Raw genomic sequence first — 72,089 nt, forward strand, 5'->3', positions numbered from 1 at the left:
AATGGAAAAAAATGGCTTTGTGAATTAGAACAGCATTCTGACATTATGAGGGTATAAAAATTCAGGAAGAAAGTATAGGCTAAGAAAACATAAGTAGAATACTTAATCTAAACAACAACCAAATTTGTGACATGGAAACACAGTGTAAGAGTCAATTTCGACTGATTGGTTTCCAGTAGAGACTTCTTATAGCTTCTGACACATCCAAGGACATCAGTTACAAAGGACTAATGATTATCTGTCTAAACCATAGATGGACACCTTTCCACTCCTCCCCCACCCCAGGTTCCTATTTACATTGTAGAAATTAGAGTGGGGAAATCTAGTATGGCAGCCTTTTATTCTCTTTTTATGCCTAGTGTTCTGAAATATCACAATGATATGCTTTGTTGGAAGTCTTTTTTTACTTATTTTGCTATGCATTCAGTGGACTCGTTCCGTCATTTCTTTTATTAATACTTTGATAATTTCCCCTGTATATTTTATGTGGAAACTATTATTTCAGTCTTTTCTCCCAGCAGATCTTCTATTTTTTGTTGTTGTTGTTGTTGTTCTCTGTTATTTTCCTGTTTGCAATTTTCTTTTCTTTTTAAGAGATGGTCCCAACTTTATCATCAATTGAACTTTTACTTTTTTCTATCATATTTTGCACACTATTACATCTTCTTTTAGTATTATATATATTTAAATTTTATTTTCAAAAATTTTTCCCCTCTTATCTCTGTGTTTTATTTTCCTAGACATCCTACTCTTGTTTAATGAATATAATAATATCTTTTATATTTGAGGATGCTGTTAACTATGTTACACAAATATGTTTCCTTTTTCTTGCTTCCTGTATTTCTTTGTTGTATTTTAGATTTTTTTCCTACCTCCCCTTCCTTTTTGTAAGAGCTTTTGAAATGCTCTGTTGTTCTTGGATAGCTGTCATATTTAGGAATAGTCTTTGTTACTTGGATAGGGTTTGTTAATGGAGTGATTAATATTAAGATGACCTAGGGGAAATCAACCATTTTTGTTGAAAGATTCTCAAATGCTAAGGTGGTTGGTACATGACTCAGGCTTGCAAGTTTTTCCGGAAGGCATTCTTTTATTACCAAAGGGTTTTGAGGGTGGACAGCAAGCATTCTGGAAGCTAATCAAGTGAAATGGTGGGTTTTTACCATTCAATATGCAGAATTATTATTTATCGTCTTTCCTTCTTTTAGCTAAGTATGTTTTCCTAAAGTTCAGAATCCCTTGTTCAACTTCCACTGGCAATAATACTTGTCTTCTATTGTTGTGGAATGGTCAATCAGTAAGCTACTTGGGTTGGAGGTAACATATTTGGAATCCAACAAATTATCTTTTATTGATTTCTCCTTTTGTCTCATTTAATAATGTACTTTCAAAAGTACTGTTACCTAGATTTCTTATGACATTCTTGGATTTTGTGGCACAAAGAATTTTACATGTTGTTGGTTTTCTGTATTGTAGTTTCTTATTAAAAAAAAAAAAAAAGAAGAAGAGGAAGAAGAAGAAGAAGACTTAATCTAAGTCAATTGTCACTCATCCATCTGCAAAACACCATAAACAAATAATTTGACATTTCTCATCTACTCTGATCACCTCTAAGTTCTCATTGTCCTTTTCTCTATATATTGTTTTTATTGTATTATAAGAGAAGGATTTGATAATGGGGTAGAGAGAAACATATTTTATCCTTCAGCTCTAACTGCAATTATGAATAGATGTGATTTTATTCCTTATTAATATTTTATTTATAAGTCTTATATCAAACAGCAGTGCAGGTTTGCTTCCACAAAAACATAAGGAAAAATGGTACAAAAAAATTCTGTCTTTATAAACTCCCTGCAGTATTTCTTAATAGTTTTAATAATTATGTGTAGGAAAATGTTTTGCATATTTAAATCCTAGCTCTTCTATATCAGTAAGTCAAAATATGTTCTATAACTTTGATTTGTGAAAATGCCTATTGATGTTATTATCATTTCTCTTACCTAAGGATTAACATAATTTTTTAAGACAGTGAAGAGAGGGAAGAAAACCAGAAACATGAAGGATAGAGTTGGTGGGTAATGGAGTGCTTCAGGAAGTGTCTGTGCCTAATCTCTCTTATACCTTCTTGTCACTGGGGCAAGGATATGATATGGACTCTAGAAATGTTTGGTGAAATCTGAAAGTGAAGAGAATTTTGTTTCCTGATTCCCTACTAGTACTCTGGGAGATGAGACCTTTGCAAAATTTCCCAACACCACTTTGGTGTGACCACACTAGGGGAGTGTGCGGAACAGGAGGAAAAAGGACCTGACACAAATATGCCAAACTGCTTGTCACCCTAGCGTTGGATAAGGAAAGAGCTAAACATCCCTGCACTCAAAAATATGGGTAGTTTAATAAAAGGGACAACTTATAGATCTTGAAGGAGCCTTAGCTACATAGATTCTACCCCTTATGACCAGTTGGGAGGTCAGCCATCTTAGCAGATGCTACTATGGATGAAGAGAGCCACCCAGAACCGAAAGTCTCTAGACCTCAGCCAGATCCCAAATGCGCAGGGACCACTGATGACCAGATGCTTTCCTTGATGCCGTAACAGAATGTAAACTTCCAGAAACATAAACACTGTCCTAGGAAGGAAAAGAAACAAGACAAATATCTAAAATAACTGAACTGAACCTTACAGAGGACAAGAAATAATAAAGCAAATTTGCTTATGTCAAATTGACTACATTGTTGTTGGTGGTGTTGTTTTTGTAATATGTAAAAATGAAAAAGTTTAGATTAAGTTATCAAAAATAACGTTTCCAACCTGGCTGTTGTTTTTTTATTTGTTTTAAAAATATTTTATTTATTTATTTATTTGAGATAGAACAAGAGAGAGAACACAAGCAGGGCAGAGGGGCAGGGGAAGAGGGAGAAGCAGGCTCTTTGCCAAGCAGGGAGCCTGATGAAGGGTTTGATCCCAGGACCCAGAGATCACGAGCTGAGCCAGAAGCAGGCACTTAACTGAATGAGCTACCCAAGTGCCATATTGTTGTTATTTAAAAAATCATACCTGCTGTTTGTCATAATAAAAAAAAAAAACGAAAAACCAAAAAACCAAACCAAAACAAAACAAAAACCTGAATATGCTGGGAGGAATACAAAACAAGCATCAGATTAAAAAAAAAAGAAAAAAGATGATTTCAAGATGAGGGTATTCAAACGCTGCTAAGTACAAGGCAGGAATGCAGTTAACAGGGTGTGATTTAATTTTATGCATCAGCTTGAAGGGTGTATGTGGATGTGATTTAACACTGAAATGGGCAAACTTTGAGTAAAGCAGATTGCTCTCCATTATGTGAGTACCCCTCATTCAGTCACTTGAAGGCCTGAATAAAACAGAAATACCTGCCTTCCTGGGCAAGATGACATTCTCTCTTTGTCTGTTTTCTGCCTAGACTTGGAAAGTGATCTCCCCTGAATCTCTGCCTTCTAGCGTTTGGACTGGAACTGTACCATTAGCTCTTCTGAGTTGGAAGCCTCCTGTCCACACTGCAGGTTTTAGTCTGGCCAGCTTCCATAATCATACGCGCTAATTCTTTATAATAAATCACTTTCTGCATATGGAATCATATCAGTTTTGCTTCTCTGGAGAACCCTAAAACATGAGATTAATCCACTTTTATTTAACCATCAAATGACAGATGATCATCACTTGGTATTTGCTATATCATGCTAAGATATGCTACATGACATAAGTAAACTTGAACTGATTAGGTAAACTCATATGACATTTTTAAAACAAGTTGATAATGCAAGATTAAGATGTGTTCAATGTATCTTAAATTTAAAAATCTTGATGTCGGTGGCACAGCCATATCTTCCCATAAAATGGTACTAGAATCTCTGTCAAGAATGAATTTAGGATTAGAAGGATCACTTGTATAACCCATTATGACATTTCCTATGCTCTCATAGAGATGATTTCATTTGGCAAAAGATTTATGCTGCCTCTAAGAACATAAGGCAGATGACAAGCGCTGTTATAGTTGATATGGTCACTATTCAGATAGCAAGCCAGGATTCAGAAAATAGCTCTTCCCTTTGCCCAGGCTCTGCCCTACAGAGCAGCAGAACAACAGATCAATTCAGTCAATTTTGTCCCACATTTAAATGATTTGTGGAGAAGTTGAACCATTTTTAAGTTTTACATTAGACTAAAATATTAGCAGAATCTGATGTTTAAAGACTTGTTGTATTAATATTAATATGTAAGATAATTTTATTATACTGTAAAACATAGTGAATGCTGGAATGCCATTCTTCGAGTGAATGACAACTTTTTAAAATAACAATTATTTAAATATGATTAGCCAGATGATGCAAACATAGGAATATCATTTGCCTCATAAGTACACAGAAATTTTCAAGAATATATGAAGATAGAAAAGAAAAAAGCTATCTCTGTGGAAGACATGGCAAATAGTAACATCCAGACGTCAGAAGCTTTAAACATGGGTTGAGTGATCTCTTTTTATAATTTTTTTCCATCAATAAGTCTATCATTATCTCTATACAAATGCAAGGAAAGACATTCAATAGAAGCATGTAAGCAAAAAGTCAATTTACTTTTGTAAGAATCTTCCCCTTGGATCTTACTTGGTGACATAATTTCAACAAACAAAAAACTTTAAGACAAAGATTCTTTGCAGAAATTATTTATAACTTCACCAACTGGATCAATAAGCTTGTAACACAAACTTACATTATCCAGCCTTGAAGGCATCCCCATGCATATTGCGTTATGCGTCACCACTCTTATCTCTTCTCTGACACACTGTTATTTTCCTTCCTTAGGCAACCTCTGAATTCAGGTGATAACTAGATACAGTAGAAAATTTTCAAGTGTGATTCATAGGGAATGCTGTTTAACTATGTTTCCTTCCTTTTGTTCTTGTTGTTTGTTTTTATCTCTTCGATGATTAGTAAATTAAGCTGACTTCTATGAGTATACAATAAAACTACTTAAAATGGTTTCTAGAAGAAAACACAACATTTATCTGTTTCATTTCCTACATCCTACACTCCACAATGTTGTCCAACTCCACATAAAATCTCACGGCATTCTATTTTCTCCATACAAGCATTCAGTAGCCAGTGGTGGCCAAATTATTAAGTCTCCTGAAAACAAGAAAATCCTCCCGTTTTTGGTGTAGACCCAAAATATCCCCCTGGATGGTAAAGTGCATTTTTGTTTCCCTTAGCTGTGGCTCAGTAACAGCGAAAATTTGTGGTAACGTTACTCTTTCCTTCTCCCCTGGGGGAAGGCTGTATTTCCAGTATTTAAAATACTTTTTAAAGATTTTATTTATTTATTTGTCACAGAGAAAGAGAACACAAGGGGGGGGGGGTAGGGAGCAGCAGGCAGAAGCAAAGAGAGAAGACTTCCTGCTGAGCAGGAGCTCAAGGCCGGGGGTGGAGGGGGTGTTACTGCTTGATCACAGAACACTAAGATCATGACCTGAGCCTAAGGCAGACACTTTACCAACTGAGCCACCACCCAGACAGCCCTCCAGTATTTAAATTAATTTAACGTATAAATTCAGTTTGGGATTTGTCTCATATATATATATATATATGCATGTGAAAACTGGCACACCAATATACTGAGATGATGAATCCCATTATCTGTGGAAAATATACATAAACCTTCTGTGTTTAAGCTGTGGACTGTTTTTATAGAATATATAACATTCAGCAAATGAATTATCACATGGCCAATCAAGTGTGTTGTCATTACTTTTCTTGTTTATCCTTTCTTATTAGATTCTAAGTTTGTGAAGACAGAAGAACACGTTTGACTTGTTCAGGGATGTAACCACACCATGAGGCATAGTACCTGCCACAGAATAGGTTCTGGATAAATGTTTATTGATTGATTGATTAAATGAGCACCTACTCTCTCTTATATAAATTATATCAATTCAGCTTTCTTATTCATCTTGCTCCTTTTCCATAAATATACTTTCCTCACAGCACAATATATTTTTTGATTGGATTATTTAACTAATAATAAAGTTGAAATACAGATATTATATGTCCTCTTTTTCACTACAATTGGATTTTTGCTACGCTATAATAAAACCAACAATAATTATGTGCTAGCTCTAAGAAGAAATACAAGCTGCTATAAAGATACAAAAATTTATAAACCATGGTTAAGTTTGCATAAAAAAAGTCTAATTTAGCTGACATGATAATATTTAATCAACTGAAGAGTCATATGAAAAATAAAATATTTAAGCAATAGTTCAAAACAAAGATAGAAAAACTATAAAATGTGACATTCACTTGATTTTCAGTATCAGATTTTCTATAAAATTGAGGTAAAACTTCAAAAGAGTAGTATTTTAGTATTTTACAAATCAAGGAAATCATCATAAAGAAGGCAGACTGTGGCCTGTTCTAAAGCTGTTAAGAATTGTACATGGAGGGGCACCTGGGTGCCTCAGTGGGTTAAGCCTCTGCCTTTGGCTCAGGTCATGATCTCGGTGTCCTGGGATGGAGCCCTGCATTGGGCTCTCCATTCTGCGGGGAACCTGCTTTCCCCTCGCCCTGTGCCTGCCTCTCTGCCTACCAGTGATCTCTCTCTCTCTGTCAAATAAATTAAAAAAAAAAAAATTGTACATGAACCGACCATAGCAGCAACTGGCTTCATATGCAGAATTTGAATTCTCTTATCTATTTACCTTAATCGAGTTTTTATTGTATAGAATAAAAGTCCAACACAACTTGGAAGAGGTTAAACCTGGAAGAGGTTTTCTAATTTAAACCTTCCTTTATCATATATCATATTTGTTTTTTGTTTGTTTGCTTTTTTTTCCCCTAAATATTTTATTTATTTATTTGAGAGAGAGAGCATGCACACGAGCAAGAGGGAGGAACAGAAGTGGAAGGAAAAGCAGGCTCCCGGTTGAGCAGGAAGCCAGACACTGGGCTTGATCCCAGGACCCTGAGATTATGACTAGAGCTGAAGGCAGTCGCTGAACCAGCTGAGCAACCCAGGCACCCCATATGACATTATATTTGTTAGAAATCTTTTCCAAAGTCACATTTTCCTAAGTCCCAGTCTGAGGGCTGGCATTGGATAACTTAGGACATAGAAAAGCAGCCCACACAGCAGTTCTCTGTCCAAGACAAATCCTGGAAATAAAAAGAAGCTGAGATATGTATTTCCATTCCCTCTTTAATTTATGGATAAAACACATACACTTCTACTCAGAGTAGGAGTAAATAGATGGGTGAAGGAGATAGGGCTGGGAGTGTCATGTTAATAGATAACCCTCCACCTAGAAGGAAACATCAAAGGAGGGAATAAAGGTTTCCCTAAATACTTATAAGTCTCTTTGTCCAGATCATTGCTTCTGATGGAAATAGGATTTTGGTTACTTTTGCTTGTTTATTTGCTTACTTGATTTTATTTCATAATGAAATGCAGCTAAATGACAAGGTTATTAATTTTGATGTAAGAAGAATATGGAGTCTATTCATCAAGTCTTGGCCCAACAGTTTTTTACTCAGTATTTTACCATGGTGTGCTTTAAATCAACCTTTTAAAATTGGAGAACATATCAGCTGTATTTTCTCCAATATAATTATTTTGTATACTCTTATTCTTAGAATGATTCAGCAAATTTAAATATATGATAACAATTAATATACCATCTTTGGTGACAACAATCAATGGTATGTCTTGGAAAATATTACTCTTTCTTTGAGTATTTGGTTATGAGAATGGACTAAAACAGTGTGTGTGTGTATGTGCGCGCGCACGCGCGTGCACACACATGCACTTAATTGGATTTATCTCTGTAAATAAAAATGGAAGGTCTCCATAAAGATATGACTTGTGAGCTTAATAGTAAAATGAGTCAAGCATGTGAAGATCTGTGTGAAGAGAGAACAGATATAAAAAATTTTGGAGGGTACAAAAAATATGACTTTATTAAGGAACTGAGGAAGGTTGTCAATGGGACAGGACTAGACTGAGTTAGAGTAGCAATAGTAAGCAGAAAAGCTGGAGAATTAGCCCAGAAGGAAGTTAGGAAGTTAACTTTGGATCATGGAAAGAAGTGTAGTTTTTATTTTAAGAACACTGAAAACCCATTAAAGAGTTTAAACATGGAAATAAAAGAATGTAATTTACATTTGTAATAGAGTGTTTCTCTGTTTAAGGCTGGTTGGGTAAGAGAAGAGCAAAGTGAAATGAGGGATTTCATATTTGTCTACAGGAAGAAGATTTTGGCTTGGACTAGTAAAGGGTTTTCAGTAAAACTTTAATATTCCTTGAGTGTTTTACAGCAACTTCTCTACCAGAATAACTCTTGCTTATCTTTCAAGTTTCAGCATTAAGATGCTACTGAGAGAAAAGATTAAATTGTCAAAAGAATAAACTTGAGGATAATGGCAATATTATGTATTGCCAAATATATGTATCAAGGCAAACATATGTATTGAGGTCATTCTATGTTCAAAGTATATTAAGACGTAAGATAATACATATGTTACAAAAGATGCCATCAGTAATTTATAATTAAGTAGAAAAAATCTCAAAAGCATTAATAATTGTTAAAGGATTTAACAAAAAAATTCTTTAAAGTAGGTAAGCCAGGGGTGCCTGGGTGGCTCAGTGGGTTAAAGCCTCTGTCTTCGGCTTGGGTCATGATCGCGGGGTCCTGGGATGGAGCTCCGCATTGGGCTTTCTCCTCACAGGGAGCCTGCCTACTCCTCTCTCTGCCTGTCTCTGCCTACTTATGATCTCTATCAAATAAATAAATAAAAATCTTAAAAAAAAAGGTAAGTAAGCCAAAAAAGTTTAAAATTGAATTATAAGAAAAATCACTTTCAGCAGTTAATCTGGAAAAATATTATGAGGGAAAAATCATTGATTTGTAACCTAAAGTTTAGACCTTGACATGCTAGTAATTTTTGAAAAATCATAAAGGATGAAGAAAAATTACAGATAAAGAACCACTTTGTGAGTACACTGAAGGCATGCAAGTAAAAAGAAAAAAAGCTTCACATTGGCTGTAACACAGAAATGTATAAAAGGGAGAAGAGTATGAAAATAGTATTGGGAAACTGAATTTAAAAAGTTCTTAAATGCAAAGCTAAAAACTGTGAGATAATAAAATGTTGAGTTCAGACCTATACTTCAAGAAGATCATTTTGGTAGCAGTGGAGGTGAGGATGGAGTCCAAGGGGGAAAGATATGGCCCTAAGCCAAGACCGCACCAAGAGTTAAGTGGAAAGATACAACTAAAATACATTTCAAGAACTTGTTTTCTTTTTCTTTTTCTTTCTTTCTTTCTTTCTTTTATTTTTTTTAATGTAGGGGACAAATGACAGAGATAACTAAGGTTTTGCATTTTAGTTTATTTAAAATAACAGTAATAGTTTCCATCTTCTATATTTCTCTTTAAATGTTTGTATTCCACAGATAGTTGGAAATATGGACTTCATTTCTGATCGTGATCCTGACTGAATTACTCAATTTAAGAGAGAAATGGTGAGAGGAATTCACTGTAATTTGTGGCAAGTCGAGATCTTTGAGGAAAGCATGCAGTTACAGAAAAGCAGTGACTAATAATGAGTTTGCAAGATGGAGAAAATGAGGTCATACCAAAGTAGATGAGGAGTTCTAAGAGTGGTAGGTTGGGACCGAGAAACAAAGAAATAATAACTAGATCTATGAAGGGAGAACATTTGTAAGAATGAGAGAGCAAAGCAGAAGAGAGTATGAGTGCTATAGAGGTGCAAGGAAATTATAAAAGAAAATAGCCATAGAAGTTTTTAAGGAGGTGGTAAATAGAGAAACTGAAGCTATCAGCTCACTAAAACGCCAAGGTATAGGTAGAATTAAAGAGCAAAGAATAGTGGGGAACAGGAATTTTACTAGAAGGACATTTACTGCCCTATGACCCAGCAATTGCACTATTGGGTATTTACCCTAAAGATACAAACGTAGTGATCCAAAGGGGCACATGCACCCGAATGTTTATAGCAGCAATGTCCACAATAGCCAAACTATGGAAAGAACCTAGATGTCCATCAACAGATGAATGGATCAAGAAGATGTGGTATATATACACAATGGAATACTATGCAGCCATCAAAAGAAATAAAATCTTGCCATTTGCGACAACATGGATGGAACTAGAGCGAATCATGCTTAGCGAAATAAGTCAAGCAGAGAAAGACAACTATCATATGATCTCCCTGATATGAGGAAGTGGTGATGCAACATGGGGGCTTAAGTGGGTAAGAGAAGAATAAATGAAACAAGATGGGATTGGGAGGGAGACAAACCATAAGTGAATCTTAATCTCACAAAACAAACTGAGGGTTGCTGAGGGGAGGGGGTTTGGGAGAAGGGAGTGGGATTATGGACATTGGGGAGGGTATGTGCTTTGGTGAGTGTTGTGAAGTGTGTAAACCTGGTGATTCACAGACCTGTACCCCTGGGGATAAAAATATATGTTTATAAAAAATTAAAAAATTAAAAACAAACAAACAAAAAACCAAAAATGAAAAAAAAAAAAAAAAAAAAAAGAAGGACATTTAATAACATCTGTGTGACATGGTCAGGGTTAAGGGTCTGCACATGTTTTCCTGAAATGCTACCCAAGCCTTAACGGAGTCCAGAATATCTGACAAATTCAAAGAAAATACAATTAACATTGTCTTTTCATTTCTCATTCACATTCAGATGCAATTCCTCATCTTCAGTTAGATTGTAAAATCACAAACACATATGACACATATGTCACTAAAGGAATTGATGAAGAAAGTAAATCTCAGGAAAATATCTCATTAAAAATTTCTGACAAAGCAGGAACTGGATATGAATGAAAAATTACAAATATGTCATTGTCAAAGAGCATAATTTAGTAGGGGAACTCTGCTTCCTAGAATATATTTTACTAGAACTATTCCTAATTTCCATATGGTAAAAATTTTATTGACTACCATTAACAGATAAATGCAGTTACGTGGATTATCATTTGTCTCACATCTGGCTCTGAAAAGAAGAATCCCATGGGCTTTAATGATTTTAATTTTACAAAGATATTTTGCAATTACTATTCAAAAGGAGGAAAAGAATTAAACAAAAATAGATTTTACTGCAATATGTTTGCTAAAGAGTGAGACCCCACATTTTCATGTCTATCATGAATATGCTTAAGGAAATATAGTCTATCTAACAATAGCTGGTTTTACAAAAGAAAACTGACTATTTAAATAATTCCATTTAGAGGGTTAGAATGTAGAACACCAAAAAATGGTGAAAACCAAAAAATTAGAAAACCAAAAAATTAATAAATTAATGAATACATTCATTAATAAATTCATGAGTAAGAAAAAAATTTCAATTTAACATTAACTGCAAAGGTTGACTTCAAAAAAGACACGGTATATTGATAATTTACATTAACAAAGTAGCCATGATCTCATGCATATATATTCTAAAAAAGTCACATTCCATTGATTGCTAATTCCAGATGTAAAGATTATATTTCTTACACTTTAAATATAATTAGACTTTATTACAAAGAAGTGACAACAAAATGAAACATATATGTATTTTTAAATGAATTAAGAAAAATTTTGATTAATACTTGGAAAAATGACTTCATAGTGAAACAACTTACATGGGAAACTATAATGTATTTTAAAATAATGCTTTTTATTGTAGTCAATCGTTTCCATATTACACATTATTAAATAACAAAATTATAATTTGAGATTATAAAATACAATTAATTGCTTTTCCTTTTGTTTTATCCTATTTTTTTCAGTTTTATGTTTGCATATTTAGAATGTACTCTACATGCACTTACTTGCAGAAACTAAAATTCCAGGTCAATTATAAAAACTGAATAAAACTTTTTGAGAAAAAAATATACTAAGTTTAAAAAGAATGGAAACATTTTATTAGGAAACATACTGAATTGTTAAAAGAGTTGATTTTAAAAGTCACAACAGGAAAATAAAGAAAACAATTTCTAGAAGTCTGTGTGGTGACGAATGTTAACTTGACTTTCTGATCCTTTGACAAAGTATACAAATACAGAATCATTATGCTGTATACCTAAAACCAGTATGTCATAAGTCAGTTATATGTCAAAGAAAGAATAGAAAACAGATCCCCTCAAAACCCCACATTTTCATATCTATCATGAGTATGCTTAAGGAAATATATTCTATCTTTTACACAAATATAACTCACATATTATATCTGCTCACTCAAGCCATATTTAAACCAGTGGGGAGTTTGGCTTTCCACAAAGGCCCATTAAGGGTGAAACAAAACTTTCAACCCCTCTTGGAACATGTATGATGATATCAGTCTGAACATTCAGACCAAGTTTAGGTTTGGGCATGATTTTCATTTTCTGTGAAGTGACTACAACACTTCATAATTGGTCATACAAATACAATTCTAATAATATTTGGTTATCCACTCAGTTTTAACACTATTATGAATAACTCAAAAGAGGGGTGTAGTAACCTAACACAGAACTCTGAATTTAGTTCAATTTACTTTTTTCTTATAATTATTGTGTATGGCTTAGTTTCTTTCTTTCTTTCTTTTTAATTTTTATTCACAGCATTCACCACACATGGCTTAGGTTCTTAAGTTGAAACTTCTTGCTGAAACAAAGATAGACATACATGTTTAAATGGTGTCTGCTTAAAGGAAAGAGTTTCTTAGTGTCATTTTTATGATTTTAGGAATAATGCATTTGATACTACATTCCAGTAACAGTTCTAATGTAAATGTGCTTAGTTTACAAAATACATTAAGGGACGAAATAATTTCTGAAAAAAGAATTGAAGTCTAACATGCATAAAATAAATTCAGGAGTCAATAGAATTCTTGATAAAAATATAAAACTTATAACACTTGGGCAATTAAAGTTAACATACCAGTCAACATTGTTTAGTCCTTAATGTATGCCAAGACACAGGAGGAAGAATATTCTATTAGGACCCCTCTGAGTGAAAAGGTTTAGCTCCTGCAAGGAGCTGCCCTTAAAACTTGACTTTGACTTTAGTAAAATGAGTGCCCTTTTATTTCTCTCTCCCTCTAAATACAACTCCAAAAGAGTATTTCAGAAGAAAATCTAAAGAGGAACAGTAAGAAGCCAGTGCAGACCAGGGGAAGCAACAGTAATTAATTACCCTTTGAGCTGTTTTCATTGTTTACATGAGAATAATCAATTGATAACTTGGAGTAATCAGGCAGTCAGCAGGGAATCTCTCCACTCTGGACAAGTCAGTGAAGAGACAGCTCTGACTTGCATCTTATCCTCTGGGGCTCTCTGACTCTGGGTGGGAGCCCCTGCAACTGACATCCACTCTTGACACATCTGAACCTAGCCAACATCAAGAGCCAAATCTCATCACTCAACTCAGCCTTTGTGAATTCCCTCATAAAATGATAAATTTGAACCGCATAAAATTGCTATTTTGCAGGTCAAAAACAGTAAAAAATCAGCATTTTTTTTAATGGATCAGTAATATCTTTCTTTTTGATGTAATAAAAGTAATTGACACCTCTTTCGGGTGTCATTCAGTCCAGTGACCTCATCATAATTTTAATTCTGCAACTCGAGGCCTGTGACACTAGAATTGTTTTTTGTATACTAATAAAGTATTTCAAGTAGTAGAGAGACTTATAATAAAATTAATCAATAACTTAATACTACAAGCCAAAATTCTCTGAGTTTGTTACAATTTTATAATGCTCACAAGGGAAGTTTAGAGGAGAACTAATCTGTTTATGAACATGTATTTAGTTTTTGAAGTCTAGGTACACACATAAGCCATCAATGAATGATAAGTATAATTTTCACAATGATATTATTAACTATTTTTCTGGTTTAAACTTTATATCAGAAAATTACTACTAGATTAAATTTAAGTCAAAATCATCTATGAGCAGCTATAAATATAAAGTGGCACCTCATGAAATAAGTAGATTGATATTTGGAAAAATCTCATATTTTGTGGGAGGTTGGGAAAAAATGAGGCTCCCTAAAATTCTGTCAGCAGAGCTATAAGATTATAGGACAATCATGTAGTTTGGGGCTTGGAAGCAGGCAGATAAATTTTTGAAGTAAGTTATCTGTACTGGTAGTCAAAAAAATCAGGATGCACAACAAATAATAATTTATTATTATTAAAAAACTTTCAAGAGTACTTCCTGATAGGGCATACTTATTGAGTACATATAATATATTGATATTTTCCAAATGCTGTTATGTATATAACATTGGTCTTCTATTTTAATCAGGCAAATAACATTAAGTGAGTTACATTTATGTACACTAAAAAAGGCAACAGCAATCTTGGTTTTCTGCTTGCAGTTTGAAAGCAAGAGGGGACCAGTAACAAAATAGCTTTTAAAATTCCACTCTCCATGGCACCTGGGTGGCTCAGAGGGCTAAGCCTCTGCCTTCAGCTCAGGTCATGATCTCAGGGTCCTGGGATCGAGCCCCATATTGGGCTCTCTGCTCAGCAGGGAGCCCGCTTCTTCCTCTCTCTCTGCCTGGCTGCTTGTGCTCTCTCTCTCTCTGTCAAATAAATTTAAAAAATCCATTCTCCACTTGTCTTTATTGACTTATGTCTTTTTTTTAATTGACCTCACCAATAAATGATCCATTCTTTGTTTTAAAAATTGAGCTCAAGAAGATATCAACTCTCAATACATTTGGTGGCATTTAGTTTTAATGCTTATGTCAGGCATTTCTTTTTATAAATTTTGGGGCAAGTAAGGTTTACTCTTTGGTTGTTTCCCTGCACATGTGGCCCGTCCTAGTTAGTCACAGACACAGTGAACATTCCGTACAGTCTCCTGTCTAGGAACAGTGAGACGTAGATCACACACAGGGTTAGACTCTGCAAGGGAGGGTGACTTGAGATGCAGCGCCGAAGTCAAAAGGATCTACTCCTGAAGCTGTGAGGGCTAGTGGGCCCTTTAAAGACAATGGCTACAAGGGGCAATGCAGTGGTAAATGCCTCATTGTTGCAAAAGGAGAAATGATTGACCAGTTTAAACAAGCTTTAGCTTATCAGTTCTGGGTAGCTCTATGAAGGTTGACTGATTGTTTAATGTCAAGTACATTTTGAATTTTAGAAACTTGTGTTAGCCCATTGAGACAGTTATCTTGAGCCCAGAGAGTATAGTTGAGTCCCCAGAGTAAACTATAACTATTTCCTATTGATTTTAACTAATTTTCAAAAGCTAATTGTCTACTTTATATTTTCTTAAGACCGAACTAGTTGCTATCTTTAATTTTTCATACTTTACTGGCTGAATGTTTTGGAAATTAGCTACTTCATGAAGCCTTGCGTTCTTTAAAGGAATTAGCTTCCCTGATGGATCTGATTAAGAGGAATTTTTAAAGCCGGTACACAGTGTGTTGTTACTACCTTCATATATATGCGTTTGAATTAAGAGTTGGACATTTTTAAATAATAAAATAAGAATACTTTAAAATGATAAAGTTGGAATCAACAATGATCGTGTAACTTATGATTATTTGTGCATGAAATAACATGGGTATGAGCATTTATAAAGTAAGAAATAGAGATATTTCAAGAAGAAATTGGAATAACCCCATTTATCCTTCTCAGTTATTCAACATTTTTAAGAATATAGAAGAATTAGTAATGTAATTTAAAAGTTATATATAATTTATATACCTAGCAAACACTATATCACTGAAACAGTAAAAATATTTTTAAATGTTTATGGAAACATTAAAAAATTAATAATTTGATGATAAAAACTTGGGTAGTCTAAAAGTAGGTAATTCTATATTCCTAAAATAAAATAGTATTAAATACTAAAACAGAAATCAAATAGAGTATTAAAAAAATCTTACTAAAGTTAAACAGAACATTTTGAAAAATTTAAAGAGGATATTACAAAATGTTTGATAAATAAACTAAATGAATAGATGACACATAATTACCTCTAGAATTTAGCAAATTTAGTGCTCAGAGAAAATTCATAGCCCTAATATTTATACTTATTTATATTAGTAGGCAAAAATGAAAATTATTAATGCTCATAAATCAAAAGGTCATAAAGAGAAAATCAAAGAACAGAATACAAATATAAGCAGAAATTAATTAATTACAAAACTAAAGAAGTGGAACTAATGGATATGTACAAGTATCAGTGTATTGAGAAAAAAACACATAGTAGAAGTTAATATTTATTTCCATTATATTTTTATACAATATTAGTAGTAATTAAGGGCTAGAAATTTCAACTTGTAAAATTACCATACTCAGAATGGATTATAAACAAAGAAACATATCATCTAAAACTATAAACTTCTAGAAGAAATATTTTTTCATTTTGTTAATCAAAGATTCATTCAACTTAGTAACAAAAGCAGGATTTATTTAAAAAAAAGTAATTTTTTTTCTAAATTAAGTGCTTCTGCTCTTAAAATATACCATAAAGAGATATGCTATTGCATATCTGATAAAATACTTATACCCAGGGTATATAAACAACTCAAAATTAAGTAATAAAAATGGAAAAATCTAATTTAAAAACACATAAGATTTGAACAGTTACTTCAACAGGGAAGATACCAAGTGAACAGAAGGAAATATATTTAACATTGTTAGTCATTATGAAAATGTCAATTAAAACCATAATAAGACACCACAACACATCTATTAGAAATGATCCCATTATATATTGGTAAAGATGTGGAATGACTGGAATACTCATATGCTGCTCCGGGGACAATAAGATTAATGTCTTTGGAAGTCAGTTTAGCAGTTTTCTAGAAAGTTTCAACATGTACTAAATATATACCCAGTCAGCTTCATTTTAATTTATTTACCCAAAAGGAATGAAAGGAAATTACAATACATTATGTATACATTTAAATGTCCATAGCAGCTTTATTCTTTTTTTTTTTTAATTTCTTTTCAGCGTAACAGTATTCATTGTTTTTGCACCACACCCAGTGCTCCATGCAATACGTGCCCTCCTTAATACCCACCACCTGGTTCCCCCAACCTCCCATCCCCCACCCCCTTCAAAACCCTCAGGTTGTTTTTCAGAGTCCATAGTCTCTCATGGTTCACCTCCCCTTCCAGTTTCCCTCAACTCCCTTCTCTCCATCTCCCCATGTCCTCCATGTTATTTGTTATGCTCCGCAAATAAGTGAAACCATATGAAGCTTAATTCTTAATAACCAGAAACAGAAAACCACACAAATGTCCATCAACTGGTGAATGAAGAAATAGATTGTGGTATGTCCATATAATGGAACAAAAACATGGATGAATAATCAATATAATTACACTGAATTAAAAATAACAAAACGTGTCCATATGGTATATTTTCATTAATATAAAATTCTTAAAATGTAAATGCATATATAGTGATGAAGTTGTTACTAGTTGTCAATGGAGAGAGTATGGGGAAGGGGGCAAGGAGGGACAGGAGGAAGGGATTACAAAACAGCACAAGAACGCTTCTGGAAGTTAATATTTATATATTCATTATTCTGATTATATTGATGATCTCTTTGGGTAGACAGATGACAGAAAGAGGATAGATTAATAAGTGTATTTACATAGGTGTCAAAACTTATAAAATTATCTGCAACTCATTGAATGTCAATCGTACCTAATAAGATGGTTACAGAAACATTAAATGGCCTCTGTAATGAGACCATTTGTACTATCTGGTTGGCAAAGGCTTTACAAAACGTTACCCAACAGGTGAAGTCATACAAAAATAAAGTCCTGCTATTTCTTGTTATTGTATGAATTCTTATGAACTCTAGAGTTTAAATTAGCCTTATATATCAAATACACGAATTTCCACTGTATATTCAATAGGTATTAGTGTAAGAGGATATTAAAATGATAATCTTTAAGCAGTGTCTGAATTTTCAGACTTGAAACACAACAACTATTGTCAGGTACCTCCATATCCCAAAACTAAATGTTAATCGGCCAGTATAAGAACATCTACAATACTATAAAATCCTTTTGGCCAACCTGAGCTATCGCTCGCCTGTGGGTAGAGTCCAAGTAAAATGTTTGAGAAGACTGTTAAGTTGGCAGGTTGTGCATGGTGCAGAGCCCTGACAGCTCTTTTAGGTGTTTTTATTTTTTTATTTTTTTATTTTTTTCCCCTCAACGGGGATTCAAGGGAGCCACATAAACATCTTGACCTGTGCCTTGACATTGTGGGGAGGTAGGATATGATGTTTATGATTTAATGGCTGCATTAATCATTGGATAGATGCTTTGCAGTGGATGAAATAAATCTCATGGGGGCAAGCTGCCCTTTATCCAAGGGCAGGACTAAGACTTATTGGATTTTCTGTTCACCTGAATCAACCCCAAGTTATTTTTAAGAGGACCCTAAACAATAAGGGGGGGGTGGAATCAGCCTCTAAAATTCAGCAGGGAAAAAATAAAGGAAAAATTTTCCATTATCATTTTATATACATGATCCTTATTATAATGTTCTGGAAACTCCCTGTGAAGTAATATTTAGCATTTTTATCAGGATTATTTACATAGAGGAAATGGTGGGCTTTTGATTTATGAAAAGAAACTTGATAACTTTCTTTTATCTAGAGCTATGAAAATAAACTGGGTGTACACATGCTCAGTGATGCACAAATGACAACCACAGCCATAGCAGGTGCAAATGAGCATGACAACCAAAGGAAAGTAATTCTAAATAAGACTGCTGACTTTTCCATATTTCCTCTAATTTTTAAAAACTATTTGCAGTTACTGATTTTTTTTTTCTTCAGAGTATATTTAGACCCCTGATAATGCCATAGTCCTAGTAAAAGGGCAAATAAGCAAACCTGATTTTTCCCACCAAGAAAGGACAGACATTTGAATTTGAGATTTGACCAAATAATCTCTTGGGAGAAAGAAAGAGCAACTTTTTTTTTTTTTTCTTTGCTAACTTTTAATTGTTTTTGCCTTACTGGGCCCCATGGTTGGTTCAATTCCCTGCATCATATGTGGCTTTGGTGTTTCCCTTCACTCAACTCTTACATTATGCTAGTAAGAAAGTCTGTTGTATAGTGTTAACAAGAAAGGAATCATAGTCTTAACTATGGAATACAGGAGAGACACTAAGCAAGTCAATGTATTTCAAGGATAATTTAAAATTTTTATATGTTTTGTTATTATTTGGCAGCAGGAAGTTAGAAGGGACAGTGCATTTCCTCTTTGTATACTCTAACATCTTGCTTTAGGAATCATTTGTGGCATCCCGTATAATTTAATTAACACTGTGTTGGGAGCAAGCCTAAGCAGAACATGATAGCCATAAACAGTATGCCTCTAGGATACTCAAAATTCTTTTGTTTCCCAATGACTTCCTCAAGGTCCATACTTTGCTGCTAAGAATTTAGAGAATTTTCATTGATCTTTCCAAAAAAATGTAGGCATTACCAGAGTGGTATTGTTTTGCATTTGTTGATGTAAACTTTCTTTAACTGGAACCCATCTATTCTATACATCCCAGCACACATTTGAACTTTCCAGTTCAATGACACTACCCTACAGTTTTTCAGCTCTGGGACAAATTTCATTTCATTCCCTTTTAGTTTACTTTTACACATCTCAAAGGAATTAAAGTAGTGAAACGTCAAGACAGGGGCTCAGAAAGTCACCTTGCAAATCTAGCTCTCTCCCCTGAATCTTTTGCAACCACTGAAATATCTATATAGATTCAAAAAATAGATGAAATTTTAGAAGACTAAAAAATATCACTAAGATTTACACAAAAGTAGAATGTAAGGGAAAATCTACAGACTAAAGTTTTTAATAAAAGTTATAGAGTTAGTTGATATGATTTAGCTTTTAAAAAATAATTACTTGATATTTAAAGAAACTTATGGTGTATGTATATAAAACAGAACATATATGCAAGTATAAATATATACAAAGAAACAGATTGAGAGTGCTTCTGTGTCCTATTTAATTATAATTCATTACCTGAATAGGAGAGTACCTTTGAACATCTAATTTATATTTGTATTATGTTAAATATAAATAAAGCTCTAGGAAAATGCATCTAAAATAAAGGACACTCATTTTGAGTCACTCATATTTATCAAGATACCTTCAATAAGTCTCAAGAAGATATAGATACTGTGACACAAAAACAAAAAAAAAAAAAAACCTTTATAAAAATTGAAAATAATGAGATTTATTCATTTAGCTTTCCTAACATTTGTTTTTAGGAAACAACTTACTAGATTTCATAATGGGATTTTCATCAACACAAAAGTAGACAGTGTTCTGGTCTAAAATCAAACACACTCTCTATTTTGTAATGATGACTAAAAAAGCAAATTAGGACCATAAAGAAATATAATAGTGAAACACCAGATTTTGAAAAAAACTTTAAAATATTGTGATAACTCTTTTTTTGTTTGTTTGTTTTTGTTTTAAAGATTTTATTTATTTGTCAGAGAGAGAGTGAGCACAGGCAGACAGAATGGCAGGCAGAGGGAGAAGCAGGCTCCCTGCTGAGCAAGGAGCCTGATGTGGAACTAGATCCCAGGACACTGGGATCATGACCAGAGCTGAAGGCAGACGCTTAACCAACTGAGCCACCCAGGCGTCCCTATTGTGATAACTCTTAGAAATAGCTATGTCCATTAAAGAGCATAATTAACCTCATTAAAACATGGTGGTTCTCTCTGCCTCAACTGAGCTGGTCCCAACTTGGCCTGCTTTGGGATAGTTGAGCTTCAGAACCTCTGTCACATATTTCTGTGCCTAATTTAAGCTGCAATTTCTCAGAAGATATGGTGTATCATTTTTCTACTCAGAGCTACCTCTGAGTATGTTGAACAACATGTTAAACAACATGGGAAATTCTGGACGGATTTTTCCATCAAACATGCAGTCAAGGGAAACTTGTGAAGGCAGGTAACAATCTGCACACTTTCCAGTTTTCTCCATAAACACTTCATACTAAACTCCCACTCACCACTACAAGTCTTCTCTTCCCCAGCTCTACTTACTGGGCTGGTGGTGTGGGGTTCTCTGTACCATGGTTTGCTAAGCACTTTTATTTTTTTTAATTTTTTATTTTTTTATAAACATATATTTTTATCCCCAGGGGTACAGGTCTGTGAATCATCAGGTTTACACACTTCACAGCACTCACCAAAGCACATACCCTCCCCAATGTCCATAAATCCCACCCCCTACCCCCAACTTTTTAAAGGGAACTCAAACTATTTTTCATCTGTCTATTTACCTATCATATTATCACTTATCTATTATCTATCCATCTATCTAATTCATCAATCAATTAGAAAGCTATAACTATTATGTAAACATCAAGTTTACTTAAATTAACATGTGTCTACATGCAGGAGTATTTATTTTTAATGAGTTTACTGTAATCATGTGCATATTTTAAAATTTAGTAAAGACAAAGTTGGAAACTAGTATGCAGTGTCATTATATACAAATTGCTTATAATCCCAGTTTATTAAATTTTGTGTTCAGAGTCATTTTGACAAGATTACTTATGTTATTTTAGGGGCCCGGGCAAGCTGGCTTATAATGTACTACTATGGCATATTAATTAGTTTGAATTTAGGATACTTGGGAAACACTCAGACCCACCTCTGTCTCCCCAAAAGTGGTAAATAAATCTCCCATATGAAAAGTACCCTTCCTGTAATAACAAGAAGGCATTCATATCACCAGAGCCAGGGACTTTAAAACAGAGAAAGCTGTAGAAACAAACCTCGTTAACTTTTTTACTAATCTACTACGTCTGCTCAAATTCCACTTAGAATTCCTTACTAATTAAGTTCTCTAACACCTGCTTTCTTTATCCTGTTAATGCTTCACAAATTTATTATCTCTTTGTCTAAAATGTATATAAACTGCCTACTTTGGTCATTTCTTTCAGTCTCAATTTCATTATTGGTCTTCATGTTTACATAATAAAATTTTTTTTTTCTCCTCTTGTTAATCTGCCTCACATCAACTTAATTCCTAAATCAGGGGAAGAACCTTGAGAAAAGAATGAAATTTCTTCCTCCTCTATAATATCTTTATATAATAACAATAATTTTAAAATTTCCATTCTGGTATTAAAACAGTACAGAAAACTTTATCATAAAATCTTATAACATTTAATATTTTATTTAGCATTTTATCACCTATGTCAAAAAAGGTAATAGGAGTTTGAACAAGCACGTTCCATGAAATTTAATTTCAATCTGTATTAGAGTGTAAGCTTTGATATTGGCTAAACTTTATATTGCTCTGCCTACCCATCTATATAATAGAAACCATAATGTGTTCTATTTGCATCACTGGAATGTTAATGAGGATTAGTGAATCAATACATAAGTCGAGTGCTCTTAGGAAACAATTTGGTTGTAAAGAATCACTGCAGAGTAGAGTTCAGAGAGTTATATGATGTAGAACAGGCTTTATTGAGAATAGAGTATGTTTCAGTGATCTTGTAAATTGCCCCATTAGGTATCAGATTTCACTTTTTCCAGTTTATTGACATGAAATAATCTTCCAAAGTAGACAAGAGACATTTGTCAATGTCTATTTGTATCATGCAATTGCAACTAAATAGGCATGGCAAATACATTTCAGTCAAGTGGGCATTTCATACGTGTTAGCCAATGTGCTGATATATAGGATATAGGGAGGAGATGGGCCATTTGTGATGAATTCAATTGACTTCATTCCACACCAATGGACTCTGAATAGCTGAAAGTACCCTCCCTTCCACAACCAATCTACTGCCTAAGATTGACCCAACTGCTTTCAAAATAACATGTAGCAATTACCCTTTCACATGTTTTATGTGAACATGTCCATTTATGAGAGAAAAGAGATTATGAATTATCGATGCCCTTGTTTTTTCCCTTAATAAAGGAGGATTTTTTTTTTTTTTAAACATTCTGACACCTTATTTATCTCCTGCAAGGAAGAATCAGTCTCACCAAAACTTCGCTAGAACAAATTGTTTCAGGCTTTGGTAAAGGTGTTTACATTTTACTTAAAAAAAAAAAAAAAAGTGCTATTGAAGGACAATAACTTGCAAATGCCTTTCTTAGTAAAGAAGTCAAATCCACAAAAAAGAAAGTATCTAATATTTTTGTTAATGGGGTCAGAACAATCAATTATTTTACATAAAAAGTGACATAGGGGGTGCCTGGCTAGCTCAGTCAGTTAAGCGTCTGCCTTTGGCTCAGGTCATGATCTTAGGGTCCTGGCATTAAACCCCATGTTGGGCTCCCTGCTGAGTGGGGAGTCTGCTTCTCCCTCTCCCTCTTTGCTCCTCCCCCTGCTTGTGCTCTCTCCCTCTCTCTATTTCTCAAATAAATAAATAAAATCTTTAAAATAAGAAAACTGACATAGGTTTGTCCTCTGTGCTGTTGTGGCATTTTTTATTAATGACTAGTTCAAAAGCAGATTTATCAAAATCTCTTTTGCATGTTCATTGTTGTTACAATGGGCATCTAGAGATAGATGCACAATATTTCATCTTACTTATTTATTTTTTTAATTTTATTTATTTGACAGAGATATAGCAAGAGAAGGAACACAAGCAGGGGAAGGAGGAGAGGAGAAGCAGGCTTCCCGCTGAGCAGGGAGCCCAATGCAGGGCTTGATCCCAGGACCTGAGGATCATGACCTGAGCTGAAGGCAGACACTTAATGACTAAGCTACCCAGGCATCCTTCATCTTACTTTAAAAAATATTCCTTCAGGAATATTAACTTTGTTCCCCAGTTTGCTCTGAAGAATGTATACCTTGGTAGGCAAAGTGCTGAAAAAACCCAAAGGGTGCCTGTCCTCCTATGGAATTGTGTTCTGGAATTGGGCTTCTAATTTTACCAGTTGGTGAGAGCTGGTTGTCCTTTTTCACTATGTGGCTAGATGCTTTGCTACTTCTGAGTATGCCTAGATAGCATGTATAATTTCCATTGTTCCCTAAAGAAACAAGCCCTGGAAGTAGGTATGACTTAAGTCTTCTGCTTTGTTGTTGTAAACAGACAAAACAAATCCGAACATCTCCAAATAAACTAATAAGCTTTTCTGCTTTTCACAACGTATCACCTGGCTTAATGGTCATAAACTAGGAGAACTCTCAGCTTATATAATTCTACACTAATATTTATCTTTAGAACTAGACATTTAACATAAGCATATCTGTTAGGTTTTAAATGAATAGTTTAGTTAAATATTTATTTTTTGATTTTAGAAAAGTATATTATATTACTTAAATTGTACTTATCATCACCCATAGTTTAAATCAACATAATGAAGTAAAGGACCCTGACAGTTGGAATGATGCATATCTGCTAAGCTCTAGGAATTGGCAGAAAAAATGTTTATTAAGACTGAGGCTGAGGGGCACCTTGGTGGTTTAGTGGGTTAAGTGTCTGTCTCCAGCTCAGGTCATGATCCCAGAGTCCTGGGATTGAGACCCGAGTCGGGCTTCTACTAAAAAGGCAGCCTGCGTCTTCCTTTCTCACTGCCATTCCCCTGATTGTGCTCTCAATGAGCACATACACTCTCTCTCTCAAATAAATAACTAAATTCTTGAAAAAAGAAAAGACTGAGGCTTGTAGAAGTACCATATTCACATGCCAATACATTTGTTATTTGAGAAGGTGTTAATTAAACAGTAGTACCATAAGTAATTCAAGAGTCCAAATTATGATAATTTAAATAGGGGTCAGTGATGGGTCTGGATATTTTCTGTATGTATATTTTCTGTTAGGAAGTCATCTGAAATTTATATTATACAAAACTTCTTTTACAAGCAGAATTTTTAGTTTAGTTTGTATTGATTGTTCTCTTGAACATTTTACTTCCAAATAAGGTGCCCATCATAGTAATCTTTTGGAATTAATTTCTAAACAACAAATTATATCCAAATTACATCCTTTATCTGCAGAAAAAACTGGAACTATATTTTGAAAATCTCTGTTTATCAAATAAATGGTATCACAGAGATCTTAGCAAAAAAGAGTTTAACTTTCTTCAATGTTAATTTCTAGATAATATAATTTAGCTTTTAATCACTGTTGCTAGATATGGCTGTTATATGAACACATACACAATTTTTTTTTCTACTTAAGGTTTCCTTCTTTTTTTTTTTTAAGATTTTATTTATTTATTTGACAGAGAGAGACAAAGTGAGAGAGGGAACACAAGCAGGGGGAGTAGGAGAGGGAGAAGCGGGCTTCTCACCAAGCAGAGAACCCAACGTGGGGCTCAATGCCAGGACCCCGAGATCATGACCCAAGCAGAAGGCAGATGTCCAATGACTGAGCCATCCAGGTGTCCCTATTTTTTTTTTCTTTTTTAAAGGAGAGAGACAGAGGGAAAGGGAAAAACAGACTTCCTGCTGAGCAAGGAGCCTGGCGTGGGACCCAATCCCAGAACCCTAGGCTCATGACCTGAGCCAAAAGCAGGTGTTTAACCTACTGAGCCACCCAGGCACCCTTATATATCACCGTCCAGCAGCGATTATAACAACCCTCCATCTGGTTGGGTTTCAAAAAAGCAGGCGCTTTATTTCATATGGCCATCACTTATATAGGGGAGCTAAGCCAATCAGCATAGACAGCGATATGCATCCACCAATCTTAAGCTTGTTACCAAGTACCCACAGCATAGCAATAGTTCAACAGCCAATAGGTAGTACTTCCTGTTTACGATCAGTCACTCTAGACACACCTTCTGGCAAATCTCCAGGCGCCATTTTGCAAAGCTCTGCGGTTGATGGATCTCCGGGCCCCTGGAGCATCCACCCTCGACACTTATATACACTATTTTTTTTCCCATATTTTTAAAATTAACATATAGTATTATTTCTTTCAGTGGTACAGGTCTGTAATTCATCAGTCTTACACAATACACAGCATTCACCACAACACACAATCTCTCCAAAGTCCATCACCCAGCCATCCCATCCTTCCCACCCCACTTCATTCCAGCAACCCTCAGCTTGTTTCCTGAGATTAAGAGTCTCTTATGGTTGGTCTCACTATCTGGTTTCATCTTCATTTTTTCCTCTTTTCCCTTATGATCCCCCACCTTGTTTCTCAAATTCCACATATAGGTGAAAGCATATGATAATTGTCTTTCTCTGATCCACTTCTCTCACTTAGCATAATACCCTCTAGTTCCATCCACATTATTGCAAGTGGCAAGATTTTATTTTTGATGGCTGCATACTATTCCATTTGTGTGTGTGGGGGGGTGTGTCACATCTTTATCCAAATGGACATCTGGGCTCCTTCCATAGTTTAGCTATTGTGGACATTGCTGCTATAAACACTGAGGTACAGTTGCCCCTTTGGATCACTTTATAACTTTGAGGTAAATACCTAGTAGTGCAATTGCTGGGTGAGAATAGCTCTACTTTTTCCATTTTCTGAGAAAACTCCATACTGTTTTCCAGAATGGCTGTTCCAGCTTGCATTCCCATCAAGAGTGTAAGGTGGTTTCCCTTTCTCCATGTCCTGATCAACATCTGTCATTTCCTGACTTCCTAATTTTAGCCATTCTAAATGGTGTGAGGTTGTATCCTCATTGTGGTTATTATTTGTATTTCCCTGATGCTGAGTAATGTGGAGCCCTTTTTCATGTGTCTGTTGGCCATCTGGATGTCTTCTTTGCAGAAATGTCTGTTACTGTTCTCTGTCCATTTCTTGATTGGATTATTTGTTCTTTGGGTGTTGAGTTTGATAAATTCTCTATAGATTTTGGATACTAGCCCTTTATCTGATATGTCATTTGCAAATACTTTCTCCCATTCTTTTCGTTGTCTTTTGGTTTTGTCAACTGTTCCCTTTGCTTTGCAAAAATTTTTATCTTGATGAAGTCCTGATAGTTCATTTTTGCCCTTGCTTCCCTTGCCTTTGGCAATGTGTCTAGAAAGAAATAGCTGTGGCAGAAGTCACAGAGGTTGTTGCCTGTGTTCTCCTCAAGGACTTTGATGGATTCCTGTCTCACATTTAGGTTTTTGATCCATTTTGAGTCTATTTTTGTGCGTGGAGTAAGGAAATGGTCCAGTCTCATTCTTCTGCATGTGGCTGCCCAATTCTCCCAACACGATTTGTTGAAGAGACTATCTTTCTTCCACTAGAAATTCTTTCCTGCTTTGTTGAAGATTAGTTGATCATAGAGTTGAGGGTCCATCTGGGTTCTCTAGTCTGTTCCATAGGTCTATGTGTCTGTTTTTGTGTATGTTCCCCTGAATTGCCAGAAGAATGTTGAAAAAGAAAACCAAAGCTGGTGGTATCACAATTCTGGACTTCAAGCTCTATTACAAAGCTCTAATCATAAATTCAGTATGGTATTAGTTTGGGGATTCTACAAAAGTTGAAAAAAATAGCTTTGATTTCAAAAATTCTACATATGTCTATTTAAAGACTACCATAAAATAAAGGTAAAAAAGAAAATTGAATGTTGGAAAATAATTAAATTCACCAGCTTCTGCTGAAAATAATGTCTTCAATAAATTTATACTGAAATTTCATTCTAAATTTTAAAAAATTATGAAAAATTGATGAGAGTCTTCAAATAAAGCACATTTTTAAATTTATCCAGATTGAGTTGTGTCATTGGTAACTTATAAAATACAATGTATAACTGCTATTATTTGTATAAATTCACATACTTTTAAATTATTGATTTGGAGGCCCCTAGGAGGCTCAGTTGATGAAGCTATTGACTTGATTTCCACTCAGGTCATGATCTCGGGGTCCTGTGATCTAGCCTGGATTCAGGTCTTGGCTCAAAGGGGAAATCTACTCATCTCACTCTCCTATCCTACTCATCTCCTTCCCCCTCCCATGACAAGTCAGATAAATAAATAAGTAAATCTTTAAAAAATAAATAAATTATTGATTTTAACTTTTCAATTACTTCTCCAAGTCAGTAGCCTAACAATACTGCAGTTTCCTGTGAATGCACACAAAATATATTTCAGTTGCTAAGAATAACTATGAAAAATATAATACTGGTAATAGAAAAATTGAAACAGTGATCTTAAGACAAATCCATTGTATTGTAATGAAGTAAATTTGCTATTGAAATTATATGTAAATTATACATCAGTAATATTAACATTTTATCCCTATTCAGAATGGATGATATTTACTATAAGGAATATCGGGAAAAATGGTCAATAAAAATCAACAGAAAGTTTTAGAATGTGAGCTAATTAAAACTAAAAAGAATTGTAAGAAATATAGTCAATATATGCCTCTTATCTCTCCCTCTTTTTTTTTTTTTTTTCTTTCAGGATTATATCCTTATAAGGAGATGCATTTAACTACATCACTGAGACTCACAAATGCACAGATACATATACCCTACTTACTTCATGACCATTCAAAATTAAGTGTTTTAAGAGAAGATCGTAGGGGAAAAGCCCATTGCAAGGATGTGTGAATGCATCAGAAGGCAAATTTCAAAAAAGGCACATGCAAATAATAAATGCCTTTTGTTTCACCATGCAGACAAAATCCATTCCAATTTGGGTTACCTCCTCTTTATGTGATGAACAAAATTAAAACAAAAACAAAAACAAGCTAGCATCACTGAATTTATTTCTTCATAAAATTTAATTTCTTACCACATTGCAATGGCTAAATTTTGAAGTTGGCATGTCCTTTACTTATAATATTTTTCTTGGGGAACATTTGCTTCCTAAATATTACATAGTTATAGAAGGCAGATTATAAATGCAATGGCAAGTAATTTATAATTGTAACATAGTTTGGGAATAACTGAATTTTCACTAAATGTAAGAAAACAGATTGTGTAGGGAAACCAAATATATACATTTCTTTTTCACCATTACATTTTCCATCTTTACAAGTTCTCACATTTACATGAATTAAAATTTTGTTCTAGGAATGAAGGTCCAAGTTCAGATAATATCACACTGCCATAGGTACAGTGTAAAGCTTTCATTATAGCATATTCTCAATTTCTCTCTCCCATACCTTGACCATTATTGTAACACTTGACTTTAGCATATGCTTATAAACATATGCATGATTATAATCATTGATTTGTATGGTTACAGATATTTTGCAGCATTCAAAATAGGAAAATAATTGCATTTTACCTTCATTTTTCTAGTTGTCACTCATTTTTCCTTCAAACATCCAAGATTATGACTAATACAAAACTGCTTCCAACAAAAAATTTCTTTCAGCTTTCTCTGTAGTGTACATAAGCTGAGAATGAATTTCCCAGGCTTTTTAATTACCCGAGAAAAATCTTTCCTTTTCCTACACATTTAAAAGATATTTTCACAGGATATAGAATTCTGTTTGGCCATATTTTTCAATGCTTTTAAAGACAGTACTACATTGTCTTCTCACATGCATGTTTTCAGATGGGACGTCTACTCTAATTCTTTGTTCCTCTCGGTTATGTGTAATGTTTCTTTTGGCTACCTTCAAGATTTTCTGTTTTCATTTATTGTAGTTAGAATATGATGTATATCAATGTTTATGGCTTTATTATCTTGTTTGTTTGTTTTAGGTTTCAGTATTGCTTGGTGTCTTTTATGATTCTCTTATCTGTGGTATTCTGCCCACATTAGTTTGGATTAATTGTCAACTGTCGTTTCTTCAAATATGTATTGTTCTTTATTTATTCTTCCTGTTTTTCTGAGATTCCAATTAACTTGTACTGTCATGGTTTGAAATTGGTCAACAATTACTATATGTTACCTATTCAACTTTACTCTTTTCTCTTCACATCAATTTGAGTACTCTCTAACAATCTATTTTCATGTTCACTGATTATTTCCTTGGCTTTATATAATCAGAATGACTCCATAAAAACATTTTTTTCAGTTCTATCACTGTTTATTTTTAGCATTTACATTTGATTCTTATAGTTTCTATCTCTCTGGTGAAAGTACCATCTGAGCTTTCATACTGTTAACATTTTCCACTGTAACCTTTAACATAAATATCATAATTATTTTAAGTTCTTTCCTTGATTATTCCAATTTTTTGGTCACTTTTGAGTCTTATTCTTTTTTTTTTTTTTTTTTTTTTTACTATGTTCAGTTAGCCAGCATATAGTACATCATTAGGTTTTTGATGTGGTGTTCAATGATTCATTAGATTTGTATAACACCCAGTGGTCATCACAGCACATGCCCTCCTTAATGCCCATCACCTGGTTATCCCATCTCCCAATCCCCCTCCCTTCTGCAACCTTCAGTTTGTGGTCTGGAGTCCAGAGTCTCTCATGGTTTATCTCCCTTTCTGATTCTTCCCATTCAGTTTTCCATCCCTTTCTCTGTGGTCCTCCATGCTATTCCTTATGTTCCACATATGCGTGAAACCATGTGATAACTGTCTTTCTCTGCTTGACTTATTTCACTTAGCATAAACCCTTCCAGTTCCATCCATGAAACTGTACAAGTAAACATATACTCAGTCCCCATTACTTTCTGAAGATATTTGTTACTTTCTATATTTTGGTTTGAATATTTTCTGTGAGACCTCAATTTTTTGATGGGTTCAAAAAAAAGACATTTTGCAGTATCTCTATTTTTTTTCTTGTTTTATCAATGGAAGTGACACTTTACCCAGATCTCTATATCCCAAAACTAAAAATGGAAGTCCATTGGATTAATCAAAAAATCACAGTTCTCTAATAAAATTATCTATAAATTATAGTTCTACTTTTGTACTTAATAGTCACATTCATTTTAAGTCAGTGTTTGAATTCCTATTCTCAACTATTCATACTATTTCTCTTGTTTTTTAGTCATTCATTATTGTCCCCTAACATGCAAATTTGATTTTTATACAGTATATTGTGAATGAAGCTTTACAATATTGTTACAATATTCTAAGCTGTCGTTGGTACTATCTTCTCCCAAAGTAGATTTAATTTTCCAATATGATTTCCAGTTAGAGCATGAGCTGATAACTTAAATCTGTTTTTGAAATGAGCTGTTTAATGTTAGGTTACAAACATGTGTGTTGGCTCATCTATTTAACTACTCATAGAACATTGAGAACATACATCTTCCAGGGTTCTAACTGGTATATATACCAGACATTCTGGAACTTGTTTGTCACTGAATACAATTACTCTCTCCTAACTACATGAAACTGTGAGGAAATCTCATTTTTGAGCTATAACTACTTTTTTTATAACTACTTTTTTTTTCTCATTTTTGAGCTATAACTACTTTTATAGTCACCACTTTTAACTAATCTTACGGCCTCAAAGTTTGTATCTCAGAGAGCACTGGAGAAAGTGGCTCTCTCTTCAGTGTTTTTCTTTCCCTCAAATCCTGGCTACTCTCTCTCTCTCTCTCTTTTTTATTTCTCTCTCTCTTGGCATCTCTCAGATATCTTTATATACATGTTTCTTTTTTATCTTATTATTTGCACTGTTTATGTTTATGCTATGTTTAAAAACACAAAAAAAAATACTGTGCCATCACTCCAAGGAATGTTAAAAGTTGGATGTATAAATATTTGATGCTGTTGTGACTTTTTTTTAAGCTCTTGGGAAACATCACAGTCTTTATCATTGAGCAAACCTTCTTTGACATTTCTGGTGACCCCTTTCTCTTTTGGACACCAACAGTACATTGTGTATACCTCTGTAATAAAATGTAATGAACTATTCTATAATATTTGATTTTTTGTGTTTTATAGTTATAAAACTCATAGCAATGAATCATAATATTTTTACATACAGTATTCATCAGTTTGCCTGACTCTGGTGTGTATGAATTTTAGTCATCACAATTTATTTAAATAAGGCCAGCCCTCCAACAGCACAGCTCAGATTTCTTTTATCTTGGCATATTAACTGTAAATAATTGCATAAAACATGAACTTTGCTACTGGATCATTAATCTATATCACTAACAGTATCAGTAACTAATCATGTCACTTCTTCCAAATTCTTCTGGAGAATGATCACCGTGCATCTGTTAGTCAGTTTGTGCGCAGACAGCAAGGCACATAATTGCATAGCTTCCATGTTGTCTAGTGCTAACTCTTGTGAAATTCTATAAAAATGGATTATTGAAAGAAGAAATTGGATAATAAAAATATAGGAAAGAAACCAAATATGACATTTCTATAAGTGAAATTGGATGTGATAAGAGTTACAGCAAACAGTTACAGCAAAACATATATAGGACTTGACCTAGGTATGCATGAAATTAAGGTGTGAATTATATTGAAAAAAGTTTGATGAATATAAAAAAACAGGGTAAAGCTTCTTTGACAAGTTTTAGTTTAAATGACACTAGGAGCAGAAAGTAACTTATGGTTGAAATGGAATATTTGTTTCCACTTTGGAGTAAGTGTTTCCATTAAAAAAAAAATATATGTATACACACACACACACACACACACACACACACACACATACAATTAGGAAGTCTTCAAAGTTTTATGTATATTTATCTGCATTCCCCAAATAATGAAACATTGAACAGAGACTTTCCGAGGATGCAGGAGTGGTGTGTGGTTCCTCTCCCATACTGTAGTTACGCTGCAGATTACTGCTTTACTATGTTCTGACAAATCCCTTTCATACTCTTTGTATAACATTTAGCATTAGTAAAATATACATTTATTAAAAGGAGGCAGGTTTCTTAAATCAAAGATTGACCATCCTAAAATATAGTTTAATTTTGAGCACACTCATCCACACATCTTTTTTAATTAAAAACATATTTATTTATTTGTTTGTTTATTTATTTAAAAAACATATTTATTTATAAATATTAACATATTTATTTGAGAGAAAAAGCATTGGCACAGGGTGGGAGTTGGGGGTGTGGGGGAGGGAGGAGAAGGAGCAGAGGGAGAGAGAAACCCTAATCAGACTTCATGCTGAGCACAGAGCTTTGAGATCATGACCAGATCCTGGCCAAGAGTTGGACACTCAAAGGACGGAGCCACCCAGACACCCCATACCTATCCATATTTCAATGAGAAAGCACAGAGTTTAAATGTTTCCATATATTATTTTTAAAATTTTCTCTGGAAGGAAGAATTTCGTTTTGTTGCTGTTTTGTACCTGATATTAAAACAATGAAAACTCACATCTCTGGGGAAAAAAAAAAATGAGTTCAGAAGATTTTGATGAAAATTACAAAGTTACTTAAAACAAACTAATAATAATGTGGTACCTTGCTTACTTCTGCTTCTGTGCCAAGTAGAAAGGAAGCAGACATTAAAGGGGGGAGAAGGTGGGTGGAGGTAGGGAGGTAGTGGGAAGAGAAGTCAGATTTTGGGTTCTGTTTGTTTGTTTTGACTTGCTTGGTTAACTGACATTTTAGAATTTCAATTTACTAGGGATATATATCTGAGTTATCTCTCTAGTCTTCAATTTAATAACTTTATTATAGGATCATGATCATTTTAAAAATATATACCCAGATACAATAGAGAAATAAAAGAACTTGAATGGTTGTCAAATTACACCATTTTTTTTCAAGGATGATGAGTTTATCAGTTCTTTAGTATGCTTAGGCATAAAATCACAAAAACATTTTATCCACATCAAGCTACAGAATTTAGCATCGAGTAGGCAAGATATGTATTAAAGTGACTCACTGCACAATACAGCATTTTAGCTACCTTTATTTTAGTGCGTACTATCCCTTTATAGCCCCTGACACCTACACTCTCTGGATAAATGCTTATACACTAGAAGAGGCTACTGCACTTTGCAGGACCCCATTCATTCATATCCCTTATTTCTTCCACAGCTTTGCTTTGCAATGTCACTTTATACTAAATAATAATAATAATAATAATAAACAAAAAATAAAAATCTAAACCCACAAACAAACAACAATAACAACAACAACAAAAGCCTGAAGAGCAACTTCAGGCTTCTGCTGCCTGAATTACACAAGGGGTCTATTGCGGACTATCTGCATTAAATTAAGTTTTCCATCTTTTACTACAATGATACACAACGCATTTTAAAATTAACCCTTGTCTAGTAATTTAGAAAAGACTGTATTTTGAGTCTCACTGTCTCTTATATTTCTTTCTTGTACATAGGTTACTCCTAACCTTGGTACATAGTAGAATGTTTTATATTTAAGAAGAGCGACTTGAAAGTGTTTTGCAATTATAATATGATTCAATAAGATTAAAGAACAAAATAACTTTTTAAGGATGTGAGTACCTGAAAGATCACAAAATACTTGAATTCAATTGCATAAAGAACACATCTGCATGAATTTCTGAGTTATCTAAATCTGATCTTTTTTGATTCACTCTGCTATTATTATTTCTCAAAATAAACATTTAATTTAGACGGAGAGATCTTTCATTATTGCTCCACCTCATGGTGGTTGTTTTCTCCTTGCTTGGATGCTTTCCCCAAAGCTCTCCATAACTTCTCTTCTATATTCTGGTGGGAGGTGGAAAGGTGTCTGGAAATGGAGAAAAGGTGAGAGCATCTTCCTAACTGCTGATAATGTTTTATTACCTGATATTTGTAGTGGCTATATAGAAGCATTTACGTTTTTCTTTTTTTAATATTTTATTTATTTATTTGAGAGAGAGAGTGAGAGGGAGAGACAGCAGGAGCAGGGGGAGGAGCAGAAAGAGAGGGAGAAGCAGACTCCCCACTAAGCAAGGGAGGGCTCACACAGGGCTCAATCCCAGGACCCCCAGATCATAAATTTAGCTGAAAGCAGACGCTTAACTGCTGAGCCATTCAGGTGGCCCCAGATGCATTTACTTCATAAACATTTATAAACCTGTATATACTTTTCGTGGATTTACCTATATTTCAATTAAAAAAATAATTACAAAGTAAAGAAATTATCAGAAAGTACTGACATTTAGTAGGGTGATGCCATAAAAGTGGTCCAGAATACAAATAATTACTTAAAGGAACTGTGAAGAATTGGAAGATTTTAAGATCTCTATTTAAAATGTAAAACTAATTCAGAAGATAAAAAAAATTAGGAAATTGATAGTATGATGGTTACACAGCGTTGTGAATGTACCACTGAATCATACACTTTAAGATGAATAAAAGAGTAAATTAAAAAAATAAAATGTAAAACTATTGATTCAAGGATCTAGAGATGTGTTCATACTGTACACAATAAAATGCTTTCAATGATTTAATTTTTAATTTAAAAATTAAATTAATTTTTAATTTAATTTTTATTAGTTATTTTAGAATAAATAGCTGCTGGTAAGAATTTCCTAGTATATAAGTGGAATAAATGTGAAATGCGCAGTTACATATCAACTTTGAAGTTTATTTTATTCATCTTGCTTTGATTTTACCTACATAGGGAAGGAAAAATAATTTTCCTTTACTCTTCTAGGTTCTTGGCTGAGATATGGGTCTCAATATAATATTAATATTATATATTAATAAAATAATAACAATAATACCAGATTAACAGGAGAAGGACAAACAGAAGTTTAATAACATGTTAACTGAAGTTAACAGTCTTCAATGTGTGGCCACATAACTTGTCCTTGTCTTTCAGTCGGTGACAAACCACTGAAGGTATGAAAGTGTGTTTAAGGTTGTGGCCTGGGCCATTTTGGGGAGTTACTCAGTTTTCCTGGGTCTCTCCCATGTATAAACAAGGTATACATATTATTAAACTTCTGTTTGTTTTCTCCTGTTAATCTGTTTTATGTCAACTTAATTACTGAACCAGCAAAGAACCTACAGGGAAGAAAGGAAAACTTTCCCATCCCTACAATAGCATCTGGCATGTTGTTCAAATATAGTGGTACTAATTACCTCTTCATTGTAGCATTAAATAACAATAGTTCAACAGAGTAAATTTTAAAGGTCTGATTGATTTCAATGAACGATTCATAAGTGGGCAGCATCCCATCAAGGGAGTAGAAAGGAACCCCAAAGTGACACATACAGAAAGGGAAATATTTTTAAACAGAGGGCAAGGAAGTCATAAACAACCAAACCAAAAACCAAAATCAAAAACCAAACAAAACAATACAAAAAAAGCAAACAAACCCAAAAAACAAACCAAAAAACAAACAAACGAAAGACAGTATTATGTCAGGCAAGGTCAGCTCCTTTTGAGAGACAAAAGTTATTAGCTACCTCACTGGTGCTGACTAGGATATTCTAGACTGACTGTCTAACATTACATTCCTGAGGAAAGTTTCAACTGCAATTAGATTAAATATTAAGCCCTGGTTTGGTGACAGTGGGCCTAGCACAAGTGACTCTTTTTGTGGCTATGGTTTTCTTTTTAGTAAGTTCCCATCTTCATTCAGATCCTTAGCTTGACGTGAGGTGTGAACAAACTTGAAGGCATCATTGCCACTCTCAGCTGACACTGGCAGCTTTTGTTATTTCCTTTTGTGGTATCCATAGGTCATGATATTTTTGCTTAACTCCTGTGGCATTGACAGGTCACACTTCCAGATTAATCATGTTTAAATCTATTATACTCTTCACATCTTTTCTGACATTCTAGTCCTAGGGAGATCATTTGCTTCATGGTTAGTGGCTGCAAATGTACATTGAAAGCTTTTGAAAAAATAAAAGACACCAGGAATATTATTATGATTATAGTAAGCAAGTTTTATCAACATTTGGAGTGCACTTTGAGGCCATGGTCCCCAAGACCCAAACCACGTAAAATCAAGTAAGTCAAAAAAAGACCACACTGAAGAAATCACCTTTTAAAGCCAAGTGGTTTGCTCAGTGATCACATGTAATGGAGTTTCAACTTCCCAGAAGTGTTAATCCAGATACAGCAGGTGGTGTCAACCACAGAACAGACATCTCCTTGCTCAGCTAAAAGATAATCAAGGGTGATCCTGTTATTAAAGACAACCCTGGCCAGAGCATCTCAGGAAATTTTTTTTGGGGGGGGGGCATAGGGGGTGGATGAGCTACTGCCTTAGCAATGGATTCTGCAAAGCTTCTAGAGTTATGGAGAGGTTTCTGATCATATTCTCACTTATATTTACTTCTAATCTGGAAGGTATGACCTTGCCAAAAGAAGTGAATCCTGATTCATGAATATTTTCTAGTAGATCCTTCCTAATTGGATAAATCCAAGGGATTTGAACAATGAGGCATCTTAGTTCATTTGTGGCAAGTTAGGTGCGTTGTTAAGTAACTTAAGAGGCATTGCCTGGCAATGTGCCAGCTATCTGGGCTTTCACAGGTCCAGGGTGGATGATGAACACCACCACAGACAAACTCTGTTGGGTTACAAACAATTCCCATTAAGAAGGGACTATTAATGTGTTCATTTGCAGGGATTTCTGTGTTTATCCATTCAAGCTAGGGCCAAGCAATTTTTCAGCATACATGGGAAGAAAATGTCCTAATCTGAACTAAAGACTTGTTCTAAATACTTTGCAAATAAGGTTACAGCTGGTGAGTTACTTAGTGAGGCAGGAAAATGCTAATCTAGATATTCATGGTAATGAGGGGGTGCAAAAATACTAAAATTTATGTAGATATCTGAGTAAGTATGGTTATCACTGGAGAAGGGAAGAACAAGACACTAAATGTTCTGGTTGCACAAAATAGCCATGGGAAGAGACTGCCAAGGAGGGGTGACCATAGTTTGTGGTGATATTGGATATAGAAGAGAAATTGGTCACAAGAAGGACCTGAGGGTCTTTAGCATTATGGATAGATTAGATATCTTGGTGACAAATCCAGCAGTCTGAAATTTTACCCTCCTTAACAGTGGCCTGGGAGATTTAGGTGGACGTGTTATTTTTCTAGACTAATACTGGACTAAAGAAAAGAAAGGAAAAAACAAAACAAAACAAAACAAGTTTTCATGCCCTGTGAATGTGTAGAGTCTTGATCTGGCATCTTGTGTGAAAGCAGTCTACTTCCATGTCAGCTACTTTCTTTCCTTGTCCATTTCATTCAAAGGTCTCCAGCAACTTCAGTAATAGTTATCAGGTGGAATCTTCTTTAGCTATGAGATGCGTACCCCAAGGCTCAATACATTCTTGTTTTTCAGGAGTTTCAGTGGTCAGGAGCACTTGGTAAGTTCCCTTCTAATAGAGTTCCAGGGCTATTTTCCTCTGATAAATTTCCAGAATACTCAGTCATGAGCTCCAGGGTTAGGCCAACAGGATCCTTTCAACTGCAATTCAGGAAGTCTTCTTTAACCTGTCATGAATGTCATGATGACAGGCTGCAACATAAGTCATTAAAGATTTAAGGGATGCCTGGGTGGCTCAGTTGGTTAAGCGGCTGCCTTCGGCTCAGGTCAGATCCCAGCGTCCTGGGATCGAGTCCCACATCGGGCTCCTTGCTTGGCAGGGAGCCTGCTTCTCCCTCTGCCTCTGCCTACCATTCTGTCTTCCTGTGCTCTCTCTCTCTCTCTCTGACAAATAAATAAATAAAATCTTAAAAAAAAAAAAAAAAGATTTAAGTGCCTGCTCGCTTTAGCATGAAACAACAGAAGTCACCAGAAATTTGTATACCAATAGACATTGGTCTACTCGAGACTATTTCATTAGAGTGGTTTATGTTTCCCAAAGAGGGATTATGAACAGTCAGTAAAACTATAGAGAATACCTTAGGCCAAGGGAGTCCAGTAGTTTCTGCAAGTTGAGATTTTTAGTTTGAGGATCTCATTAATTCTTTCAGCCTTGTCTGATGATTGAGGGTGAGAAGGACAGTGATAATTCCAAGAAGTCTGCAAGATTTTCATTATGGCTTATGTAATTTGTCCCATAAAGTGAGTGTCTCAATCACTGGAGATTGTGGACGGGATATCCCAAGTGGGAAACATGTTTTCTAATAGTTTCTTTGCCACTGTGGTGCCATCAGCATTGTGGAAGGGGAAGGCTTTGATCCACCCGAAATACACTTCTACAATAACAAGTGCATATTGATAATCCATACCAAGTGGTAGTTGAATGAAGTCCAGCTGCTGGTGGTCAAAAGGTCCACAACAAGGATGTCTGAAGTGTTTGGGGACAAAAAGTAGTTTTCTAGGATTATGGACCCAACAGGTTAGACATGGGTCGTAGACTGTTTTTGCAATTTTATAGAAGTCTCCTTACCCATGTCTATTCAAAATTTGATTCATCTTAAATGCATGATGGTGGGTAAAGAAACACCAAAACAAAACAACAACAACAATAACAAAACAAAAACAAAAACAAAGGGGGTTAACAGGGATTTGGGAAGAACCAAGCAGCTATCTTGGATTTCCATAGTCCAGCTGCTTATATAATTTCTGATCATTTAATTGAATGGAGCACATTGTTGCCATGTCACAAGGACGTCAACGTGGCAAAAGTGTAGCAATTAATTTTTGCTAATTTTTGCCAAAACAGATGGATTCTGTACACCTGGCATTCCCATGATACTCCGATTTAATCCTTTGAGCATGAGCTTCAATTTTGATCGCAGCCATTTGAGCATAGCAAGAAGGCTTGCTTGTTGTCCATTTTCGACTGGGGTTCTAGAGCATGTAAGAAAAATCCTTTGCGTGGACAGCATCCCCAAAACATGGATGACCCGAAAGACATACTGGATGACAATGTAAATGTTAACTGACTCAGGTAAGGACCTGGAACTCTATTTGTGGGAGGTTTCCCCTTGCAGGTAGCTCATATTGTGTAGTAATAGCATAACTAGATTGGAAACTCGCTTTATTATTTTCACAGTATGACTCCTCAACAAACAAGATTAAATCAGGGTCAGTTAAAAGAGTGTCTCGTAAATCAGGACACCTTGTCAGAAAATGGGTTAGCAAAAGGGATGCAGCCAATGGAGCTCAGCCCTTATCTGGCAGAAGCAGCAGTGTAGCAGGATTAAGAATGCTGCAATGTTTAAGATGTAGATTAGGTGACAAAAGCAGAAGGATCTCTTGGGAATTTAGTCTGCATGAGGAGAAATGCTGAGTCAACTCAGAGTTAAGAAGACTTTGTACAGAATTTGTAAATAAACGCCATTTGCTAGGGTTAAATCTGCTAAGATTTCTACTAATTTTGTAACTGCAGCTATAGCCTTAAGACAAGTGGTTTAGGTACAAGCAACTGAATCAAGTTCTACTCTTTAATAGGAAACAGGTCTATGTTTATTACCACGTTCTTGTGTGAGCATTCCGAGGGCTAGGTTATCTCTTTCATGCACAAACATAAGTTTGTGAAAAGTTTTGAGGAGTTGTGTAGCCCTAGAGCAGGTAGTTTCTTCAGTGCTTGTTTTTTTGTTTGTTTGTTTGTTAAAAAAAAAAAAAAAAAAAAAAGCGGCTTGCCAGTGTTTATCTTCCCAAGTGACCAAAACTTTGGTTCATGGAGTGGGGAAGTAAGTGGAGAAAATTGAGTCTACAATACCCAGAAATCCACAAAGTTGTCACTTAGTTGTAGGCCTAGGAAATTTCTGGGATTAGCTGAATCTTTTTTTGGAGATAGCGGGACTCCTTCATACTTAGATTATAACCTAGGTAATGAACAGTGCCTAAAGATAATTATAATTTTTCCTTTTTTTTAGGGACCATATGTTACTTTTCAGCTAACTGTTGTAGCAAACAAGAGGAATCTTTTGTGGATGCCTCTTTAGTAACTGAGCATAGCAAGAGGTTGTTTACATATTGTGAAAGGTTTGATTTCTCAGGAAGCTAAAGGGTGCATAAATCTCCGTGAAGTACTTGGTAGAAATAAGAAGAGCCCTCAGTGAATCCTCGAGGCATAACAGTCTGAGTAATTGTTGATTGTTCCAAATAAAAGCAAATAGATCCTGGCTGTTAGAATCTATGGGGATTGCTAACAAAGGTTGAGAAGAGGTCTATAATAGTGAACCATTTCAGTCTGGTGAAACTTGCAACAAAAGGGTCTTCAGGTTTGGAACAACTAAGAAATGGGAAATAAGTATCTTGTTAATGACTCTCAAGCCCTGAACAAATTGCCAGCCCCTTCTATTAGGTTTTTGGATTGGCAAAGTCAGTGTATTTCAGGGGCTTGTGAAGGGAACGATTAGCCCCTGAGTGATTAAGTCTTCTACTATGGGAGTGAAGCTTTGTATGGTCTCAGGCTTTAGTGGATATTCAGGCAATTTAGGAGAAGCTTTGGTCACATCTATTGAATCTTTATAGGCTCTGTACTTTTCACTCTTCCAATGTCAGTATTAGAGGCAGCCTGCAGATTTTCAGGTACATTGATTAAATTAGGGACTTTCATTGGAATTCTTTTTCTTCTTCATTCAAAAGCAGAATGTAAAGAACATAAAAGACCAGGTGGGTTGGTTGGTCAGGAAATTCTAAGGTGAGGTCTCTATTGGTAGCAAAATGTCCTTTAACTTTAGAAAGGATATCTCTACCGAATAGATTGAAAGGGACTGTATCTCATAGCAAAAGGGAATATATTTTTTTTAATAAAAGGTCCCAGAGTCATTTGTACAGGTTGAAACAGAAATTCTGTCTGAGATTTACTGGATACTGCCAACATGGAATACTTTTTTTTCTTTCTTTTTCCCCCCACCGCCCTTCAAGAGATTTGTTTTCCTCTGAGAAAACAGGTTAAATAGAAAGCATAGCTCTAGTATCAACTAATACTTGGCAAGGTTTCATTAATTTCAAGTTTAATTTCCTCTTGAGTGTTTAAGGAAATCATTGGTAGTTTACTGGAGGCCCTTGGAGTCATCAACTCTGGGAGATCTCCATATGGAGGGGCTACCTTGAGGGTAGAGATGGGACCTTTGAAGACAATCTTTCTTGTCCCTGTTGATTACAAGTGAGATGTTGATTTTTGGGCCAATGCTTTCATGATAGTACTCTAAGAAGGCATAGTGTAAAAGGCCCAGGTATTATTGGAGGACTCTAGCCTTCATGTTGCTGTGGCTGCAAGGCTAATAGCATAGCAGATTTTTTTTTTTTTTTGAAGTCTTGCTCCAGGTTATTTCAAAGTGCCCAGCTATGACCATGAGTTCAGTCAGAGGGTTGGCTTCTCATCCTATTTTCTGCCTTTTTATTAATCCATTAATCTCAGGTTATAATCCATTTACAAAAAGAATAGCTACAGCAAGTTTGGTCACCTTATTTATTGTATGGAACCTGGAATACCATCAGAAGAGGACTTCCAAATGGGCTTTAAAGTATGCTACAGATTCATTTTTCTTTTGTTTGCATGTTTGTATAATAAACCAGTGACTCAGTAAGGGCAGAAAAAACCCTAAGAATAAACTGTAAAAGTTCAGTAGTTATTTCTTAAGCTCTCTCTGATCTGTAAGGGGAGCACATTGAGGATCAAGGGTCTCAAATATCATCCTCAAGATTTTGCCATTTTGTGACTCAGTGGGTTAAAGCCTCTGCCTTCAGCTCAGGTCATGAACCCAGGGTCTTGGGATCGAGCCCCACATCAGGCTCTCTGCTCAGCAGGGAGCTTGCTTCTTCCCCTCTCTCTCTGCCTGCCTCTCTGCCTACTTGTGATCTCTGTCTGTGAAATAAATAAACAAAATAAAAAAAAAAAAGATTTTGCCATTTTGGCTTCTTGTATTTATTTTTGAGCTTCACTAGGTCCTACCAATATGTGCACTACTGATACAAATCTGACAGCCAGGGTCAGAGACCCCAATAATTATTCTAAAAACTTCAAAAAAAAAAAAAGCCAAACTTTTGGGGATCCTCCCCAGGATTAGGAAATTCTTGAACTCTGACTCTGAGTTCAGTCTTTGATCAAAGGGTGAAATATACATCAGGAGTTTTGTCTGCAACCTTGGGTAGTTTTATTTTTAAATATTTCAAAAAGTAACTTAAATAATCTCTTCAGAGTAGAAAGGCATTTCAAACAGAGAATTAGTAAAATGTTAGTACTTGCTAAAGAAAAGGGGAGCAGTAGGAGTCACATCAGTTATATAGTCTTTTGTTCTAGTTATCTCCTATGTCTTTACTTTTAAACTTGTCTTTCAATAAAGCTATCTTGGAGTCTTGAAGTCTTTTGGAAGTTTTGGCATATGGGTTAAAATAGTTGTCTTATTCTGTTTATTTAATTTGGGGACACTTGTTTTCAAATATGCTTCTTAAATGAATGGCATTGTCTAACTGGAACATGCCCCATAATGGCCATTGCAATTCTAGGTTGTTTTTAGTAGGATTTTGTCATTTTTTAAGGTATCAACAGCTACCAGGACTATAGTTCCTAAACAGATGTGTCATCAGAAGATGATATACTTAATTCTTTGGAATTAAAGATCCCATTTCTTTTAGCTAGCCTTTATCTACACAAAACAAGAATAACAAACATGTGCTTCTTAATGTCTTAGCAGTAACCAAGTGATATTACTGCATCCTAGCCACTAGCCAAAAGAAGCTCCTAGGTACACATCCAATAATTCCCACTACAGAACCTGGGACAGGGGAATGGATCGAAAGACCAAATTTAACAAATGGGTACTACAATCTGATTTCAAACAAATGGTGTACTGCAGCTGCCATCAGTAGTTCCTAACATGGAATCTGGGGAAGGATTCCAGACAAATGTGGAACTGCAGCCAGCAGGATGCAACATGGACCAAAATTTCCACATAAATAGAGAACTCCGATCCAAATTATTAGCATTTCCCACTGTGGAACTAGTGATTCCAAACAAATGGGGAACTGACTCAAAACCCAATTAGATTGGGGGCTCAACACAAATGGAGCTCAGAACTGAGAGGAACTTAACTACATCCCTCAAAGATGGTAGGAAAGGCAGTGAACTCAAAAGGGGTTCATGGGTGCCAGGTCTGTGTTTCTCATTGTCCCTGAATATTATCTGAAGTTTGCTTCTGATTCCAGTGCCACTGCCACCAAATCTGTTAATATATATATATATATATATATATATATATATATATATATATAAAATCTGTTTCTAGGTAAAGTGAAGAATCTTTAAAAATAGGTATCATGTCTGTTTTTTCATCTTCATATACATATGTCTAGAAAAGTTTTTAGAACATTATCCAGAACAAGTATAGAACATAGAAGTTGCTTAAGATATAATGAAACAATTTATTTATGGCATAAAGTATTTTAGATCAGACTATCCAGATCTTTTTTCATGACTACATAAAATAGATCAAAAAGGAACTGGCCACAAGGGAAAAGCATTCTATGAACCAAAGAGAGTGAGAAAGTACGATGTAATTTCAATTTGATTATAAAGAACTGTTAAAGTATTTTTGAATGTTTTTCTTTCTTATAATGTGGAAATTTCTAATGTATACAATAATATCTTATACTTTTAATCCACTAAGGGAAAAGGAAATGTGAACATTTTTCTTTTTCTTTATTTTTTTTTTTTTAAGATTTATTTATTTTAGAGAAGGAGAGACACAGAGAATGAGAATGCAAGTGGGATGAGGAGCAAAGGGAGAGAATCTTCAAGCAGATTCTCCATTGAGTTCAAAGCTTGTTGGGGTTGGGGGGTTGGGGGGCCTCCATTGCATGACTTATGAGATAATGACCTGAACTGAAATCAGGAGTTGGACACAACCAACCAAGTCATCCAGGTGCCCTGAAATGTGAATGTTTCTAATGCATATAATATTTAATATTTTAATTTAGTTAAGAGAAAAAATTATTTTCATGTGGAGCTTAGTATGGATGTACCTAAAATTGTTCACCATGGAGGTACACATTTTTAAGCTTTATCATTAAAGTTTTTTTATTTAATTATCACAACTATTTGGGGGTGTAGTATTAAAAAAAGGTAACATTTGTGAGGAATTTAAAAATCAAAGAGGCTACATGCCTATGTTGCAATCCCTCCCAGTGTGAATAAATGGTACTGGAATCTGAACCCAGTTAGATTTAGCTGTGAATCTAATTTTGTTTGTTTGTTTGTTTGTTTGTTTGTTTTTTGTTTTTCTTATTTTAAAACTGGCAGAACTGAGATTGAGAGATATAACAACACATTAAAAAAAAAAAAGACAAAAACATTGGCGGGTAAGAGAAGCAACTAAAATTGATTTTGTGTATACTGTGTTCAAACTTGGGTCATTTCATTCCTAAAAAAAAAAGGAGGTATATATTATTTACCTAAGTTAGAGCTTTAAAAACTGTGATTCAAAGGTCAGTTTAATTTAGGCCATCCTCATAAATCGCAGGAAAGAAAAGATGTGCATACAAATCTCTTTGAAGTTAACACTAAAAATCTTAGGTCAGCATATTATGGGGGAATGATGAAACATGAATAGATATTAGTTCAAAGTTTGCCCAAAATGTTCTTCACAGAAAAAGGTATTGCAAAAAGAGAAGAGAAAAATGCCCTATTTGGAAGTCATTACTAGTTTCCATTTCTGGACCAAATAGAGAGTTAAACAGATTCAAAATGCATACATAAGATTAACATCTAAACAGTATATTGATACCTTTATTGACATTGAATTAAGATCTGATTCTTGATAACAATGATTTTTTCATGGTTGTGAAATGTCATTGTTGAAGATACACTGAACCACAGAACACTTAAAAGCAAGTGTGTATTTTGGAAATGTTTGACCAAAGGAAATAAAGTTGAGAAAATAATTTTTTTTTCATAATTTACTAGGTTTATTAGCAAGAACATAAAGTATTTATTTCTAATTTTTGCTATCTGTAAATATTGTTATATTAACTTAAAATTACATTATTCAAATCCAAATGGAATTATATTTAAAAAAATGTTTTAAATGTTAAGTTTTCTGGATCCCATTAATTAGAAGACAAACACACTCTGTTTTATTTCCAAAGGTACAAAGATATAACTAGTTGCATCACAAGTAACCTTCAATGATAGGTCATCTTAGCAACACAATGATTCAAAAGCAGAGTTTATGGCTACTCTAATTTATATACTGTGGAATGAAATGTCACAGAGGGATATTTTAAGATGAAAATCAGTCATTTTAAATTCTTTCTATTTTTGAAGGGATTGAAGACTAATAAAGATATATTTTAAAGTAAAACTGAAAAATATAATATTGAAATCAAACCCATAACATAAAAGCAAATATTTTGAACAGCTCTTTTAAAAAGTTATGTTTTTGATTATATAGTTAAGTTATTCATATGAATAAACAAAAGCAGTCTTCATAAATGTGTAATGTCAACTTTTCTGCCAGATATATTTCCTCCTTTGAAAATCCAAAATGAAAAGTCATATTAAACTTCCTACCTCCTCTATTTTGAGACCACATTAACATAATTGTAAAAAATTAAAGAATAGGGGCACCTGGGTGGCTCAGTGGGTTAAACCTCTGCCTTTGGCTCAGGATATGATCCCAGAGTCCCGGGATCAAGCCCCACATGGGACTTTCCGCCTAGCAGGGAGCCTGCTTCCTCCTCTCTCTCTGCCTGCCTCTCCGCTTACTTGTGATCTCTGTCTGTCAAATAAATAAATAAAATCTTTTAAAAAAATTAAAGAATGTGTGAAATCACAATGAGGAAGATGATATGGGGATATTTCAATGTATTTCTAGAACATGCTAAGAATATAAACAAATGTTAATTTATGAAACACAAGATGTAGTTTTCCTAGGCTCTTGAAGTGTAGAGGGAACTGAGCTGTTCAGCAGGACCATATTGAGAGAGGTTTTCAGTCTCAGGGGCCCAAACATGGCATCCAGCTTTTGTCTAAGACCATTTGAAATTCTGCATTTAAAAAAGAGAATCCTTTTTCTCTCTCTTAAAGCCTCTTCCACATTTTCACATTGAGTTGCTAACAAGTTGTTATTTAGAGACATAAAACTGATAGAATACTCTCTTGAGAAATGGAACAAAGGCTTTGTGAGAATAATTACAGCTAATACAGATGATATGGCTTTTAGGGATAGCCAGGAATAACATACAATTCAACCATAATATGCATAATAATGTGCAATACACCTCAAAGTATAGCTGGCCAATTGATATTTTTTCAATACACATATCCCTCCCTTGGAGTCTCTGCGTTGCAAATATGAACAATAAATACATATTACCAGTGTATTAAGAAAAACATGGGAAACATTAAAAGAGGCCAAATACATGGAAACCAGGGACCTGATCCCAGACAGTGAGCTAATACAGATAATTGAAGATAACATTTAAAAAGACTAGTAAATGTCTTCTAATATATTTGGAAAGATTTTGCAGACATAAAGCAGGAACTGGTTGCTACATTAAAGATTCAGATAACGGGAAATAATAGCATTTTTAAAAGATTTTACTTATTTACTTGAGAAAGGCAGGGGAGGGAGAGGCAGAGAGAGAGGGAGAAGCAGACTCCCTGTGGAGCAGGGAGCCCAGCACAGGGGCTTGATCCTAAGACCCCAAGATTATGACCTGAGCTAAAGGCATATGCTTAACCCATTAAGCGACCCAGGCACTCCATCATTTCTTTTTAATTATTAAAAAAAATTTAATTAAAAATTAAAATTTAATTTAAACAAATGGAGTCAGCACACCATCTTTGGGCTGAACCATGGTGGACGTTTGAAGGCAGCTGACCTGTAGCCTGCAATGCCCCAAATGGTCTCCTATGGAAGCCTGAGCCAGTGTGTAGCTCTCTCCCTTTGTCTCCTAACCATGTCCACCAACAAGAATGCTATTTCACCAACTGCACACCTTAACAGATTTAAGAACAAGAAGAAACACAGTGCAAAAATAAGACGGCACTGAATAGAAGTTAATGTGGACCTAAGGAAAGCTAAGAAAGATGACCAGATGTTGAAAAGGAGAAATGTAAGCTAATTTCCTGATGACACTACTTGTCCACTTCAAGAAACCAAAACAACCAGGGCACTGAATTGGTCTGTTGATGACTCTGTCAAAGGCATAAATAGCAACAATTTGGAAAGCCAGCTCCAGGCTGCTCAAGCTACTAGGAAACTGCTTTCTAGGGAAAAACAGTCCCCCACAGACAACATAATTGGATTGGTTTGAGTCCAAAATTTGTGTCCTTCTTGAGCAGAGCTGATTGTAATCCCATTCAGTTTGAATCTGCCTGGACCCTCTCTAACATTGCTTCAGGGACATCAGAACAGACCACGGTTGTGGTACATGGAAATGTTATCCCAGCATTCATTTTTCTGTCGGCATCTGCCCACACCAGTGAACAAGCTGTATGAGCTCTAAGAAACACTGCAGGTGATGGTTGGGTTTTCTGAGACTTGATTATCAAGTTTCAGCAATTGACTCACTGTTGGTTCTCCTTGAAGTTCCTGATAGGTCACCTTTGGTGTGTGGTTACTACATAACCTTATTGAACATCTTGAAAACTTTGTCTCAAGAAGAATCTTGTTAGATGAAGTCGAGCAGATTCTTCCTACTTTAGTTCATCTCCTGCATCATGATGATCCAGAAGTATATTAGCAGGGATTTACTGGGTCATTTCCTACCTTATTGTTGGTCCAAAAGAACGAATTGAAATGGTTGTGAAAACAGGAGTGTGCTCAACTTGTGAAGCTTCTAGGAACTACTAAATTGTTCACTGGGACTCCTATGCTAGGAGTCATAGGAAATATTGTCACTGGGAGAGATAAACAGACTCAGGATGTAACAGATGCACTTGCTGTCTTTCCCAGCCTGCTAACGAACCCCAAAACTAATATTCAAAAGGAAGCTACATGGACAATGTCAAATATCACAGTTGGTCATCAGGACCAGATATAGCAAGTTTTGAATCTTGGCTTAGTCCCATTCCTCACTGATGTTCTCTCTAAGGCAGACTTTAAGACCCAAAATGAAGCTGTCTGGGCTGTGGGCTGTTATACAAGTGGTTGGACAGATGAACAGATTGTATATCGCATTCATTGTGGCATAATAGAACCACTGATGAACCTCTCAACTGCAAAATATACCAAAAGTATTCCAGTTATTCTGGATCCCACTTCAAACATCTTTCAGGCTGCTGAGAAACTAGGTGAAACTGAGAAACTTAGTATGATTGGGGAATGTGGAGATCTAGACAAAATTGAAGCTCTATAAAGCCATGATAATGAGTCTGTGTACAAAGTTTCATTAAGCTTAAAGTTAATTGAGAAGTATCTCTGTTGAGGAAGAGGAAGATGAAAATATTGTACCAGAAACTACCTCTGAAGGCTATGCATCCCAAATTCAGGATGGCACTCCTGGGACCTTTAACTTTCAGATTATATAGCAAAGCATAAATTTGTTTGTATACCAAGTTTGGTATAAGTTTTTCTTACTGTTTCTCTACTAAGAACTCTTTTTAAATGTGTTTTGTTACTGTAACACTTTTTTGCAAGGAAGCTATACTTGAGTGTTCCAAAATGTCCCTACTGTATGAAGCTTCTCCCCTCAGTGGGTTTCCTTATTTCTATGTGGAATCTCACATATTTCAGTGTTCTGTAAGTAAAGATTAACTTCCATACTTTTCTTTTTCTTTTTTCTTTTTTTAATATTTTATTTATTTATGTATTTATTTGTCAGAGAAAGAGCAAATAAAAGCAGAGTGGCAGGCAGCAGCAGAGAGAGAGGCAGGCTACCCGCTGAGCAAGGAGCCTGATGCAGGACTCGATCCGAGGACCTGGGATCATGACCTGATCTGAAGGCAGTGGCCTAACCAACTGAGACACCCAGGTGTCCCTAAACTCCACACTTTTCTTAAAAAAAAAAAAAAGAAAAAAATATTCTTTTAAAAAAATAAACAAATGGAGTCAGACTAGAGTAGAGAAGGGAAATCTTTGGGCCTAAGCTGTACAGCAGGTCCAGAGAACAGTAATTCCAGTTTGGCTGCAGAACATAGAACTCATGAGTAAAGGTGATTTGGGAAAATAGAATTTAGGGGACCAAAGTACATAAGTAGAATCTTAGACACAGTAGAAGATATGACTGAATAAGAAGACACAGACAAAAAGAAAAACATTACAAGTATCAAGGGGTAAATAGGCAAAGAAAAATTACAAGAAAAGTAAAGTCCAAATATAGAGATAACAAAAACCATGATGTCCTCTGAAAATTTTATAATGTGGATTAGAGATCCAATGGAACTTCACACTAGGTATATTCAGGATCATATATTATAGCATATTATATTTATATAAATATAATATATATTATATTTAGCTGAGAGTTCTGTAATGATTAATAGATTATAGTACATGATCTCTTATTCAATATTTATAAAGCATAATCATATTGGATATTATATTTTAGGATAAACATAGAACACTGTTAATGTTACCATGGTTATAGAGGAAAATATACATCTTAACATGGAAAATGTAAAAATAAAGTTTTGGTTGACTAAGAAAAAATTAAAAATGGGAGAAGTATTGATAGGAGGGCTGCCTCATGTTACTTAATGGTGACTAGGATACACTCTCTGGAGAAGTGACATATTACAGAGGTGTTTAGTAGGGAATGAAAGGGCATTTATAATTTTATGAGAAAAGAGAAAGAAGAAGATTGGTTATAATTTTTAATTTCAGTAAAATTATGCATCTAAATAATTACATAAAGATCAAGGCCATATATATTGCTGAAACATAGAAGTAACCACCAGGAAAGTAAAATAAAATAAAAAAAAAAAGGTTGAGGATGTAGTCTCTGGAAGAGACCAAAGAGTAATAGTTAAACAAGGGCTTATTGCTTTTCTTTTTTAAGTTGTTCTCTATCATTTTAGAAATGCAAGAATAAGATGTTTTAAAAGAAAAATCACATAGGCAAATGCAAGGTTAGCATAATTAATTATTTAAAAAATAAAAAGACAAACTAATCCTCATTATCAGACCTCCAAATATGTTGATTATTACCTTTATTTGTTTTTTTCAGAAAAAGCAGTCAAGCCAATAGGTTGACCTCTGCTCCTGTGCCTCAGTTTTAGCTTTAAATAACCCAATGAAATGTTAATAACTTCAACAGTTTGAAACACTTTCTAAAGAAAAATCTTTCATTTTGAAATAATTTTAGATTTACAGAAAAGTTGAAAAGATATTATGGGGAGTCCTCAATATCTTTCACACAGTCTACTCTGTTAACATGTAACAATGACATGTTCATCAAAACTAAGTGATTTAAAGTAATTACAATACTCTCAATAGATGCTGAAAAAGCATTTGACAAAGTACAGCATCCCTTCCTGATCAAAACTCTTCAAAGTGTAGGGATAGAGGGCACATACCTCAATATCATCAAAGCCATCTATGAAAAACACACCGCAAATATAATTCTCAATGGAGAAAAACTGAAAGCTTTTCCGCTAAGGTCAGGAACACGGCAGGGATGTCCATTATCACCACTGCTATTCAACATAGTACTAGAGGTCCTAGCCTCAGCAATCAGACAACAAAAGGAAATTAAAGGCATCCAAATCGGCAAAGAAGAAGTCAAATTATCACTCTTCACAGATGATATGATACTATATGTGGAAAACCCAAAAGACTCCACTCCAAAACTGCTAGAACTTATACAGGAATTCAGTAAAGTGTCAGGATATAAAATCAATGCACAGAAATCAGTTGCATTTCTCTACACCAACAGCAAGACAGAAGAAAGGGAAATTAAGGAGTCAATCCCATTTACAATTGCATCCAAAATCATAAGATACCTAGGAATAAACCTAACCAAAGAGACACAGAATCTATACTCAGAAAACTATAAAGTACTCATGAAAAAAATTGAGGAAGACACAAAGAAATGGAAAAATGTTCCATGCTCCTGGATTGGAAGAATAAATATTGTGAAAATGTCTATGCTACCTAAAGCAATCTACACATTTAATGCAATTCCTATCAAAGTACCATCCATCTTTTTCAAAGAAATGGAACAAATAATTCTAAAATTTATATGGAATCAGAAAAGACCTCGAATAGCTAAAGGGATATTGAAAAAGAAAGCCAACGTTGGTGGCATCACAATCCCGGACGTCAAGCTCTATTACAAAGCTGTCATCATCAAGACAGCATGGTACTGGCACAAAAACAGACCCATAGATCAATGGAACAGAATAGAGAGCCCAGAAATAGACCCTCAAATCTATGGTCAACTCATCTTCGACAAAGCAGGAAAGAATGTCCAATGGAAAAAAGACAGCCTCTTCAATAAATGGTGCTGGGAAAATTGGACAGCCACATGCAGAAAAATGAAATTGGACCATTTCCTTACACCACACACGAAAATAGACTCAAAATGGATGAAGGACCTCAATGTGCGAAAGGAATCCATCAAAATCCTTGAGGAGAACACAGGCAGCAACCTCTTCGACCTCAGCCGCAGCAACATCTTCCTAGGAACAACGCAAAAGGCAAGGGAAGCAAGGGCAAAAATGAACTATTGGGATTTCATCAAGATCAAAAGCTTTTGCACAGCAAAGGAAACAGTTAACAAAATCAAAAGACAACTGACAGAATGGGAGAAGATATTTGCAAACGACATATCAGATAAAGGACTAGTGTCCAGAATCTATAAAGAACTTAGCAAACTCAACACCCAAAGAACAAATAATCCAATCAAGAAATGGGCAGAGGACATGAACAGACATTTCTGCAAAGAAGACATCCAGATGGCCAACAGACACATGAAAAAGTGCTCCATATCACTCGGCATCAGGGAAATACAAATCAAAACCACAATGCGATATCACCTCACACCAGTCAGAATGGCTAAAATCAACAAGTCAGGAAATGACAGATGCTGGCGAGGATGCGGAGAAAGGGGAACCCTCCTCCACTGTTGGTGGGAATGCAAGCTGGTGCAACCTCTCTGGAAAACAGCATGGAGGTTCCTCAAAATGTTGAAAATAGAACTGCCCTATGACCCAGCAATTGCACTATTGGGTATTTACCCTAAAGATACAAACGTAGTGATCCAAAGGGGCACGTGTACTCGAATGTTTATAGCAGCAATGTCCACAATAGCCAAACTATGGAAAGAACCTAGATGTCCATCAACAGATGAATGGATCAAGAAGATGTGGTATATATACACAATGGAATACTATGCAGCCATCAAAAGAAATGAAATCTTGCCATTTGCGACAACATGGATGGAACTAGAGCGTATCATGCTTAGCGAAATAAGTCAAGCGGAGAAAGACAACTATCATATGATCTCCCTGATATGAGGAAGTGGTGATGCAACATGGGGGCTTAAGTGGGTACGAGAAGAATAAATGAAAGAAGATGGGATTGGGAGGGAGACAAACCATAAGTGACTCTTAATCTCACAAAACAAACTGAGGGTTGCTGGGGGTAGGGGTTTGGGAGAAGGGGGTGGGATTATGGACATTGGGGAGGGTATGTGTTTTGGTGAGTGCTGTGAAGTGTGTAAACCTGGTGATTCACAGACCTGTACCCCTGGGGATAAAAATATATGTTTATAAAAAATAAAAAATTATATAAAAAAAATAAATAAAGTAATTATAATAATATTACCTAAAGTCCAGACTTTCTTTATGCTTTCTAAAACTTTCACAGATACCCTCTTTCTGTTCCAAGATCCAAACCACGACATCACCTTCTATTTAAAGATTTGGATGTAAAAGTCTTAGAGGAGAAGAAAAGTTAAGATCACGAAAGCTTCTCATCCCTAGGAGCTGGCAATTAAATGTTCTTAGGGAATTAAAAAATATTTAAGACTCTTAAGGGAATGACGCTACAGAGGTGAGTGCATTGTTTGCTTAGATGATAATCATAGACCCAGTCTAAATCTCCATGACTGTTCTTTCTAAGAACATATCTAGTATCAAAAAATGAACACTACAGGGAATTTACACATCAAGTGGATTCATTAATATCAACTCTGTAGATTTCCAGGTACATTCCTCAGAAATAGTAGCCGTATCTTGAGACTCTCCTACTTTGGCTCCTACTTTGGAACAAGTTGGAAGAATGAATCACTCCTGTAAGGTTTACCTTTTTTTTTTTTTTTTTCCATCCAGATAATGTCAACCAAATGATTTCTGTCTTTAAAAGTCTGGCATACTGAATACTTGTTTTTCTGAAGCTTAAGAGTGGGTTGGTATGAATGAAATAGTCTGTTGTTATTTTTCAAGTTAGCCTGAAAGCCATTTCATAACACATGTCAAAATATTGTGAATTCAGTTCACATTTCAGTTAAAAACAGTTTGAAACCTTTCACTAGGCTATGCTTACTTTAAAAAAAAATCCTTATCAAAATCATCTATTATTGATTTCATAAATTCGACAGCTTGTTTTTTCTTTTAAACAATACTAAATGATCATAAACCACACCTTGTACAAGAGGGTTTTTTTTGTTGTTGTTGTTGTTTTGTTTTGTTTTGTAGGGACATATCTTCTTTCAATGACTCAGGTGAAAAAAATAAAAAGGCTTAATTTCCTTGTTAAAAGTGGGAACTGTTGAGGCAGACAGATTGACTAATGGGAGGCCAGTCAAATAGGGAAAAGAATTTTGAATATAAACTCTCTTAGAAATGAAATGCAGAATGTTAAACTACTCAGACACAGACTGTATTAAGTTATCTTAAGTACATACACCAAGGATCTATCTCTATCTATTCCTATCTCTATTATCTCTGTCTCCACCACTACTTCTATCTCTGTCTCTAGCTATATCATGGGTAGCCCAGATAAATAACATGTCTGACCAAAATGAAATGCATGACTGAAATACTAGGTATTCACAGGACAGGTATTTTGTCACCTGACCTTACGTGGGGCGAAAAGTAAATCAGATAAATAAAACTTTCCTGTAGGGGCATCTGGGTGGCTCACTGGGTTAAAGCCTCTGCCTTCGGCTCAGGTCATGATCCCAGGCTGCTGGGATCGAGCCCCACATCAGGCTCTCTGCTCAGTGGGGAGCCTGCTTCCCCCTCTCTCTCTCTACCTGCCTCTCTGCCTACTTGTGATCTCTGTCTATCAAATAAATAAATAAAATCTTAAAAAAAAAAAACAACTTTCCTGTAGATTACTGTGTAAAACATGAAATGTAATTTTTGCAATTTTACATTAGAAAAATCCACTTTTTAAAAAATGCTTTTTAATAATTTTCACAAGCAGATATATAATATGCAAAATTAAGAAGCTGTATCACTAAGAGTCATCACACAAGCATGCAACTTAAAAGTATTCTACACAATGTATGCCAATGGGTCTGATATCAATCCTAGGAAGAGCAATTAAACTTAAATTTCCTTAGTTTGCTGATCAGTAAATAATGGAAAGTACTATTCTTTCTATAAAAACCAATAAGAGAAATATATATATATATATGTATATATATACATATATATATATATTCTTTTTTTAATACACTAATGTGTGCAGCATTTCTAGTCCTTTAGAGGATAAGTGGTCCTCTTACTAGATGCACATTAAGATCATTAATATAATTAATGTCTCCAATCATTTTTTATAAAAAATGGTTTGACTCAAACCTTTAAAGTGTATTAAATAAAATATTTTTAAATGACAGATAATAGCTGTGGAGCTTAGTTTTCCATTTATGATTAGTTTCCTGGCTTGCGCAAGTATACTTTAGTGGTTTTTCTAATTTGGCAACAGGCACAAAATATTATTGACAAGTGCTTCAGTACTGTTTGGAAATTCATTCATATATTTAGTTACTCTGAAAAATGAATTCAAAACTTAAAATCCAGGGGGGCGCCTGGGTGGCTCAGTGGGTTAAAGCCTCTGCCTTCAGCTCAGGTCATAATCCCAGGGTCCTGGGATCAAGCCCTGATTTGGGCTCTCTGCTCAGCAGGGAGCCTGCTTCCTGCCTCTCTGTCTACTTGTGATCTCTCTCTGTCAAGTAAATAAATAAATAATCTTAAAAAAAAAAACATCTTAAAATAAAGGAGTTAATGCAGTAAATAAATAAAGTAATAATGTGGGAAGCAATACAATATTTTCTCTGCCAGGGTATATTCTGTCATATTTTTCAAATGATAAGTTTTTGGCTAATAATTTTGTTAAATTGTCAAAAGAGAATAAAACAATGACTTGTGTGAGAAAACACAACAATAAAATAAAACAAAGTAATTAGAATTACTAGTCTATGTTATGATGCTGCAAATAACAAAATCTTATGTAGACTGGCTAACTATAGGTTGAATCTAGCTTGTATGTATGTATTCTGTGCCTAAAAAGATTGCATAATTTTTTAAGAGGGGAAGAGGAATACTTAGATAAAGCTATGATAATATGGAAAATCATGTCCAAGAGGCATATAGTTCAAATTTTTATTTTAAACACCATTAGTCAACTCTAGTGGCTTACATTTTAATATATTCATTTTAACTTGTTTAATTTAAGCCTCACTTTTTGGTTTACATTAGCTTCATCATCACATATGCTAGAATATAATTCTATTGGCATAGATAAAATTTGGTTTATACAAGGTCAGCAAGATTTATATTAAGTATTTTTTTTAAAGATTTTATTCATTTATTTGACAGAGAGAGATCACAAGTAGAAAGAGAAGCAGGCAGAGAGAGAGGAGGAAGCAGGCTCCCTGCTGAGCAGAGAGCCCGATGTGGGACTTGATCTCAGGACCCTGAGATCATGACCTGAGCCGAAGGCAGCTGCTTAACCCACTGAGCCACCCAGGCACCCCTATATTAAGTATTTAATACCAAAACATGTATTTTTTATAATTTTTAAAATGAAGATATGGTGAAAACTAACAGCTTTGTAATAAAAGTACTGTTTTATACAATGACTTTTGTGAAGAGGATAGACAGCTATCATGAATTATGAGCATACTGCTGATTAAATTAAATAAAAATAATATAGGCAGAAAATGAATTGTTGGAGAGTTTAATCCGTCCGAATTTTTTGCCAGGGCTTTACATTTGTCTTAAAGAATTAAACATCCAAATTCAGAAAAATCAAAATAAAAGAGAAAATCTCATTGCAAAGCAAATATAAATGCATTTGTTAGATCCCATTATTGGATATTATTTTATGAATTAACCATGTATAAATTTTTTATTTGATTGCAAGTGATAATTAAACAGTTAGAAGACTGAAACCCTACCAGAGTAATTGGTAAGTAGAGTTACCCCAAATGCAAAAACATGTAATAAAAGGAGACAGAAAAGAAATTTGAAATAAATTTCCTATGGTACAGAGAGAGGCTTCTTTCAGATGAATGTCCATGTAGGAAATTATTTTTCATAAAAGCCCACTATAGTCTATGATTATATCTGATGGTGACTATAGCCAACTTTTAAAATGAAATATACTTGGAAAGCACTGTGGAAAACATTTATATGGAGAAGAATAAGATATCTGAAAGATACTGCACTTGCATAGATCTATAAAAAATAAATAAAATTAAAAAATGTTTTTGTAAAAAAAAATACAATCATAAAAATATAGTACCTTTGGAAAGGATGTAAAAAGGATAATTTTATATTTATCTGAAATCTAAAGGTGACAAGTGAACTACCACCAAAAGGCAAAACAAACAAAAAAGCAAACAGAATTAAAAAGAGGAGTGAAACATTCCTTGGATTAGATATGATAAAAGAGAGAATCTGTTTGAGAATAACTTCTCTTCTCTAAAAGATTTCCTGAAGGCATAAGCCAGGTTTTATTGTAGCTTCTACTAGGTGTATGGTATCTACTAGTACATTGGATATAATGTAACTATAATTCAATTATTCTCCAAGTGTGTTGGTTGAGGGTGAAAGTACACAAGTGTTTTAATTCATTTCAGATCATTTATTTCTTAATAAGAAGTCCTTAGATTCATGGACACAAATTTCATATACTCTATTTAAAAAATGATGCCAAAAAAATGACAAAAGAGGAAAAAAAAGGTATTTTTGGAAGTAAAGATTTGATATGTAACAATGAAGTAGGTTGTGTCAGGATGTCATCATCTCATCTGTTCTCACCCATAAGAACTCAGCAGCTCAGTTGCTGGTCTCCACTCTCCCATGGGCTTGTCAAAAAAAAAAAAAAAAAAAAACAAAAAACAAACATATGAAGAAACAACCATGGCCAAAGGCCATATAAACTATATATACCAAGAATTCGTGAGCACTCCCTGAACGGTTAGTGTGGGCAAAGCCAAACTTTGTTGATCTAAAATAGGTCTCCAAAAACCTTGGGGCAATGAGCTCCCGACTCCAAAAAGGCAACTCTCTTAGAGGCGGTGGTGAAAGCCAGGAGGCCTCAAGATCATCTTATCCGTCAACACCAGCACCATGTGCCCTAGCGATGTGTTTATTCACACAGGACTTGACTTTCGTGTTGGCAGCTGGACATCAGCTTTCTGTAGACTAAGCCAGCTCTTCAGAGTACTGACTCCATCAAAGGTTCCTACAGCGGCACACTTCAGCTGAACTTGGACTGTATTCCTTTCATCCCTCCCTTGCCTGGAACAGTAGTATCATTAATCAACATTGCTTTGGAGTATGTTACCTTTTTATTGGCTAATTTAAAGACATTATTTCATATACTATAGGTTTGTGAAATTCACACATTGAGCGGATGTTCAATATGTCAATGGCAAAGATGGAAGAAATGATGCTTAAAGAAACCATGCATACTCATGTTCTTTCTCATTATCTTATTTATTTAAAGGACAAGTGGGTATGATAAAGAAAATAAAGACTTGGAGACATCTTTTAAAAAACTTCAAACATAATTTTTGGGAAACATTTAATCTAGTGTGTGAAATTGGTCAAAGGTACAAAAAATATGGCAAAGATGTTGAGTTATATTTAGAGGTTTTCAAAGAAGAGATGAGTCTTGAGCTAATTTTCTAAGAAATGCAGAATTTTGATTTCTGTGTAATTGGTAAATACTTAAAATTATATATTAATAATTTTAATATACATTAATAAATTTAATATTCAATTTCATATAGGTACAAATGATAGCTCTAATTTGATTGTTTCCTCCCAAAATATTTAATTTCTCAGATTTTTACTTTATTATGAAAATATTTTGTAGCCAACTTTAATTTTTAAGAATTTATTGTCTGTTTACAAATATATTTACAGGCTTTTTTTTATTCTTGTCTGCTGGTTTGTCCTGGTAGAAGTTCACTTCTTAAGAACACCATCACCAGAGGTTGAAAAGGAGAACTATGCTAAATAAGAACACATTTTGATCCTATGTTTCCTCATATATAAATATACAGATATAATACGTTTAAACTCTTTTAAAATACAATTGACTATAATTTTGGTACTATTTAGAAAAAAAACAGAAAAACACTGATCTAAAATAATGAATTAAAATATATTATCACTATAATATTTCATTCTCAAAGGAAGTTAGTTTAGTCTTATTTAGCAACAGATTTAAAAATGTATAGATGCTCATGTACATATATAAAAAGGGAAAATATAAATGACGTATACTAGGTAAAGTTTATCAATCATTTTTTAAAAAATTTTCTGAGTCAGACATCTCTAAATAATTTGCATCTCAGAATATTGGATGTCTATGAAAACCAGTAGTTATTAACAGATTTTCAGATAATAATGAGTACTCTTAGTTCTCACTCAAATAATCCCTTAATGATTCGAAGACTGACGTACTGAGGAATTATGGTCATCTGACTCTAGAGTAACAACGAAGCTCTGACTCGCCAGGCAATGACAGCTTTGACATGACTACCACCTGGCCAATAGTAACAGTAAAGTGGAACTGATTTTTGAGCTAATGCATGATTTCACAGTTGTTAATATGTGAAGAATGGACATAATCAATGTCTATAATCAATGGACAGAATCAATAAAATACAGTACTTTTTAACTCCTAGCATAATCCCGAATGTTAGAAATGATAACGTAAGTGAAATTTTTAGTACAGATTAGGCACAAAATGCAATGAAAAATTGGAAAAATGTGGTAAGTGGAGTAAAATAAAATATATAAAATAGTGCTATTACATTATTGTGAGACTCATAAAATTGCTAGGGAGAGGCTGCATAGCGAACAGGCAAGGATTTCCGTGGGATACAAATGAACTCTAGGCCGAGATGTGTTTTGGAATTACCTAGTAGGCAACTTTATTTCCCTTGGAAAATAGTGACCAGGGGTGTCTCTCTCTGGCCATGAGAAACTATCTAGTATAGGACTAAGTGCAATAAACAAATATAATACTAAATAAAATATATGAAGCAGGCATTTTGGGACATTGTCTATCAAGCAAGCAGGACTTTCACCTCTGGGGGAAGAGAAACTCACAAGATGAGCCCCACACCAATTTGGCTTCTTGATGCAGATATTTTGGTCAGTGGCACTCATTCTGCTGAGTTGTGGAGGCAGAGTGAAGAATCTTGAAACAGAAACAAGATGGGATCAGGAAGGAGACAAACCGTAAGAGGCTCAATCTCAGGAAACCAACTGAGGATGGGGTGGCTGGGCCGTGGACTTTGGGGAGGGTATGTGCTATGGTGAGTGCTGTGAACTTTGTAAGACTGATGCTTCACAGACCTGTACCCCTGATGCAAATAATGCACTATATGTTAATGCATTATGTTATAATTAAAAAAAGAACCTTAAAACAGCTGAAATTTCTAAGGGGCAGTAACAAAGAAGAAGAACTGGGCAGAGAAAGGGTTCAAAACACAGGGACACATGAAAAATGATCTGAGTAACACAACTCGAGCTTTCATCCAGAATTAGTCTTCTGATCAGCCAGATGTTGGTAGTGTTGGTAGTGATTGTACTGAAACTAACACCTTGCTGGGTGAGCAGTGTTAAAATTCCTAGTTCTTTCAAACAAATACTAATTTAAATAACCACATTTAAGTGTGATGCCTTAGTCTTAAGATCAACTCGTTTTTAGAACTGCTACCAAATCATGCAGGTAGTATATTGAGAGAGGTTACACTCAAGGCAAATATGATTTCAAACTATAAGTCTAGAATGATTTTGGAGAGGCAGATTTTCATATTTACAGAGAAAATTGTCTATATCAAACTTTCAGAATCAATTTACAAGGGTGTGCCTAATAAGATGACAAGAAACAAATCATGAAGACATGAGCCCATGTCATTAGTCTCCATAATAATGTTACACTCCAGCATTCTCTTTTATGTGCAAAGACTTGGTGATGGTATCTGTATTTATCATACGCAACTAGTGCAAGTAAACACAATTCAGGACCTTCTGAACTAGTTTTTCATCTAATATTATCACTTTCCATTGTACCACTAACCTCTCTTGATGTCCAAACCTGTCAAAGAAAGCACACACATCCGTGTGTGCACATGCACACACCACAGCTTCACAGAGACACACACACACACACACACACACACACACACATCTGACAAATGAACTTCATGTAGGGAAGGTCAGTCTTTTCATCTGTGTCTGTAGTAGTTGACTCCAGTGTCCGTTACCATTTGTCTATATGTCTAGTAGTCTGAAAACTTTGTGTCTAATGTTCCTCCATATTCTAAATGGCTACACACAGGGTTTGTCTTTCTTTCACATCTGATTTATATCAGTCTGGGACTGGAATTCACTGCATGACGGGCTTCATTGTTTTCTGTGAATACTTCTGTCCTGCTTGCTTGGGACTCTCCTTTTTTCATCTCAGAGCAGAGTATCTGCTTAGGTATTCTGCTGTTCTCCGTGTTCTGTACGTGTCCTGAAAGCAAAGTCTACTTTAGCCAGCATCACTTCAGTGTGAAAAACACTGGGTTCTTTTCAGGACCTAATTTTGACATTTGACAAGGATGAATGGTATATAATGATAAAAACTCATAGATGTGGAGTGTGGAGAAAGTCTAATGTCATACAGACATGTAGATATTTTATAACCCTTTCTTTCATCAGGTGGAGGGCATAATCCTTTGGTTTTTGAAGACTCAAATAAAGCAACTTGTCTTGATTCTCTTTACTATATTTTTAATATACCTGCATATTTTTTCCAGATATAAACAAGGTAGATGGAATAATTCAATGGTGGATTTTATTTGGGAATTGTCAGTAAATATTTTAGTTCATGGTATTCAAGAGGAAGACTGGAGCATAGCTTCCATTTACTTCTTTCTATGCTTGGGTTGCAAGAATAAACATCAGAATATGGCATGGCAGTATCTTGATGCCTATCTCATGGATTTTCAATGATGCCTCCTGCCTATAAATGGGATATTTCCCAGAGGACTAAACACAAAATCTAACACAAATGTCTATATTCTTTCCAGCACTATCAAAGTAGAAATAAAGATGACTTAATAGTAAACATTATTATATATATATATATATATATATATATATATATATGCATTTAAGATTTTAATGTTTTTCATGAGTTAATTTTATCTTTATATAATATTCCTCTTAATTGCTAAAATCATTTTCCTAAATGATAAATGATAAATGATAAATAAATGATAAATGATAAATAAATGATAAATGATAAATACCACTTGCTCTGGTATTAATTTGACCACTCTAGTTTTATTTTAATTATTGTTTTTATGGTTTAGCTTTTTCCAATTTTTATTTTAAACTGAAGTATTCCTTATTTTTAATATAGGTTTCTTGTACAGTGTTCATAGTTTGGATTTACTTAATCCAATGCTCATCTTTAATTGTTTATACCACTTATATTTTTGCTGAGGAATAATTCATATACAAATTCTTACAAAAGATGTGCATTTCAATTTTTTTTTAGTTTATTTTAAAAAGTTGGGCAACCATCACCACTTTCTAATTCCGGAATATTTTCATCACCCCAAAATGGAACAACATATATAAGAGCAGTCACTCCCATTTCCCTTTCCCCCAAACCTGATCTACTTTCTGTCTCTATGGATATGCTTATTTTGGATATTTCATATAAATGGGATCATAAAGTCTATGAGATTCTGTCCCTGCCTTATCTATTTAGCATAATATTTTCAAGATCACCAATATTGTAGCATGCATCAGTATTCCATTCCTTTTTATAACTAAAAAAATACCATTTTATGGTTATTCTATTTTGTTTATCCATCCATCTGTTGATGGATATCTGGGTTGCTTCCCCTTTGCAGCTAGTATGCTTAATTCTGCTGTGAACACTCATGTACAAATTTTTATGTGAACATATACTTTCTATTTTCTTGGTTACATACTTGGCAAGGGAACTACTAGATCATTTGATGATTTCGTCTCTAACTTTTTGAGAAACTACTACATTGTTTCCCAAAGAGGTTGCATCATTTTGTATTCCCACCAGCAATATGTGGTTGGTTCCACTTTATCCATAGCCTTGTCAAAACTTGTTATTGTCTATATTTTTGGTGACAGTCATCATGGTACGTTTGAAATCTTACCTCTGTTATTTTTATTTGCATTTCCCTAGAAACACATGACGTTGTTCATGTGCTATTGGCCACTTGTACGTTCTCTTTGGAGAAATATGTAGTCAAGTCCTTTGTCCATTTTTAATTGGATTAAGTGTCTTTAAACTGATATTTGCTGAGCTGCTTTGGGTCTTACACAGCTTATTTCCTCTCTGTGATTTGAATCCCTCCCAATCCCAACTTGGTCTTTTGGTGCCTTTCTTCCTGGTTCCACTGGCCAGAAAAATGGATTTTTTTCTTTCCTCTCCTTCCTTTCTTTCTTTCTTTCTTTCTTTCTTTCTTTCTTTCTTTCTTTCTTTCTTTCTTTCATTTTAGGACTTTATTTATTTATTTGACAGAGATTGTCTGAGAGAGCCCAAGCAGGGGGTGCACCAGAGGAAGAGGGAGAAGTAGGCTCCCCTCTGAGCAGGGAACCTGACACAGGGCTTAATCCCAAGACCCTGAGATCATGACCTGAGATGAAGGCAGATGATTAATCAACTGAGCCATCCAAGTGCCCCCAGAAAAATGGATTTCTGTCCATTTCAGTCACCTGCTTCTTCCCACAGTTCTGAGACTAATGCTACCTTCAGGACAAATTATCCAGAGAAAAGAAGGAGAAAATAGGGAACACGTGCTTTGTAGGTCATTTCCCCAAAGTCTGACTCTCTTCTACTATTAAACTGTTTTATTTTCAGAATTGTTCAATAGTTATATTATGCCTATTGCATAGCATTTTTAATTATAATTAGTGAGGAATTTAGGCTTTAGTAGACTTACCCCTCCATGCCAGAAAAACTATACAGTCTATGTAGACTTAAAATGGCAAATTTTTAAACTCTAAATTAAAAGACAGCCTTCTGTTAATAACAGTGAAATCTTACCCACTACTTGGAATGATATTATTTCATTTCAAAGTCCTGCCTTCTCATTCCTATAGAGGTCTGTAGAGAAGAGTAAGTTTCTGGGGGGAATTTCATGATAATTTGTTTACATAACTGCAACTATTCTGAAATTTAGCTTCATGTATTTTTTCCATTCATGTATCATTTTACTACTCATTGTTTACATATTGCAGTTATTTTAATTTTACCATTTTTAATTTCACAGGTTCTTATACATTGTATGTGATATTTATTGAATTTAATTATATTAATACTTAATATAAATTAATTTAGTTATATACCAAAACACATATAATGATTTACAAGAGGATTATGCATTAATTATAAGATATCATTTTAGCTAAAATTAATTTTGTTGTAGACATGAGAAAATAATTGCACACTTAAACTTGAATGGTATTCATGTTCTTAAAATTGATATTAGAATTAAAATAAAGTAATAAAGTAAACACTATCATAAACTATTACATTTAAATGTAATTTTAAACATTGAAAAAATTGCTTAATTGAAGTGTTTGAAGATTGTGTAGTATATCTAGAATTATATTCACATTTGATTACATCTACTCAGTTGATTAAAAAACCCAGAGAAATATAGTGTTGTATGAATAAATTGTTTTATTGACTTACAACATCCATCAGTTGGTTTACAGGATTTTATTACCATTTCCATTTATATTTCATATGATGTAAGCATTAAAATTCTGATAAGTGATAACCAACATAAAACTCAGATGCTCTTGTTCAGTTGTATTAAATCACAGATGTATGATATTTGTTTCATATTTAAATATTTCTAAAACAATGTTATTGTTCCATTAAACAAAGAGTTTTACCCCCTCCAAATCTTTTATTTCACATATTTTAAATTCAATTTGCTTGGGCATATATCTGATGTGAATGAAAGTATTGCATTATTGATTGAAGTCTTCCGTTGTTTGAATATATCTATATTGTTAAGATTTGCAACTTAAGATTAAAATGGATTTTACCTATTTTGAAAAATTTGAGAAGTAATAATATTACCATGTTAGAAACAGAACTGTTTATTATCTAATAATATACTAGGTTTTTACTTTTTACCAATTCTCAAATACATAAGATTCTTATGAATAGCTGTGCACTCACATAAGGGGTTTCTATTTTCATACCTATGCAGTTCTCAGTGATACAACCAAGTTAAAATCACAGTTGAACAGCATATACTTTTCATGCCATTGAAATCCATCATTTTCTGTCTTAATTATCTATAGTCTATTCTTACTGAAGCCAAAGAAACTTCATAACAAATTATATTCAGTCTGAAAGCATAAGATATTTTATGTTTCATTGCAGCACAAATATTCACTTTCAGCAATAATTAATTTAAAATGGTTATATTCCATACAACTATCTGTGAGAAATATTTTATCATTTATATTAAAGAAATTTATTGTCTAATTGATATTTCAATGTAGCATCTATAAAACATATATTGTAAATGCTCCTTTGAACTGATATTCCACAAAACATGTTTACATTATTTAAGAATTATGATAGGTAAAGCATCTGTTAGCCATCTATAGATTACTCTTAATCATGATCTGTGTTCAAAAATGTGTACTTTTTGAAAGCAAATAATGTGCTGGTGGTTAATAATGTCACCCAAAATAGGAAAACCAGTAAGCAACTCTACAATCACTAAAAGAGAAGATCAATTTTCTCTTTCTATTGAAATTGCCTTTCCCCAGGTGGTCAATTGCACTTGTCATCTGTTATTTTGGAAAATGTACAAGATTTAATAGATGAGGTATATCAAACTAACTACATTAGCAATGTACCAGCTGTCAATATGGCTACAACCCAGCATCATCTTTTGGGAAAAACAAATTCCAAAATGCAGACAGTATACTATTAGTCTGATAGAATGATTATAAGTTCCACCATCTGTTGCACATTTTACAATTAATTGTGATTTGTTTTCTCTAAAGATGCACATTTCTTTGTTATATAAGAAACATGATATTATGGAACATTCATTGTCTGGTAATGACAAAAAAGAACTATAAGTTAAATGATGTCACATATTTTCCCAATAAATATCCCCAAAACTAATTACAGATATTTATTCAGAACTAGCAATTCCATGTCAATTAACTCAATTTCAGTCTTATAAGGATAAAAATTACCTCTTAATTTTCTTTTCAAGTATTACTATGACACAAATTATGAAAAATGGAATCAAACAGGCAAAAAAAATCAAATTTCTGTCATAATATTTATAGATACTATTAGTTTATTCCATGACAGGATGCATATTCTAGAATCACAGAATGCTAGTTTATAGTTTTAACACTAGATTTTTTTTACACTGTGTAAGGTGCTAAATTCAATATCTAAATTGTTATTCTGTAATTTTTGAAAAAATTGAGAAATTTCTATCAAATTGCTATTTGATATGCAACTTACTCACCTATGCATAACCTCTATTCTGATTTTGATAGCTTCCATCATTTCAAAATTAAAAAGGATAAAAACAAGTTGATGTGTCCTCTGAAATATAAGGTTAATTTTAACATCAACTCAGTTTGAAGACTGATCTACAAGTAGAGTCTTAAATCATTAAGGTCTGTGCCTCATCTTACTCAGCTACTTATTTTGATAGACTAATTTCACATGTTTCTGCTTAACAATTGGTTAAACTGTATTTCCATTCCATGTTTTTTACCCTAATGTACCTATGTTTTATTTTTTTGGCACAATGACACTTCAATTAGTAGCTATCTATTTTATGCTTAAAATTATTTTTCAGAATTCTAGAAACTTCTAAAATAGCTTAAATAAAACTCTAGAATTCAGACAGGTAAATGGAAGCATAAATCTAATTAGATAAAGATATGTAAGGTTTCCAGGAATATTGCTTCTTAGTTGTAATTACTACTGGTGGTATTTATAATTATCAAGAATGCTCTTGTGTTCATAATTACTAACCTACTGTTCTATGATACCACATTTGGGAAAGTCAATCATGCACTATTGGAAAGATGCCCAGATTTATGGACATCTTTCATACCATATGTATCACAAGAACAATTATTTTGGGGAAGTTTTCCTAATTTAAGGTAACACTCTTTGTACATTTGTAGAAATAAATATCTACTTTTCCCCCAAATTATGGAAGGATATAACAGAAGACAATTACAAAAATTAATCTTTGAAGCATCTTAAAATTAGTATGTCCAAAATTATTTATTCACTGGCTCAATATGTCTAGGTCTGAGAATATGCTGAGCATTAAGAGTAATCTTATCAGATGTTAATATCAGTGTGGACTGGATTCAATTAGATATCCTGGTAGAAAAATAGGATGCATGTGATTTAGAATCTGCCCTCAAAGTGTTTGTCATCTACCTGGAGATTAAAGAAAGCTACATGTGAAAGCATATTATTAAGTTACAAGTATTACATCCATAGTATAAATAAATTGTTTGAGAAATAAGAAAGTACAACAAAAAGCCCGAAGAAGATATGAGACTGTTAGGTCAGAATCAAAGGATAGTTTATTACTAACAGATAATGGTAGCCAGAGTAACATTATTGTACTTGTTCCTTGAACCCCAAAATTTAGTGTTATGTGGTGAGTGCCAGACAACCTACTATATTCAGTACTATGTGCTGTAGGAAAAGAACCCTGAGGTTAGGGAACCTTGATCTTATAAATGGGGTTACTAGCAAATATGACCAATTTGCCATAGAGGAATAATATCTCGTTTTCCTGGACGTTAAGCAAATCTGCTCCAGAAAGAAATAGTCTGTCTTTTGTGGAGGAGCATTATAAAACATTTTTGAAAAGATAATGCAGAGAAATGTCTACTAATGATTTTCTACATAAATGTGCATAAATATAAACAAGAATGATATTTTGGCAGCTATATCTAGAATCCTATTTAATATATTTAATCATATAATAATAACAAATGTTAATTAACATTATTCTTAAAGTAATAATAGTTAGTAGAAAATGAAATAACAATACATATGGTCATTGTTTACTAATAAAATAAAATAATAAGTTGTACAGTTTAATTTTAAAAATATTTAAATGTTTAAAATACCTGTATGATTGGTGCCCTTAGGTGGTTAAGTCAGTTAAGCATCCAACTCGATTTCGGCTTAGGTCATGTTCTCAGGTCTTGAGGTCAAGCCCTAAGTAGGGCTTATGCTCAGTACTCAGACTGCTTGTTTCACTTCCTCCCCCTGGCTTATACTTTCTCTCTTTCTCAAATAAAAACAAACAAACAAACAAACAAATCAATACCTTTTAAGAAGTCTTAAAAAATAAAAAGTAAAATATCTATATGACTAAGCCAAGAAAATGCATGAAATAATTTTAATGAAAAAGTACTTGGTTTGGGATGGAGTTATTAAAACATAGGGTTTTTTGGCACCTTAAAACATAGGGTTTTAAATATATAAAAAAAATTAAAATTAAAAAAATATGTTTATAAAAAATAAAAGAAAAAAAAAACATAGGGTTTTAAAAATTGTGATTCAAGTTGATTTTCATGGATTAGACAAAGGATAAACAGCCAAATGTGATCAACTTTAATACCAGTAGAACCCTATATGGGAAAATAGAAAGAGATGTTATGGTGGGACTTCTGAAAAAGAGGAGTCCTACTGGAGAAATGGCAAGTCATGGGTCACTAAGCACTCAGTCATTGAAAAGAAATTAATTTTTGGAGAGATGTTTTAAATATACAACCACATAAGTTTAATATTGGTTTAGAGACTGAGTGAAGATGAATCTTAAATGGTAAACCTTTTTCCAGCAATGTGGAAGGAAAGGAGTTGGATGGAATTGTCCTAAGAACAAAGACTAATGTCACCATAAAATCAAAAGATAGTGAAAGCAGTTCAAGAAACAAATCAATCTTTGATTCCCTTATTTTTCCTAATTTTCACATAATTTTTTAATACTTTATGTAAATGCAAGACCGTGTTCTGCTTGTTTGAAAAGCTTGTTTGTAGATTTGAAATCTTGTTTGTAGAAGAGAATTGGGGAAAGGTAAGGAGAGGGAAAATGTAAAATTATATTCATAAGTGTTTCCTATTTACAGATGATGATATATATCAAGTGCATATTAATCACTCATTTCATAGATCAGATTATTTTCAACTCCTAAAGTATTTAGAAGAGGTAAAATCCAGGGTTGTGACATAAAGAAGCAAACCAAATTCAATGGTCTCAATCAGGAATGTGTGAGTGGAAATTTCTCAATAAATCACATATCCCAATAGAAAAATGGGGGACAAGAAATAACAATTTTAAAAAATTACAAAATTAATAATTAATTAAATTCAGCCTCACTAGAAAAAAAAACTGAATTTTAGTGTGTTATGATAAATCATAAGGTTAAAAATAGAAGTTTCAGTGAGAATGCAATGGTAAAAATGTATTCTCATAGAGTGCTAGAAGAAATGTACACTCATGTTAACTTTCTGGAAGTAGTGATCAAATTGATACATAGTTAATGACTAAATCCTAATCAAACTGTAGCACAAAATGGATCTTGTTATCTTGTTTTCATAAGTGCTGCTTCTGCTGTTAAAGTTATGCAGAGCAAGGGGTCGGAATTGGCTAGACCTATGGTCCAATATGAAGACTGAACACCTAGGCAAAGTTTTACTGAGCTTTGCCACGTGAGTGAGTCAATTTGACCTCAAGAGCCCATAATAGGATATAGCCAACTTCCTAGTGCATGGCATGTATGCAGGAATAGCAGGATTGAAGAGAAAAAACTTTGGTACATCCATCTGTTTGAAGAAATCAGAAAGGCAATCTTATGATAAAAGTCAGGATATATTTTAGCTTCAATCTCTGAAGGAAAAACGAAACATTTTTTTTTTCCTACTTTAAGTAAGGTTATATTTTTTCCAATCATGCAGTAGGGATGCCACATTTAGACAAAAAGTCACCTCTCTCTCTCTCTTTCTCTGTCTCCCTCATTATAGCTTTCTATAGGTAAATCCAAATTATTCATGGATTCTATATTTCCTGTTTGCTTCCTTGTAAACAATTATTTTTAACTCCAAAATCAATACTCATATGCTTTCATGGTTATTCATACATTTGCTGAGTAGTGAAAAATTTGAGTTGTCGGCTACTCAAGTTCCCACATAAGGCTGACCAAAGTGATGTTCTGCCTTGTTTCAGCTCTTGCACTGTAAAATGTATCCTTTTCCCCCCAGTATATTTATCGCCACATTTTTTTTGCTTTTTGCTGGTAATTTTGCTGTTCAAAATGGCTCCCAAATGCAGTGCTGTGGTGTTGTGCATTATTTCTAAATGTGAGAAAGCTGTAATGTATTTTACCAAGAAAATCCATGTGTTAGATAAGCTTCTTTCAGACATGAGTTACAGGGCTGCTGACTATGAATTCAATGATCATGAATCAACCATATATATTAAATAAAATGTCTTTAAACAGAACCACAGGTAAAACAAGTTTATGCATTGATCAACCAATGAAAATATTGTGACCAGAGGCTTACAGGAACCTAATTATGTCTCAGACCAACCATTCAGCATTTGCTAATACAATGTTCTTGGCAACTGCATAGAATATAACTACCACAGACAACAAGGATTCACTATATATATGTAATATGAAAATGCTGTGTCTGTGTCTTTGCATCTCTATCTGTCTACATATATACATAAGAACTATTGCATGTGTATATATGTCTGTGTGTATATATAAACATATATATATATACACACATACACAGAAACACAAACATATGTACACACATAACAATTCTCATATATATTAAAATATTTAAATAAATGTTAAGTGGTCAGATTATAAGTGATTTAAGTTTTTATTTATATGTTTCAAAAATTTCCAAATGTTTTGCTTTCACTATTATGTTCAGGGATCCAAATAAATAAATCTCATTTCAAAATTATAATGTTACCATTTAGTCAAAATGACAAAAATGTCTGCTTTTAGGAATTTTTAAAAAGATTTTATTTACTTGTCGGAGACACAGAGTACAAACATGGGGAGTGGCAGGCAGAGGGAGAAGCAGGTTCTCTGCTGAGCAAGGAACCCAATGCAGGACTCAATCCTAGGATCCCAGGATCATGACCTGAGCCAAAGGCAGAGGCTTAACCAACTGAACCACCGAGGCTCCCTTTCAGGAAATTTTTAATGCAGAATAAAAAGTAACATATAAAATCTATGAGTGAGAATATGCATTACTGCATCACTTATAATAATAGTTTAAGATTGGAAGCAAATTTAAACACTTCATCATAGAAAAATGGCTAAGTAATCTATGCATACAGTGGGAATTTTAATTGTTTTATACCTGCAGTATATTTTTTATGTTCTGTTTTATTTCAAAGAAAATGTGTGTGTGTGTTTAAGAATTTATTCATTTGGGGCGCCTGGGTGGCCCAGTGGGTTAAGCCACTGCCTTCGGCTCAGGTCATGATCTCAGGGTCCTGGGACCGAGTTCTGCATTGGGCTCTCTGCTCAGCGGGGAGCCTGCTTCCTCCTCTCTCTCTGCCTGCCTCTCTGTCTACTTGTAATCGCTCTCTGTCAAATAAGTAAATAAAATCTAAAAAAAAAAAAAAAAAAAAAAAAAGAATTTACTCATTTACTTGACAGAGAATGAAAAAGCCATCACAAATAGGGGGAGAGGAGAGGCAGCCTCTCCACTGAGCAGGGATCTCCATGCAGGGTGTGATCCCAGGACCCCTAGGCCAAAACCTGAGCCTGAGGCAGATGCTCAACTGATTGAGCCACCCAGGCGCTAGGGAAAATGTTTCTTTAGTAAGAAAAAAAAAGTGTTTGTTACACAAGAGACTAATTTTTAAATGTTTAAATGTTAAAAATTGTTCAA

The 72,089-nt window shown here is 34.3% G+C and overlaps 1 long non-coding RNA gene and 1 pseudogene across 2 annotated transcripts; both read left to right on the forward strand.

Moving 5' to 3' along the window:
• Positions 1 to 1,067: 1,067 nt before the first annotated feature.
• Positions 1,068 to 28,667, forward strand: LOC309864607. The gene is made up of 3 exons (XR_014311646.1): positions 1,068 to 1,151; positions 1,477 to 1,614; positions 28,384 to 28,667. It is a non-coding gene; the product is annotated as an uncharacterized lncRNA (long non-coding RNA).
• Positions 28,668 to 47,628: 18,961 nt separating this feature from the next.
• LOC309864139 (importin subunit alpha-1 pseudogene) lies at positions 47,629 to 49,201 on the forward strand (annotated as a pseudogene). The gene has a single exon. The product of its transcript is annotated as an importin subunit alpha-1 pseudogene (transcript).
• The last annotated feature ends 22,888 nt before the right edge of the window (positions 49,202 to 72,089 follow it).

This window comes from Mustela nivalis (assembly GCF_964662115.1).
Source record: "Mustela nivalis genome assembly, chromosome: 5".
In the NCBI taxonomy this organism is placed as follows: domain Eukaryota; kingdom Metazoa; phylum Chordata; class Mammalia; order Carnivora; family Mustelidae; genus Mustela; species Mustela nivalis.